The sequence below is a fragment of the Lagopus leucura genome, unplaced genomic scaffold (assembly GCF_019238085.1).
Source record: "Lagopus leucura isolate 7727_CA_CO unplaced genomic scaffold, USGS_WTPT01 Super-Scaffold_100016, whole genome shotgun sequence".
Lineage (NCBI taxonomy): Eukaryota > Metazoa > Chordata > Aves > Galliformes > Phasianidae > Lagopus > Lagopus leucura.
In genome coordinates, this window is record NW_024962270.1 from 11,086,780 (window position 1) to 11,158,185 (window position 71,406).

Here is a 71,406-nt window from a genome sequence, read left to right on the forward strand (position 1 = left end):
ATAATAAAACAAAACACAACACAATAATTTCAAATTTACCCTGGCAAATAGCAGCATTTGCTTGAAATTGTTTTGTATACACAGAGTCATAATGGCCATTGCCAGAACAGCACAGTAGTATCTGGGAAAATAAAGAAGACAAACTTTAAGGATGGAGTGACATAAAACCCAACACTTCTTACTTGATATTCTAGTTCACGTTCTATTTCATTCAATAGGCAACGTGAACTTAAGGAAACAGTAAATCTTCCAAAGATGAGTATGAAAGAGCTGTACAATCAGTTTAAAACTGGATCTTATGAATTTATTTACAAACTTTACAGCTACTATATAAACAAAAACCATTCTTTTGTATATCACAATGCATTAAACAATAAATAACATCTGTTTCCAGTTCTGCTCTGAAACCATCAGCTGCTCAAGAGGTAAAATTACCATTTATAATTATCATAAATTAAGTTACCATTTAAAACTACCATTAAAACACAAGCCATCAAATGCAGAATCTATGAAGCACACTGTGCAAGTGTCAAAGGCACACTTCCACACTTCCCCACCGGATGGACCAGAAGAGCACCTGCTGCTCTCAGTAAGTTTTAATAAGTTTTGCTCATACTAATCGACTTTACACTGCAGAACTTTGAGCACCTGCATGCTTTCTGCAACATATGCACTGATACACATAGAAGATGCATGCTTTCACATTCCATCTCAGCACAAGACCACGAATAGGTAACTGCAACTGGCAAAAGCCCTTGTGCAGCTGTTGTTAGCACAGTGCCAGCAAGGATGCCTCCAGCCACCCAGTAGGAGTCGAGATGCCAGGGCTCTTAATTTCATGTGCCTTCTGTTCCAGCAACACAGTCTCTCATCTCATGGTGAAATATGCAAAACCAGAAAGAACTATAGTGCAGTCTAATAGCAGACAACTCTTAACGAAAGCTCTGGTGGTAAAATCTTTGAGGACAAATGCTCATTCAGACCATACTGCCTGATTTTTAAAGTTAGTGGATTTTGGAATGAGGTTAATCTACACAGAGGAAAAAAAACATTTTAGGTGCAAGTGAAGCCCATATAAAGATAGCAGTGTATTAGCCAGGAACAGAAGAGCTAAAGCTGCACAGATTTCAGAACATGCTCACCATTTGAGCACACATAATAGCCCATCCAGAAATGTACACTGCAGCAACTTCACTGGCAGCACACTTGAGCTATTCACATAATTGCATGGGCATATCAATATAAGTCCAGAAAAAAACCAAGAGGGGTCAGATGGGATGTAATACAAGAAATGCTCTGTATAAGTTCCCTTTTTTTTTTTTTTAAGCTGTTTCATTAGCTCCTTCTTAATGGGTCTTGATCTATCATGTCAGCTAAATGAGTCACTTGTTAGATTAATCTGTTTCTATCAACATCCCCTCTTCAGGGAGAAAACCTCCACATCTCAGCTGACTTTTAGATGAGAGGCACCAGGATTGGGGAGAATGCCTTCTCACATATGCTCTATTTAGTGTATACACTATAGTTAGTGCACATCTCATTCTGCTCTTCCAAAACTCAACCTGAGTATCTCACTGTATCTAGTCAGTTCAGCCCACTTTCCACTAGGAAGCGTTTTCACTCAGCAAAAATTCAGAAAAATGAGATAGTATTCTGGAATTATGTTACCTCTTCCCATTAAAATTAGACTTGTTTCCAACAATGAGCAGTTGTTATAAAAAGATCAACAGGGGAACAGCACACAATCAACCCTCAGTAGCAAAGCTACTACAGTTTGATTAAATCTTGTGCAAATAATGTGCTTCCACCATGAGCAGAAGTCAGCTCTGGGAGTTTGTTCTTAAATGCACAAGGGAAGACTGAGTTAGAGCACAACTCCAGTAGGAAGTTTTCACAATTAAGTGGGACCAGAGGTATCTAGGAGTCAGGGGTAGGGACAAGAAATTGTCTCAGTTCTCCTCACCTTGTCTTCAAAGCCATTGTCTGTAGCATAAGTGGGTGGCCTTCCAGGGTACCGGTACAGAATAAAGTCTCGACTAGGTAAGCAGAGGAAAAATAAGTCTTGAAAGGGTGCACTTTCAGAAGTGTATTATAAAGAAGGCTGAAAGGAGCAGTCTGGATATTCCACTGTTTTTTTGTTTGTTTTTTACAGAGAAACACTGAATCAGAACATTTTCCCTGACAAATGAGTGCTATCATAAAGCAATAGCTAGATGAGCAAATGACACTCATCTTGTGGAAAAGAATCTGGAAAGGACAGCTACATCTAATCATAGATTATTACACCCATCGTATTAGATCAAGTACTTCTGCCCAATGGCAGAGTGCCCAACCAATAAAACAATTAAATTCAGATGATTCCATCACACTTCAGAAGGATTACAACCTCAATATAGGAATCTGGTTAAGTCTTGCAAAAGTTCCATTTGCTCCTTCAGTAAGGAAAAAGAACCAGCCTGCAAAGAAAGCGTTCTTCCTTTTAATCAGTGGAAATGCATTGTGCTTGCACAGGGACAGCAGCATTCGTTTTTAACAAGACCACCAGCACCTGTACAGGCTTATGCTGCCCTTGAAGAAAGCAGTAGGCGTTCCATATTGAGCAGAGCAATCGTTCCACACAACTAGAGCTCTCAAGAACACCTACACTGAGTTTTAAGCGTGCTTCTAACTACCGCAGCATTCCACTACACAGAACTCCTACTTCTTTCACCTGCTCCCCATTCCTCAACCAATGAAAGGCAACACTTTACTGAATTTACGATTAGCTAAAGAATAACAAATACTACCGGAAATCCACCCTATTAGAACAGGAGCTGTGATGGCACTCATTTACAAGTTAATTGAACTAACTTCTTTAGGGTTGCATTCTTACTATGTTTCACAAATGAGTGCTCCAGCAACAAACAAAAGGTTCCGGGGGGAAAAAGGCCAGAACTCAAAACAATTGACAGTCCAAAACTAAGTGAAACTTAAGAAAAAAAAAAGAGAAAGACTTACTTGTAGATCACTGATAAAGCACTTATTTCCAGCTGGCCAGCACTTTCCTATGTGGGATTAGGAGATTACAAGAGGTAGAAGAGCCATCTTCAACACTAGGAACTCTATACTAGCTCTCCACAGTATTGAAACAACGATAAAATTTAGTTAAGTTTATTCAGATAAATTCAGTTAGATAAAGCAAATAAACAATGAACTGAGAGTTGAGACATCGGGATATCCAGGAAAAAAAGTGTATTTCTCCAATGTGGAATGGCCATGGTTACCAAACTGATGGCTAAAGATAATGCTAGTTCTGGCAGCCACCCTTAAATACAGCACTCAAGAATTGTGGGGTTTTTAGGTTTTTTTCAATTGAATTTTTTTTTTAAAAAAAAAAGCACTGTTTCAGAGACTGCAGTATTTACCATACTTTCTAGTTTAAGAGTATAAAGAAACAAGAATTAGAACTGTACACTTCAAGGCTGAGGCTAAGGAAGAAAAAAGGAGCTGCAGAGTCCAGTAAACACATATGATATGGTATAGAGCCCATATTTTCCTTTTTTTAAAAAAGGAAATTGCAGCTACAAATAAGGCCTACAAATATGCCTCAGCTTTATTTTCCACTCTGCACAGATAGCTTCTTTGCACCCAAATTCACCACTAAAACACACACACACACACATGCATATAAATACTCATTACAAAAACATAATATTCCCTATGGAAATGAAACCTCAGGACTGAGGTCTATCTAGTGAAAAAAAACAAACGGTATTGAAAACATTATCCAACTACTTCCCTGTTCTGGTCAACTCAGAATTTAATATCTACACAAGTGCTAGATCGTTCTTACCTTTGGATCTCCCAGTCGTTCAAGGTATTTCTCAAATGATCCCTCCACATACTTTCAAGAAAAACAAAAAAGAAAATAAGAACTTAGCCAAATTAAACAAACAAAAACGTTTAAAACTAAACATTGTGTCAAAGAAACATCATTACTGGCTGTTGAACAGGACATCCACTGCTGGCTGAGAGAGCAGGGGTATGCACAGAGCAAACACAGCACTGGTCTCTCCAGTTGTATCACTTCAGGCTCTGGTCTGCCTGGGGAATTACTTCAGCTGTTCCCTGTCTCAAGGCACAAGGACGATTCGGGTGTATCAGGGTAGAGAGATACCAAGAGGTCCTCAGAAGCTTAAGAACATAAGTCTGAAAAAGACTCAGCAATTCATTTCCCTCCTAGATTAAGCACTTAAACTGACCGCAGGGAAAGAAAAAAAAACCCGCGGCCCTAAAACTGCACAACCCGAGAAAACAAATCTCAGCTGTTCTGTTTTCGTTTCTCAGCACCTGAATTGTGGCATCATTAATTAAAACGTCTCAGCCTCAGCTGCAGGCAAGTGCCTCCCTAGCCGAAGGGTGGCTGCAAGTAAGCAAAGTACAAAACGTTACAGAAGTTGCTATTAAAATTCTGAGAATCATAAAAACAAAGTTATTCTGCAGAGGACCACAGAACTTCGCCCGCGGCTTGTGTTTTCAAGGGAAACCTGGAACCCTGTACCAGCCCAGAACACAACCGGGACTGCAAGCTATCTGCTGTTGACATTTGTGGGTCCTCTGTAGGTAACTCCTGTCTGCGACTAGCAAATAGCAGAAGCATCTCAATGCTGTTAGGATCGTAACAGCTCTACGGGTTTCTCACATCATCAGTTCTATGCTGCTTGTGCCACAGATGACGTCCTACACGAGTAACCTCTGGCCATCTAGTTCATACCAGCAGCTTTATGATTTCAGGAGCTCCAGCACCACGAGGCGACACGGAACACCTCCCAGCCACACCGGGCTGAAGGCAGCACGTGTACACGGAGGTGCTCACGGCCAGCCGCCCCGCTATTTCCAATGTACGTTCGCTGAAGCGCACAAAAACACACAAACAAACAAACAGTACTTACGGATTCAAAGTTACGCTGGTTTTGCCTCATAAACGAGACGCAAGCTTTCCTCACCTCCATGTGATGAATTTGGCACAAAAACAGCTGAAAAACAACGTTCCGTGAGAACGAAGAAGAAAGCCGCCGAGTAAACTGTCTCGCCGCTCCCAGGGCCGGCAGCGGCAGGCGCCGCACCTACGGACGGGCGGCCCCACACGCGCTCCCGGGCCGCATCCCCCCCTACCCCCCAGCCGACCCCCCAGCCGACCCCGGCCCGCCGAGGGCCCCACCTGCTCCGAGATGGCTCTGAAGAGGCAGGAGGCGTCCTTCGCCGTCAGCTTGCGGTACAGGCCGAGACTGCCCAGGTACTCGTCCATAGTCACCTCGCTGAGCGACTTCTGCCCGAAGTACTTCTTCCAGCCCTTCTGCATCGTGCCGGGAAGGCGGCGGGATCGAGGCTCCTCGCATAGCACTGGGGAGGGCGGCGGAGGCCGCCAATGAGGGTCGACGCTCGGCGCGCCCAGGTGCGGCCGCTCCCGCTGTCGGGCCCGCCTCGAGCGCGGGGATCTCGTGCCCGGCTCCGTGCGGGGGCCGCTGCTGCCGCCCGCCCCCTGCTGGGGTTGCACGGTGGAGCTCGTTAGGGAAACGCCTAGTATACCTGCTCGTAATTGCGACTCGAAGCTGCGCTCGGGCACGAGAAGCGCCGGTTCAGGAGTTTGTTTCGCCCGTCTTAAGCGTAGCAAGAAAACCACCAAACAAGGTACTGCTAAGTCGGGCCGCCAGCACCGCGTACACGGGCAGTTCTCTCGCCCTGCACACCGAGTAGCCCGCACGGACGTTGTTAAGTTCAAACCCTCTTTACTTTTAAAAGTCTTTACCTAGATACATCGATGGCAGCAAAACAGTTGAATTTCCTTACATTAAATAGGAAGCTCCAGTCAGCATCGAGCAACCAAGGCGTTTCCCTCACCGCAGCCAAACAGGTAACGATGCGATAACGCGCCCTTTCAGCCCCATTCTCCTCCTCCCATCGCCACGATTTACTCAGAAGGCAGCAGTTAATTACCCACGCCCCGGCCTCTCAGCTCAGCACGTTCCCCTTACATCTTTCACTTAAGTTCTCTTTCCACTCCCAGTGTAACCACGTGAAACAAGAGCATCAACAAGGCATCCGCAGAACCCAGCGGGAGGGCACTGCCATTAGCGCTAGGCAACGAGATACACCGCTACGTGCAGACTCTCTGCTAAGAAACAATTTAGCTTGGAGGCATTACCGAGGCTTTGGCGACGCACGTAACTGCTGGCGCACGGAGACACCCGGTCTCCTGACTGAGCAAGCACTGGCACACAAGACTGGCTTAGACAAGTTATTAAATCTTGTTCAGAAAGTGAACAGAAAGAAGAAAAAAGCTGTATTTTTCAGTACCGAAATATCACTAAAGCATGTGTATAAAATCGAGAATAAGTTGTATTTATGAATTAGTTTTGTATCCTTTTTTAGTGAGTTATTCTCACAGAAATACATTATTTTCACAGAATTTAGTTTGTGAACTAGTCACAGAAGACATACACATTCTGTTGCAGACACTGTTTATTAAAAACATTGTGGTTATGAAAGAAATGCCCCTTAATCCTGCAAAATAAACTTCTGCATTGTTTCTTTCACATACTTGTTGCACAATCAAAGTAACCCAACTAAACTGGGAGAAGATCAAACCTGACCATTCACAAATGCCTAGCACTGTCTATACAAATATTAACATTTGTCCAAGATTACTGTCCTTAGAGTGAAACTGAATGCCCTGGTAACACTACTGGTGTGTACAGAATTGCTTGCAGGAAGATTTTACAAAAGCTGATCCTTCTGCAGTAAAATTCTAAATTGTGAATTACCCCTTCAAGGCAAACAATGAAAACAAAAAATTCAACTTGCAAAAGGAAGAAGCAAAGGATGATTCCTTTCTCTAAACCATGCTCTGATCTAGCTTTAGCTTTAACAGTAGCAAAAGCAAATGAGACTGGATGCTACATGTCCTGTCCAGTATTCATGACTTGCATCATCAGGATCTACATTCACAGGGCTCCAGCTGAATGAAACATTATTTCACGTTTTTCATTGGTACAAACTTAGGTCAGGTATTTCACTCTTCATTTCTTCTAAGACATCTCTTAATTGCCTGACCAGCAACTCCTCCAGAATGGATGTGTTTATATTAACAAATAAATAAACTAATCCAGAAGTCCAAATATGCTTCTTCTTCTACCAGGTCAGTCAACTTGGAGTTCATACTCTCCCCTCCTTTTTGGCATGTGCTCTTTTAAGCATTAATATAGATTACTTTGAACTGGAACTGAACTGGAAACCATCAGTTGATATTAACAGGCATTTTCTTTGAATTTGTCCCAGCTGGTGGAATCTTTAAGCATGGAAGGTCTCACTGAGAGATGAGAATGGTTTTATTATGGCCTTTTTATTCCTCAAAATTGTTTATTCACACCCAGCAACTTTATCCAAAAACAAAGCAAACTTTTCTGGTTGTCCAGGAGGAAAAGGTTTCAAAGTTGACAAGTCCATTGACTGCAGTGTCTCCACAAGTGTGCTGTAAAAACAAATGAAACAAACAAACAAAAAAAAAGTTCATTCCAAAGGAGATTTCCCTCCCTGCCCCTCATTTTCTTTCTTTCATACTACTTTAACACTGAAACATGTTCTTTCAAACTACTATAAAACTAAAAATAAGGACTTAAGCTGAAATGAAAAAAGACTGCACAATTTAGTGAGCCCCAGCCATCACTTGCAGAACACACGTCAACATAAGGCACAGCTTTCATGGGCCACTCAGCTCTGACTTTTTAGTCTTCCATGGCTGCAATGATGGTAGACTGAACAAAGCCTGAGAATCTCCCAGTATGGTTTATGGTGAATTCATCCCATGTGAATACATGGCGTTAGTCCTCCACTCAACACTGCCAGAGATAACAGCTGAATCAATCTGTTAGCATTCAATTATCAGACTGCAAATAAGTTCAAATGCTAAGCACTGTTCAAAACTGAAATAAAAATGCCTTTCTGTTCCCAAGTTACAGACCTTCGGTTATAGCTCTTCTGGAACATGCGAAATCCTATTTGCAGGGCAAAAGAACGAGATGCAGAATAAAGAACAGGAATTGCATTTCCTCTGCTTTCAGTTAAAAGGCCATTTGTTGTTTACAGAGTGCAACGGATCATAAACAATCATAAGTAAAGAGGAAACAGCCAGATACGGTCAAAACCAAGATAGCAAATGAAACTAATAGAAGCCAGGATGAACACAAACAAAAGGAGCTGCACTTTTCTTTTTTTCTTTTTCCTTAAGTGAAGATAGCAAGTCAGTGAAATTCCCTGTCAAACGATGTGATGTGGTGGATGGACAAAATTTGGTTAAAAGGACAACTTGCTAAGTACATGGAAGACAGGCGTATTTGAAGCTACTAACCCTACAGCACCTGGCTTAGGTCATTCCTGAATCAAACTACTCAAGTGTTAGTGGGAAAATAATAGAAAGAAATGCTTTTCATTCTTGTCCTATATATGGCCACTGCAGATGGGATACTGAGCTTCATGGACTTCTGATCCATATCAGTAAAGGCCATTCTTATGTTATTTTTTTTCCTAAATACTCCAGATATTTTCATTTTTCTTATGCAGTCAATTTCAGAGCACTTCAGAAGAGAAGTCTACATGACAATACAATTAAATTGAGTACTAAGTCTGTAGGGAGCAGGTTACTCCTTGTAGCTTGTGGTTTTCAACTGTTGGTTGTAGTAGTTGCAGGATTGAAAAAAGTATTAAACAGGAAAGAAAGGACAGATAAAATGAGTTAACAAAATCACATAATTGTAAGGGTTAAAAGGGACCTCTGGACATCATGAAGTACAACCCCTCTGCTAAAGCAGGTTCCCTACAGGTTACACAAAAAGGCAACTTGGCAGGTCCTGAAAATTTCCACCACCTCTCTGGGCAGTCTGTTCCAGTGCTCCATCATTCTTACAATAGAGTTCTTTCTCATGTTTTTATGGAACTTCCTGTGTTCCAGTTTCTGTGTTGCTCCTTGTTCTATTGTTGCTCACCACCAAATAGAGTCTGCTCCCCATCAACTTGACTCCCACACTTCAGATATTTATAAACAGTGTTAAGATCCCCTCTCAGCCTTCTCTTCTCCAGACTGAACAACCCCAAGTCTCTCAGCCTTTCCTCATACAGGAGATGCTCCAGGCCCCTCATCATCTTTGTGGTCCTCTGCTGGACTCTTTTTTGAACAGGGGGGCTCAGAACTGGACACAGTTCTATATGTGGCCTCACCGGGGCAAAGTAAAAGGGGTAGAATCACCTCCACTGACCTGCTGGACGTACCCTTCATGATCTGACCCCAGGATACTGTTGGCCTTGGTCACAAGGGCACACTGCTGGCTCACAGCCAACCTCTTATCAACCAGGATCCCCAGGTCCTTCTCCCCAGATCACTTTGCCAGCAGGTCACCCCTAACCTGTACAGGACTCTGTCTATGGAAAATCCACCCTGCAAATAAATGAAAGACAAGCACCCCTGAGATCTGCGCCCAGTGAGGAAGCTTACTGAGGTACATGGTTAGTGTGATTTTGTTACAGAGAAAGATGTAAGTTTTCTTGCTACATTCTCAATACTGTAATAACAGTTATGCCCCTGAGCACTGCATTGGGTTGGACAGCCACAGCAGCTCCATACCTGCAGTTACAATAGAAGACGTGTCCATCTTTGTGGAGCTGACGTGCCAGCTCCAGCTGATGATTGTCCATCAGCTTCTCATTTATCACCACAAGCAGCGGCTTTCCTTCCTCTAGAGTCTCCAAACAGCTACCTGCACCTGCAGGAGAAGCAGAAAGCAATCAGCGTTTGCAGCTGATTGAAACATCGCCCTACTCGCTCCTGAAGCATCAGAGACTCCTGAACGTGAACATTTTATCCCCACAACTTTCCACCGCGGACACGAGCATCCAATGCCAGCTCAGCCCGGTGTCTCACAGCGCGGGCCACCACCAACCTCCCCGCCCGCCCCCAGGAGCACACCTCGGCTACCCGCCGGGTCCCACCTGCGTGGCTTATGACCAGGTCGGCGCTCCGCAGGTCCTCAGCCAGCGACTCCTTGAAGCGGAACACTTCCCGCACGAAGGCCGGGCCGTGCTGAGGGGCGGGCTGCAGCGCGCCCCGCCCGATCTGCAGCACCAGCTGTCGGCAGCCGCGGCTCCGCAGCACCTGCGGCGGAGGAACGGAAGCAGGGGATAGGCCGCGGCCCAGGACTGTCAGCGCCTCCCGTTCCCTGCGGAACGACTCCCACCTCCCGCCCTCCGCGCGGCTTCGCGCTTCTCCCCACAGCCGCCCCGCGCAGGCGCGCGGCTGAGGCACGGCCGTGAGGGGCGGGCTGGGACCCTGCTTCTCCTCCTCCTGCCGTTCCACCTCCTCACCTCCTCGGCCGCAGGGGAGGAAACAGTCGCGATCAGCTCGTCGAAACTGGTAGTGCCCACGGTGACGAAGACGGACTTCATGGCCTGCGACAGCACGCTCCGCCAGCGGTCGAGCTGCGCCTCGGCTGCGGGCAGACGGGCGCCAGAGGGCGCTCCAGGCCCGTCCCGGCACTTCCCAAAATGGCGGCCGGCTGAGGGGCGGCTCCCGCTTTCCAGCTCCGCCCGGTCCCGCGCGGGGGAAGGGGCAGTGCAGGTGCGGATTTTCACAGAAGAAAAAAAGTACATTGAAAAAGGGATTCCGCTCTATGAACTTTTCTCTTCACGTGTTATTTTATTACTTGGGGTCCGCTGTAACCAGCTGTGGGACCGCTCACAACCTGCCGCTCCCACATCACAGCTGCCTGTTCTTTAATGGCTGTAACTGACCCGGGCCAGGAGGGGATCCCCGGGTTTATCCCATCCCTCCTGTGACACTGACTTGCTTCGAGAATTGCTGCCTTTGTAGATGCTACTGCCCCTTCTCCAGGAGTTCAACTCTCAGAATTGAATTTGCTGAGAGCACTAACACAGATACTGCTGCACACTGGTGTAAGTGAGGTCTGGAGCCTCACAGCAGGGACTTCAGTGACAGGATGGATGCTTTCCCAGCTGGAGAGCTGAAGCACCATGGGGAGTCTTGGGTGTCAGACACTGGAAAGCTAACACAGTGAAATGCTCTCAGGAAAACAGTCTCTGAGCTTGATGTTAGTGAAGAAAACATGAGCTATCTAAGTAAGGTAGACTAAGACATACACAAAATAGGAAACTAAGGAATCACCAGCTCATGTCAGTGGGCTTTTGCTGAACTGGTCTCCTCAGCATAAAGATTTTTAATAATTTTGGCTATGTACTGTGCCCAGACCCTCCCCTCTTAAAAAAAAAGATCATAGATACTGTCATAGACAGAGGAGATAAAAATGCATAACACATTCTGATTGCAACTCAGGAGAAAACAAAGGGAAATCAGGACTAGGAGTTCTAATCTCCCGACTTCTTTTTCTCACTTTGCCACTGACCAGTGGTAGCACCTTGAGGAGGTGTTCATCTTTATGCATCTGCAAGGTTGCATTTAGCAGCTTATCTCCCTGATTAGATTGATGCTCATAGAATTAAGTCATTTTAAAAAACATCAAATTCTTATATTTATTTTTCCCTCTTATTTCCCATTAAAAATGGCCTTTTGAAATATGTATGATTGGTATCTGAATACAGGTAGGTTTCCTTACTCCCTATTGCCTTTTCTCTAAGTGCACCTGTTTCTGTTGATGTTTCAGGCAGATCTTACTGCCTTCTTAAGACAACTGATGAAAAGTGCTCCCTTGAACAAGTGCATGTCAGCTCCCTCTGGGCTGTGATTCCAGGAGCCAGGGATAGGAAATCAGGAAGGAGCTGAGAAGGGAGATGGAAGCCTTTTCTGGAAAACATACTGTTCATTGCTAAGCTGCTTTAAATCAGTTGTGAAGATGAAGTCAGTAGTAGATTTATTACCTCAGGTAGATTTTCCCTTTTGATGAAATCCTGTTGTGGAGAGAGAAAATGCTTATTTTCCACACAAATGAAGGAAAACAACAAAACATACAACAAAACAAACGTAAAATGTGTTAAAACATAACTCCTGTTATCCTCTTGCATAAAGGGAACCGGCAGCTTTCTTAAGTGTAACACAGCATATAGTCCTATGAAGAGAAAGCTACTCAAGTTAGATATCTAAATCTATTTATTCCCTGAATTAAGTTTAATATATGCAGTCACAGCTGTATGCATTGCTGAGCATTCCAAGAAGGATGTAGAGAAGATCAAGCCAATCCTGAGGATACCTCTGATTGCCATGTTAATGGCTCATTCACAATGCTCATTAGCCCCCTGTTGTTTCCATTTAGCATAATAAGCTACATTAAAATTTACTTTTTGATTAAAGCAAATGGTACTAATGGTAGACACAGGAAAAGGGTACTTTATCTCGAGAAACATGTTGTTAAGCAGAACAATATCAGTCCTGAGTGCTCAGGGCCTTAGTGGCAGCCACCAGCCTCATGCTGCTCTTTATGCTCTCTCCCAGGCAAAGGAAGCCAGATGCTAAGAAGAAATGCAACACAAGCTAGGCAAAAACCTCACCGACAGGGTGCAGCCCAGGTGCTCCAGAGAAAGGTAACCAGAGCAGCTACAACAAGTCCAGTCAGCAGTTTAGTAGCCATTGGTGAAAATAAGGTAACAAGATATCTCCAAGGTTAAACTGGGAAACCTAAACAGCAACTCAAAAACAAAACTAAGAGGGAAACCATCTCAGTTCTCAACTTAGAGCCACAGCTTTAAGCAAAGCTTCTCCTACCTATTGTATGTCCTCCTACACAACACCACAACCATCAGAGGTTGTGGGATAAAGGTTCCAGGTGAGGCTGGTCAAGTCAGTCAAAACATATTAGTGTCATTTAGGGGCCTGGCAGTGATTAATAGGAAGTGAGAGTCTAGAATGATAGAAAGAACACTAAATTTGCAAGTGCATCAGGAATGAATGCCAACACATCTATAAACCCTTCTGAGAAAAGATAAGGGTTAATGAAATTTTTTTCAATAAGGATAGAATTTAAATATTTTGAAATGCTTTCTTTTCTACTGCATTATTTGATATTTGGTTAGGTTTCTGTAGTTTAGCAAGTTACTTCTTGTTTGTAATTAACATACTGTATAATCAATGGATATTAAGATATAATAATCACAAAATAAACAAAAGAGTTAGGCGAAGTAGACTATGATAACAAAAGAGAATAAATGGAAGGCTTACCCTTATGCTAGGCTCACCCACAAAACACCAGCAGAGCAGATCTCCAGAAGAGATCCTTCCCCACTGGTAGCCAGCTCTTCAATAGGTCTAGGAGGGGTGCAGCCAGGCTCCACCCCTTCTGGCAGCACAGCTGAATTGCCTTCACCTGTGCTCCTCTGGCTGGCTCATGGCTCACCTCAGGTGATCAATCAGAGGTTCAGGCCGTGACTCAGCAGTTCCCATACACATACTATAACTCAGCAGTTGCAGGCTTTTGCTCTGCACAAGTAATATGTAAATCCATCGTGGTGAGGTACATCCATGCATTCATTCTGCAGTTACAACAAGTTTAGACTGGTTGTCACTATTCCTCAGCTATGATCTTGATTTCAGCTATCCAGTAGTAACTTAAAGTTCCTATGAACTAAGGCACTCCCCAGAAAACATTCCATATATGAGCAGCAAGTTGTTTATACTTTTCCTATTTGTTCCTTCAAATTTCAATATGCATATAAGGTAAAATGAAGATGCTTTTAATAGTTAGTCTTTCTGATGCTTAAGTGAGAAATTGGAGTGAAGGCTGCCCAGTATGACCATAAGTTAAATTCCACTTTCTTAACAATGCTTTGGGAGACTCACAATTTAAATGAAATACTGAAAGTTTAGGAAGATACTATTTTATACTGTTTTAACTAACAATAAACACAAGCAGGTCAAGGGAAAAACAAACAACAATCACTACCTCTTCTTCAGAATTTTGGAAGAATTCTTATTATTAAAGTAGTGCTTTTCATCTTCTAAGAGGTAGAAGATCTGATTGCACAAGAGCATAACACTTGAAGGACATTTAACTACACTCAGCAGGTTCCTAAAACAGATCTAATGTTACTAGTCAAATAGCAGCAGTCTTTCAGCATATTCAAAAATATCAGAGTAAGCACCTGTGCAGTTGAAGGAGCAGCACAGTTAGGATTATACTTTACAGGCATTATGGTTGGAAAGATTATCACAGTTAAAAACAAAAAAAAAAAAAACCCAGCCAAAGAAGAAATGTTCACCTATATCCTAGGCTTACAGTAGAAAACTCCAAAAAGGAGGAATCTCTGGAAAAAAGCCCTTCTCTAGGGCCAGTCAGCCCTTAAATGGGGTCTAGGAGGGGTGGAGCCAGGCTGAATTGCCTTCACCTGTGCTCCCATGGCTGAGTCCTTGCCTCAGGTGATCAATCAGTGATTCAGGCTGTGACTCTACAGTTCACATACAGCACCTATTAACAGAGAATCCTGAACACATAATCATTTTTTTTAGACCTCGTGGAAAACATTTGTAGGGAAAACTATTAGGCTGTGGCCTGAACTGACGATTGGACACCCAGTATAGGGGTGTGGCTGGCCCAGGAAGTACAGGTGCAAACAATTGACCTGTGCTTCCCACCTGAGTGGAGGCAGTGGAATGGGTCCACCCCCAACCAGAGTCATTTAAGAGTTAGCCTCTGAGAGGAGATTATCTGGCTGGAAGTCACTTTGTTAGGAGTATTCTGTGGCTAGAGATCCTTGCTGCTACTGGGGTAAGTCAACTTTTTTCTCTATATGTCTATTCATCTTCCTAGCAATGTATTGGCTGATGTTATGGAAATGTTTTGTTGGAAGCAGTTTCACTATTTCATAGGGGTGGCTGATGTTATGTGTGATTTTATTTGAAGTAAGGATTAAAAGCACAGCTATGAAGATATCGTACATTTAGGAGCATGTTTCACTATGTGTCTAGTTCATTTGTGGTTGCTGTTATTGTAAGAGTGCTGAATTTTTCCTCTATAGGATTCTATTTTGTTCATTTGTTTTCTGGATTGAGGATTATTCAGAAATCTCTGAAAAATTTCTGAAGTGCAGAGCGTGTCTGTGATTTCAGAGGGCTGGAGCCTACAGTAGGAGGTTGAAGGAGGTGGGCTTTTTCCCCCCTGGAGAACAGAAAGCTCTGGTCTACCTTAGCGTGGCCTTCCACTACTTACAGGGGGCTTATCAACAGGAGGAAGACTGACTTCTAGCATGAACAGGTAGCAGTAGGATAGGGGGAATGGTATTAAACTGAAGGAGGAGAAGCTTAGATTAGATATTAGGAGAAAATTCTTTACTCAGAGTGGTGAGGTACTAGGAGAGGCTGTCCAGAGAAGCAGTGGATGCCCAGTCTGTGCAGGTGTTCAAGGCCAGGCTGGCTGGGGTTGGTCAGCCTGATCTAGTGAGTGGCAACCCTGCTTACAGCAGGAGGTTGGGACTAAATCAGCTTTAAGGTCCATTCCATCTTATTCTAGCTTGATGTTTTCAATGTGTTACTGAAAAGTAACGCACTGTAGTTTATGCTCACTACATTGTGCTGTTTAGGGACTAGAAGGGGAAAAAACCTCACAAATAATGTTACAGTGGTATAAACTTGCTTTGGAGTTTTCCCTGAGTAATGGTGGATACATTCTGCTTGCACATTGAATTAGGCTCATTAAGGCAGACTTAAACTAAAATGAGTAAGAAAGGGGGAAATATTCATTGAGGGACTTAGTTCCATCCTTATTTGTAATGCAGGCCAATAAGCAGGCTGAGTGCTTATGTATGATTCATTTATCTGTAAGAACTACAGATCAGTCACAGAATGATTTATTTGGAGCTGGTCCTTACAGTTCTAAGGCAGGTAAAGGTCAGGTAATCCAGACATGGTGTTATGCTATGTTGAAGGAGTGAGAGATGTTTATTCAAAAGTATGGGGTCAAGCTGACACAATGTAATCAAGGCCCAAAAGAAAAGTTAGAAGAGGGATGAAATAGACTATATTTTCCTGTGAGAGCTTGTGTCCATCTGTGCTTTATGTGGCATAATTTATATTCTAGTATAATCTTCCCATTACAGCATCTGGGCGAGAGGCTAAAGATGGACTGAGTGCAAGCTGGTTTTTGTTAAGTGCAAGATTATGTATGCTGCTTTCTTTCTCCTTAGCATTTCTTTGAAATGTTCCTGGTTTTCTTTTGATGGTTCAGTTTTGAACACTGTCTCTTTGTATTCAGCTCAGCTTGCCATAGTTTGCCCTGAAAGCTCCGTAATTATATAATTCAAGCATAAGAAAATGCATGAGAATAAACTACTTAATTCACATCTTGCTTTTTGAAAACTACATACTGCCTTCAGTTTGCTCTTGGGGTCTAAGGACTACTCACAGCTGCTATAATTAAACTTAGCCAGCAGAAAAGTAAAGAAACCTGTAAGCCTGCAATGTCTGATTTTGTTTGAAGGAAAGGAAATTTTTAATGACTAGTTAAAACCACAAGCCTGTCTTTCCTTTACTTTGCATTTCTTGTGCAGTACGTTTCTCCTTTTGGCTTGTGATGCAGTGCTGCAGTGGATCACATGAGGTAGTATGTTGTTTCATTTATTTTTGCACCTTTGTTAATCTGCAAGGTAAGTAAAGATGAACTGGTGTTTCTTGTTGACTTCATATACATTTAAATTGAAAAAAATGTTCTCTTTTCCTCTCTCCTCAAGCTGTGATGTGGTTCCTGTGAGGGACATTTCTGTTGCAGCAGGGAACCGTCAACGTTTTGTGGAGTATACTTGAGGGAATTATTCCTTCATATTAACGTGATTCAGAGATGCCTGGTCTGGGAAAATGACAGGAACATTTGTCAAGCAGAGTTAAACTGTATACTTTGAAATATTTCATCACAACACTTCCATACACTTGAATTGTCACTTTATGGGCTTGTTATTTTACAGTGAGGTTTTTAGGCCTGGAGATGCACAAAAGCTCTGACTGAATGTTGACAGTGAAGGGAGTGTTAAATAACCTCTTCCTCAGGGCTGACTAAGAGACGGCAGATACTAAATATCCCACTGGGATGGGAGAATGTGGTTTAGCTAGAGTGAGCATTCTATCACTCCATGATCTGACTGCTCTCTCGGGTTCTTTTTTAAAAATATTTGGTGGCACCCCCTAAAAGTTCCAGATTTTGGAGCTGTGATCATGATTTTTAAGGCTGTATGCTTTCAGAGAGGAAACTGAGGGGGAAATTACTCAAGTGAATCTTAAGGTCCTTAAGACTAAGGAATAAATAATAGGTTCTTGTATATCTGTAACTATGTATCTTTTTATTGCTTCTGCTTACTTTGTATTTAAACAATGTCATGATTTTTTGAATCCGGACTTTTGGAAGCTCTGGGCTTACTATTTCTGTGCCAGTGGAGGTCAAGTCCTACTGGACTTTGCTCCACATGTAAAGCAGATCATCTTTACAATCAGATATGGCGCGTACTGTATGAGTACTTGTTGCTATAGGAAGTGTGGCTCAACTGAGCTGATACTTGATGCCTCTGATAGGCTTCTGCCATGGACGAAGTACTTCTATTATAGAACCTGAATATGGGCTTAATATGAAATAAAATGTCTCAAAGTTGGTCATTTCCAATGAAAGTTGGGAGGTTGTAAAATAAATAATTTGAAGAATATTTCCAATACAGGCTGGTGTACAGACATAGGAGGCAGTCTGAGCTCTACAGCAAGGTGTTATCCTGACTAGATATTGTGATGTCCCTTGGCAGCGGGTCTCTTCAGTTCCCCAGAGAACATCTACTGGTGACAGTGTAGCGCTACTCCTTGGTGTCTGTGGAAAACATGAGCTGCTATTCCTGCCTACTGGCTACCAGCGAGCATCTCCACAGCAAAACACTGTGTGAATGCCTTGCTATTTTAGATCTCTGCATAATCCCTCTGACAACCAAATCTATTAAAATGCATTTTCATCCAGGTGAATCCAACTCCCTGAAATCAATTGAGCATTGTTCTTTGAAAGCGTCTTGTGCTTGTGTGTATGTAATCAAATCCTGAGGTGGCTTTGCATGCGTTCTACAAGCACCAATATACACTCTGTTTCAATTTTTCTTTTTGATGTTCACTTTTAAGGGAATTAGAAGATTGCACTCAAGTGAACATCTTTGTATCTTTAGTAAGGATCTTTGTGTGAATGGAGTCCCTCCCTTTTCCCATCCAATCCCTACTGTACAAGTACATAACATCTGTACGCACTATACATCATAAGAATTAATGAGAAGTCCTGTCTAAGTTTTGCCTTCTGTGTGCTTATTATTTTCTGATGGCTCTCAGCAGCAGTACTTTTTGAAGGCACTTTGAAATGCTCTTTGGAATTCTTCAGGGATTCTGAAGTCACTCTACTGAAAAAGTAGCTTTGGAGGGATATAGACAGGCTGAATATTCCATACAGTATTCTAGTCCTGCATGAGTAGAAAACAGAAAAGCACGGGAGCTGTGCAAACGTGATCAGTGGCATTCATACCACTAGAGGGCTGCCTGCAAATGCTGCACTGATCAAGAGGCATCAAGCATGTAGGCTCTTTTTGTGTTTAGCCATTGTGTTGTGTATTTTTACATTTGCAATTACTTTTCTTCCTTCTCAAATTGGCTGTCAAAACCAAAGTGAAAAACTGAAAACATGATGTGCACTTCCAAGCCTACCAATGGAGATGGCCACCACGGTTCTGCAAGAGGCCTCAAATACCAAAATATGCCATGCACAGAATCTGCTTATCTTGAAAGCAATTATTGTTCAAAATGGACCGTCTGCATCCTCCCCAAGCCTTTGCACCAGTGGCAGGGGTGCTAAAAGCAGCAAAAGAGTTGATTCATTTATTTTTTTGCTTTAATAAGATGGTAAATTATTATTTACATCTCAGTTTTATTGGCACTGGGGATCAAAGTGGCCACTAGATACTTGCTGAAACTGTTGCGTTCAACTTGGAGATTCTTAAAGTCCTGTTGAACCATCTTTTGTTTGTATGTTTATGTAACAATCATGCTGAGTAGTACTGATGAAGAAAAATTTTTGTTATGCACACTTTATTTGTGACCTTTTTTATACCACTGGAAATGCTACAAATATTCAATGCAGAGGCAAAGAAAGATTTATATTATGCAGTAAATTTCACAGAGATGTTAATATGCTTTTTTTAATGTGCTAAGGGTGTACATAGAGAGCGGTGTAACAGATTTCTGTTAACACTGAAGGCTGGTCAACTTTTGAGTGTGCATCCCAGTGCACTGTACAAATACATACTCTTATTTAGGTATCAAAATATGGTAGAATCTTCCTCCATGATTTCTTGCATCATAATTCCAAGATACTATTGATCAGTTTAAAATAAAACTGTTTTGTTAGAACGCACTCAAATATTGGACCAGATTAGTCCTAGGTGTGATTGTATGGACTTGGATCTAAAACAGATCTCAGTGTTGTATTTGGGAGAATTACTATTGCTGTGTGCACTAATGTCACAGCAAGACAGTTTGGGATTATTTTGTCCTTAAAGGAAGTGTTACTGAACTCATTGTAATCCCATTTTCTCCACCATATTGCACGCTTTTGCATGACCACTTGTACTTCCATCTACAGTAACACTGTCTTCATTTCTTTCATGAAAATAAGAGATTCAGATATAGTGGTTGTTCATTTATGTAAGGCCTTGTATACCAGTGTCTCCTGTTAGTGACATTACAGAGTGCTGTTCTTGTTACTGCTCATATTAAAACAGTGATCCATTGTTAAAGAAATTAGTCCAAATGAAGGGCCTTGGCTTTGATTTATCTGACTTTTAAGCCTATCACAGGCTGTGCTGGCAGCTGAGAGCAGACTGAGGTCTTTAATCAATCCAGAAGAAGAGGTAGAACATACTTGGCAGAAGTACAAGTAGGTCTCTGCTGGCCCGGGAGATGGAACTGTAAGGCTGAGGAAATTCTTCATACTTCACAGCATGGTCCACTTCTGGTAACAGCACGGAGCTTTCAGTGAAGATGTGGCCTATTAGAAACTTGACTGGGGGGGCTTGTGGGCTGCTGGGCAACCATTACACAAGTGCAGTGGGTTCCTATCAGTGTGTTGAACTTGACCCAATGCCTTCACCATGAAGCAAATAAAATTATTTTTCTTTTCTTTATGAAATTGATATAATTGTCTGGCAGCACCTACTGTTGATATAATGACGCTTCTGGCCTAATTAGTAAAAATAAGTTAATTTTTCTGAATATAATGAGTTTTGTTGTTGAAATGATTCATGTTTAAGATCAAAAGGAAATGTTTTCTGAACTACAGTGTCCCATTTCCCTCCAGGGTCTTAGATTTCTGTCATGATAGGCAAAATCATTCCCTTTGGGTTCTCTGCACCTGGAAATTTATTTTTTACTTTCTAAGGCAGTGAGTTGGTGAGGATTCAAGTGAAATTTCATGAGTTTGAGACTGGATGTATTACACAATGTATTGCTGGGATATTATGCAAGTCACTTAATGTTTTGTTTGTGAACAGTCTAACCCAAGGTGCTAATTAGCTAGAATAATTGCATATATATGGAATGCTGTTTTCTTCCATAAAAATAAATCTGTGTGGTGAATTTAACTGCGAGCTTAATTGTGTGCAACCTTGGTTTTTGAAAACAGCAGATTAATAGCAAATATTTTTGAGTGGTGTTTTCAGTTTTAACCAAGTATTTGTAACTTTTTAATTGTTAGTATCACTAGTCCTAGTTACTGATTTGTTAGATGAAACTGTTTAAATATTATTTTCCACAAAGTCTGACCTCACTATCTGCTTCTAGTGGTCAGTACCTTATGATAGTGATCAACTGTTTACTGTGTAGTCTGGAACAATGTCTTCTGTGTGTTTTGCTTTGACAAGTGTGTATTTTTTGTGCTATGTTGAGTGTTCTTTTTCTGACTTGAGCTCAAAGGTGTCTGAGCAAGGAACACTGGGTTGCTGGAATCTATTGCTTATGAAACTAAGCAATACAAATGCAAGTTATTTTAAATTTGGGGCATTCTATTTTTTACATCAGACTTCTTGGATGAGTCAAGTCTTGAGGATATTTGCGGGTACCAAGTAATAAATATGTATCAGCTTTAAATTGAGCACTGCTGCAGAAGTGGCTGCAATAGGAGGAATCAGCATGATCTCTCTAGAGTGATGTAACAAAAATGAACACCAATTACAGTGTATTCTGTCCACTGGGACTTGGCCCATCGTTTTGTCTAATTATGGTATGAATTCTACAATGGAAAAAACCCTTCTTCTGTAAAGAACTAATTTCCCTAGAAATACAAAAAATCTTAAAGAACTCCATCCATTTCTCAATAGATAAAGAACCAGAGAGAACCTGTGCCAGCCTCTTACCAGAATGGAAGGGGAAAAAATAAACAACAAAATAACAACAAAAAAAGCAACAGAAAAAGATAAAGGATTACCCTGTGAGACAAGGAGGGAATATGAAATAGTAGAAACTCCTCTCAACCTTTATCTCAGCTTTATTTCATATAAGAGCTGACTGTTCTATGCCTAAGGAGCTTTACTGTCAAGTGAAAGTTGATAGATCTATTTACATTTACTTGATGAATAATTGTTGGGTAATAATAGAGGGATGTGATAAGAAAATGGCCAAAACAATCTTCTGCTATACTCCTAATAAGTTCAGAGACACTCCAAACTAACTTGGGTAACCCAGACTGCTCAGGAATGCTTTGTGTACTGTAAACTTGTTACCAGACATGTTATTACAAGAAATGGGTTGCTTGAGATAGAAAAAGGGTAACCTCTGACTCCTCATTCCCAGACCTATTTTTCAGACTAAATTCCAGCACAGATTTGGTTGGGCTTCTGCGAATGTGAGGTGGTTTATTAAGCTCTACTGAGGGTTGTTCAAAAGAAAACTGAACAGCAAAAAAAAAAGTTAGCAGATGAGAGAAGGGCTGTAAAGCTGCTTCAGCACAATAGAGGGTGGTTACAAATAAGAATGACGAAGAATAGACTACAGTCACTCAGCAATGAGGTAACCACATGTATGCATGTCACGAGGCATCTGTTTATTCTGAGTTTTTAAACCTGCAGTATTTAATAAAAAGACAGTGTTTACCAATGAATTTGCCTAAAATATGTCTTTCCCAGCTGCCTGGTGAAATTGAGTCCAAACTCTTAGTTTCATTCAACAGAAGGGTTTCACATATTTCATAATGATGATCTTTCAAGCTACCCTACAAGAAAGAGTAAGCAGCCATCTCAAGAGGAGGACTGCATGTTGCTTTTATTTGCAGATCAGTCTGGGGGAAGTGAAAGACCAGTAGAGCTGGAATTAATCACCTCAGAGACAGGTAACAGCTCTCACTGCTTCCTGGCCATGGAGACGCTTGTTTGCCATGTTTGTCTTTCCCAAGAGAGTAATTGATTCTGTAGATGTCTTCATCTTTGAGTCTGATACTACATGGCCCTTCTGCCTGCTCTAAAATTCTGAGCTGAATCAAGAGTAGGAGAATGCTAAAGCCACATACTTGTGAATGCATCTAACAATAACAGACCTTCCTTTGCTTTGCTGGCCTGTTGTATGGATTACTGTTGTGTTGTAACTGTGTGTGTGCCTACATAAAATGGATTCTGATGTAAAGTTTTAGTTGTATCTGCTGTGTGTCTTGCTCTGTCAGCTGCTTTTGAGGTGTAAGCTAGTACTCAGGCTTCCTCAGCAGAAGGAAGGAAAGAGGCAAAGTTGCTAAACTAACCAGTGTTCATAGAGTTCCTGCCTTTAATAGGCATGAGTGCCATCAACTTTAGAGTTGTCTATAAGCACTGTCTGAACTAACAACTTGCTCATGAATATGGAAGGCAGCTGTTCACGGGAAGGCCTTCAAGAGGACATCTGGTCCATCCCACTACCTCAAAGCATAATAAATTCTTCCTAACCCCTTTGTTATTGTCTAGCATGGGCACAGCAAGCACTGAGTTTCCACTAATGTATCCATTTGGAGATATTTTAATGCTTCCAAGTCTAGCAAAATTCATGGAAAAAGTTGGAATTTCACCAATTCTCACCTTGGCCAAGTGTAGATGTGCTTGTTGTGAATGCTTAACTGTACCTCCTGCAATGGGAGATGCTAATCCTTTCTGAACAGCCTGCATGTGGAATTAAATAGCACAGTGGGGCAATGGTGTGCCTGGTAGCAAACTGGTGCCTACTTGCAAACAAAAGCCAAATGAAGGCAAAACAGCCCCAGTATTCTGATCTCAGTGGCTCCTTCCAGAATAGCTTATAGTTGCACATATGGAGAATGTTGATGGGCTGTATTTGTCAGCTGTCCCTTTGCTGTTTGTTATGCTGCACAACAATAAATAGCTTCAAAACTTAGTATATAATGTAGTACAACATTGGGCAAAACCAAGGCAATTCAGAATGCTCCTGTTTTGCAGGATGCTTTCAACAACAGTGAATGACATTTCTTTCCCACCAGGTACCAATATGTACAAAGTGCAAACTGGTCTGATGTTACCACTTGGACTTCCCATGTTGACAAATACAGCAATGTAAGGACTGTTTTGAGACTTTCCTGGTGCTGGTAGCATGAAAAAACTGTAAAGTGCAGTGAATTCACATCGGTTTAATTATATTGTGACAAGCTCTAGGATTTGCTGGTGGAAGCCTCCTACTGGCTTCCTAGGCTATTAAGTATTATGCCTCAGCTATTTTGATAAGTTCCTGGTAACCTGAGAATTATTGAGTAACATTTTAAAAAGTTCTGCACACTGACTACAATGAGCATGAATTAGTATGAATTAGGGTTGCTAAGGCATAAGGTATAAAACAGATTATCCTAAATTTAGTTTCAGCAGATGGCAACTAGGTTTGTGCCTTTCAAGCTAATATTACAAGCTCACATAGCCTTAAAAAGCCATCTCCAGTTGCACTCTGTGCCACAGTATTAGAAACAACTCCACATTAGTTCTGAGACAAATGAAGGATTCTGATGTGTATATGATGCGTAAGGGACATGTGAAGAATGATGGGGTAGGAGGTGCAGAGTGCTTGAGCCTGTAATACGTTCAAATCCAGCTCATGGGTTTGTGCTGTCCTGTAGGTAGAGCCAGCACTTGCTTGCCAACAAAGTTCAAAGGTAGCCCAAGTACAACTTGCTTCTGAATGTCCCCTGCTTTTTAAGGAAGAATTTGTCGGTCCAGTGTCAGTTCACAGCGATGCCTGTGATATGCAGAAGTATCCAAAATAGGTCCTGCTTTCTGCCTCATCCTTCTGTAATGCTGGTAGGTATGTCTGTTCTTTGTAAAGCCACAAGGAAATATCAGCCAGTAGCTATTGATGTACAAGTGTTTCAAGAATTGAAGAGAAAACAGGTTGAGGACAATAGTCTAGATTTGAAAATATGAATTGCTTGCTTGCAGACAAGAACAGATGTCAAGTAACAAAGCACGAGGTCTCATTTGACTTGCATGTGCCTGGATGCTGTGTCTTAATTGGTTGCTGATAAATGGGACTCCTGAGTAGAACTTTGACATTAGAGACAGGATAAATGTAGAGAGAGTCAGTTTTGGAAGATGTGGCCATTAGCTTGATCGAATTATAGTTTGAAAATGGGTTAATAAATATAGAGGAGAGGGAAGGGAGGGAAAGGGCTTCTGAATTATTCATCCTTTGTTTCTCAGTTGACAAGTTTATACAGAAATGAAAATCAAGTGGGAGTATAGAGAGTGTAATTTCACAATTATGTATGAATTGAACAGATGTTTCCATATAATATCAAGATCTGCTTTCACAACTTGGTATTACCTACAGCTGGATGAATCCAAAAAATCCAAGGCTCAAAATTCAAAATCAGTTTGAGGTTATTTTTCACTCATGGCATCAGCAGGAGGAGCCTGCATCTTTCTTGCAACGTGCTTTAATGCTTAGCTGTCTATCTGCACTGCTGTGTTACCACATGTTAGTGCAGGATGAGGGCATATTTCTTTTTCTGGTGTAGAGGAAGCATGCAACTAAGTTTCCAACTGTCGGTCTTGTCCACAACTGCAGAATGGAGGAGGTGATGAACTTAAACAGTCATGTTTCCAACTTCTGAATTGTAGTAAAGATGGGAGCAAACTATTGTTCAAGCAAAACTTACAAAGACTGCTGGGGCTCTTCTTACAGAGCTGCTTTCCTGAGGCCAGCAAGTAATTTGAAATCCATTGGCACTACCTGAACCTATTTCTGCATATGAACTTGCCTCTGAGATCTGTACCTTGAGAGCATTCTGCTAGTAGTACAGAGCAATCAATGACTCACAACTGATTGTAATGTCTCTTTAATTTTGTTTTTTTTTTTTAAATCAACTTTTTTTTGTAGTAAATAAATGAGAAGGAAACAAACTGATAGAAGGAGGTGGTGTGGATGTGATGCTTTCAGATCCAGCAGATCCATGCGGATGTTACAGTTAGCATTCCTAGTAGCTGACTCATGTCTCCTCAGCAAACCCAGGTCAAAACACCTCAACAGTCTTTTCTTACAGGCATCATGTCTTGAATTTTACAAATGAAAATGAAATGGGGAGAAAAAGCATACTTTTATTTTAAATAGGAAATGCAAGCTTTAAAATTTGCTGGCATTGTATGAATGATGCACTCAGTGTCTCTGAGAATGTAGATGATTCAGTGGACTGATACTTCGTTTGAAAGGAAGGAAATTTAAAGGAAGACTTAGTGGTTTTTTTTGTAGTAGAAAATATGGCTTTTAGTACTGTTATGCAAATGCACAGTTTCACTAAGATATGATGTAATGATGTATAAACTATACACTGAATAACTTTTAAAGGGTTACAAGGCTCTTCTGAATTAACAAGGCAAAAAAACCCAGTCCTGACTCATTTCTTGTGGCTTTTCAGTTGTGATCAGAGCCCCGAGGAAGCTCAGATTCTGATACTGTCACTTTTCATTAGTAGGCTTAATATTTTTTTGCTAATATTTGAAATATTTCCTACTGCTTTTCATAAAGAAAGCTTTTCCACAGATAGTGTGCTGTAAGGTTAATGTTTCAGTTGCTGATTTGGTACGATAGTTTATTTGAATCGTAAATGAATTACAAGTTTGAAATGGAGCATCAAGTAAACTGAGAAGTCATACAAAGCAAGCTGGATGCTGATGGGCTAGACTGCACCCTGATAGCTGAATGGATGATGTGTACCAAGCCAACTTAATCTGCATAGGTTTTCATTACACTTAAGTGTCATTGACTAATGTAGCAGCCACATGTCTTAGCTGGGTTAATGCTCAAGTTGTCATCACATAGAATTTGGACTCTCTTGCAGTGCTGAAAGTAGCACTCCTGGAGGACCCAACCATCCTGCCTGCTGATCTGTGTTGTGCTCATGGCAGAAAGCTTGAGGACATCTAGCTTTTTACCTTCTTTTCCAGGTAGATGTATATGGCTGCTGTATTCCTCTTACACGGTCAACATGCTATTTTACAGACTAAATGTTAGATTAGGTTAATGTTATGTAAATGGTGCTATTCAATATGAGAAAGCAGGGTTTTTAAATAGCTTTGTGCCAAATACATCAGTGGACCAACCATACTCAGTATGGATGTAATTTGTTATTCTATTCTCCCCCACAGAATTGGCTAAAAAAACAATTTCTCATAAAAACAGCTCACCCATACACAGGCCTATAAGTGTAAGTAAAGAATCTGTGAACATGAAGCATCTGAGAAACAATTTATTGTTTCTGGCACTGACTGTGGAGGGAGTGTCATCTCTATTTGTAGTGATGTTTTTATGTGGGGGGTATGCACTTTTCAGGCCCTTAGAGGACAAAGTGAATTGACAATAAGTGTATACAGAAAACAGTGAAAAGTACCAGAGGAGTTTATTACCATGTTAGAGATGTTCTGTAATAGAGAAGATAAGCTGGGTGAAATCCATGCTCTTCAGAGGTGTAGCAGAATATTGTTCAAAGTTTACCTCTAAGATGCAGTGAAACTGATATGCCTTATTTTATTCCATTTTTCACATTTACACAGATAAACTTATTTCTGTATCTTTCATAGGTGAGAGGATTGGGGTCAGGTTGCTGCTTCATAAATTTAAGCATTTCTTCTCATTCTTTTAACTGATTCATGAGGATATTTGAATCCAGTCCTGTCTTTTAGTGCTCAGTCTGTTTTGCTTTCTATCTGCATGTTCCCTACTAGACTATATCCAAAGCTGTTCACTCTTCATTATTGCAGTGCCAGATTTTGGCATTTCTTTAGCTTTCTCTACTTTGGTAGAGAAAAAGGAGAAAAAAAACTAGAAAAGCTTGGAAAGAAGTAATCTGTCTTTCTCTAAAGAAAACCCAACATGAATGAGATTGAAAATTATTCTGAATTTGTCTGTTAGGAAAACAATATCCATCTGATTCCCAAATGTTACAATCCATTTTAGTTACCAAGTGATACTGGGAAGGCTGGAAGATATGACTGCATCTGTAATCTGCTCAGTCAATTTAGAGAGCAACAAAGAAGTAGAGCGTCTTAACATTTTCTCTCCTGCTGCTCATTTCCTGCTGTTTTGTTTTTATTTTATACATTTTTTTTTCTTTTAAGTGCTCTTTCTGATATCTGTATGGGGAACAGTTCAATGTGAGAAACCAATAGTTCCAGCAGGTGATGAAACATTTGTTTACTACTGAAACTCTGCTGTACAAATATGCCATTCAAGTAGGAAAGATGTTTAATGTTATCTTTCTTAAATAGGAGAAATGTCTGAGAATTTCCAGACCACCAGTTATTTCTGTATGTATTTCTGTGTAGTTCTGTATGTGCCCTGTAGGCTTTTTGCATTTAGTCTAATAACTTTGAATAGTCTCTTCTCAGGTGAGGAATTTAAAGGCAGAGCAATAGGACAGCAAATACAGACTCCAGTACGTGTTCTGATATGCACCTCTTTGTTTTATCTTTCCTGGTTACACTTCTCATCATATTCTGAAAGGGTTTTTAGAGGATTACGAGTCTGATAGCAGTGATTTTCATAATGTAAGTTTTATTGAGGGTCTTGTACACGTTGCCTGGTGAACAGCCAGTGGGTCCCAGCCAGTGTCTGAGTTCATGACACCAGGTCTTTTGTGCTGCTGTTGATGGTTATGCAGTAAGTTACAGGGCTCATACAGGTGGGCAGAAGTTCCTTCCACCACATCTTTTCATGGGGGTCTCTAAGTGGTAGGAATCCTGAAGTGCATTTCCACATCTGTGAACTGCTGGACATTCTCAGTGCTCTCTGGAGGTGTGGTGACTGGGGAAACAACATGCTTCAGGCGCAAAAGCAAGGTGAAAAGCAATATGAGAAGGATAGCCAGAACTGTTAAGAACAATCCCACATACACATAGAGACCAGAATATTTATCTGCTGCTTTGTCTACTTCTGTAGCCATAGTTGGATAGTGAATGCGTCCAGTCAAGTTTCCATGGAATTTGAAATAAATCTCAGTCATTGCTGTCAACTTTGCTACATTTTTTTCTATTTACTTTCAACTTCAATGTCTTACCTGACTGGTCTCAAAAAGTAGGTCAAAAGAAGACAGGTGGTGATATGACTTCTGTGTAAAATTCAGGAGGAAATGCTATCCTCTTGTCCTCGATCTGTTTCACAGAGTTAGCAGACTGCAAATAATAAGCCTTTGTAAACCATAGTTGCTATCATAATGATAACAAGCACTAGACTTGTATTTTACATGGCCACCAATCTTCTATTTTGTTCTCAAAATTCTTGGCTGCTGCTTCTAGTAGGCCACCTCCTTCAGAAGGTGAGATGCTTTGGTTCTCCTTCCAAATTGATCTGCAAGGGGTTGTATAATTTCGGTCTTTGCAAGTGCTGCTTTCCAGAAAGAGCAAGTTTTCTGCTGGCTTTTCCAACAGCAGGTGGTTTATCCCTGCATGAGATGGGGAATGTTGGTGTCTGCTGGGAAGTTTCTGTGTTAATCCAGGGTTACTGATGCTTGCTTGGAATATAGAATTTCCAGTTTCTTGTAACGCATTGTCAAAAGTTGTCTGTCTAGAGGGAAATATGAGAGAAATGAAACCAAGTTTAAAAATAGCCTAATCTGTATGTGATAGCTTTAGGTAAGAAATGAGTTTAATCCCTTGTTGTGCTCCTGTGAGCCACTTTGGCTCAGTGCTGCTTCGGATCTATTTAACTGGAGACTTGGGCAGAGAGGAACTTTATGAGGTTCAACAAGGGCAAGTGCAGAGTTCTACAACCATGGAGTAATAACTGCATGTGCCAGTACAGGTTAAGGGCTGACCTGTTGGGAAGGTGATCTGTGGAGGACTGGGGTGTGCTGGTGGACAACAGGGTGGCCAAGGGCCAGCAGTGTGTCCTGGTGACCAAGAAGGCCAATGGGTACATCAAGAAAAGTGGCCAGCAGGTCAAGGGAGGTGATCCTTCCTTGGAGGTGAGGTCACATCTGGAGCCCAGTTCTGGGCTCACCAAACCAAGAACATTTTCTGCAGGTAACTTTTAAAGAGAGTTCAGTGGGCAGCCACAATGATCATCGGGGCCTGAAGCATCTTCCAACTGAGGAAAGGCTGAAAGTTTTGTGGCTGTTCAGCCTGGAAAAGACTGCGTAGAAACCTTGTAAATATCTAATGGGCAGGAATCAAGTACATGGTGCCAGGCTCTTCTCAGTGATGCCCAGTGACAGAACAAGGGGTAATGGGAACAAAGGGGAGCATGGGAAATTACATACAAACATGAGGAAAAACTTCTTTACTTTGAGGATTACAAAGCACTGGAACAACCTGCCCAGAGAGGCTGTGGAGCCTCCTTCTCTGAAGATGTTTAAAACTTGCCTGGATGCCTTCCTGTGTAACCTACTCTAGGGAATCTGCTTTAATGGGGGGTTGGATGATCTCCAGAGGTCTCTTCTGACCCCTATAATTACATGATTCTATGAAGTTTAGAGGAAGACCATGTGAGTCTAAATATTAGTCTCCTCTGGTTCTTACTTTAAAGGTAAGAGGAGGCTTCACAGTCTATGGAATTAGGTATCTTAGAAGAAGGGAACAAGAATCCAGCCAGTGCCCTACATGTGTTTTAATTTGTTAGGACCCCTTGTTTCTCTTGCTGGGCATGCTTATATGTCCAGTATCCACTAGGTATGGTTGAAAAAAATTCCCCTGGAACTCTCTTGGGCGTGTAACAACTGGGTTGTCAGGGTACCTATAAACAGCAACACCTGTTTTTGCTGGAATAACTGAAGTAAAGCATTTGCATTGTATTTTTGTAGCAAGTCTTGCAAACCAAGGTGAACTAATTTTTTATGTACAGATCATAAATCTCCCCAGACAACAATGTTTACAGTATACACAAATCCTCACAAACAAATGCAGGTAATACTACTGTTTTTTTTTTTTTAAAAAAAAAGGGTACTAGAAAGAAATTTCCAGCCCGTCCAAGGCTGGAGTATGTATAGAAATGTTTGTTTTTCAGAATATGCAGTTTGCTGCTGAACAGCTTGGGAGAACTTAAGATTTGAAAGCTTCAGTTAGGATGTAGTGGGGGTTGATCTGGGGTTTCCCTCCCATACATACTCCATTTTATGAGTTCTCTGAGCAACTGACTTCAGGAGAAAAAGCAAACATTTGATAGAGCTGTGGCTGCATTATTAAAGGAACAAATTAAGAAAGACTTCAGACTGTGGTGATTCATAATTACAAGTGACTTTGGGTTCTTTAGAATAAAATACTTGAGGTATATTAGATGCTCTCAGCTCTAGAAGAGAGTATTCCTATACCTTCAAGATTTTTGACTTCTTTGATTTACAACCTCCAAAATAAAGTACCCAGTTCCCTGTGATTTGCAGATGTTAGTATGTGTAAGCCTTCCATTGTGCTGCTAAGTTGTAAACACAAAAGTTGTCTATAAAAATGCCATTAGTTAGTAATACGGTGCTGATGTGCTATTAAGGACTTGGTGACTATTTTAATATCTTTCTCTGACTGGAGGAGACATGCGACAGGATCCTAATGTAAGAAACAGAAGATGGGGGCAGTTGGTCACAGAAGTGGATTCACAGCTTAGATGGAGAGAGAGAGGTAGGGTGAAGTGTACTTTTTGGGTGCACATGCCCTGAGCAGGAATGTTTCACATGTCTAGAGGTCCCAGAGGATATGTCTGTGCTGAACCCTGAGGATGAGCTTGAACAGAAGCATACATTCTGGACTCCTGCAGCCCTTTTGCTTCTTGGTGATATGGGTACAGCAAGCAGCCTCCCACAACCCTTGTGAGTGCTGTATTACTCTGCCCCCCAGTGTACCAGTGACAGAGCAAGCAACTCTTAAGTATGCTTAAACATCCAGAGATGCAAGCTTGTGGACTAATCTTGTTGTCTGGTCTTAGGGCAGCCTTGGGGCACCCTTCAAGGTCTCTAGCAGTGAGCAAAAATTGCAGCGTTGTTATATAGTCTGTGGCAGTGACTTGAGCAGGTTTGGAGCTGAGGCAGGAGCAGGGGATGTGAAGGCTGTGTTATAACCAAGCACTTAGCCAATTATAGGGCAATGTATCTTAACTCTGTTCTTCAGACATAAGTGACAAGTATTCCCCCATGAGGAATATTCTCATGACATAAAGCAAGTGGAAATTAATATGGCCAGTAACCTTCGTGTCATTTTAAACCTTTGTATTTAAAGTAAGATTTCCTTGTTGATAATGAAATGTAGTTGATCTGGAATCTGACACATGCATGCATTAAAGCACAGAGCAATGCCCATCTCATCTGCTATCTCACTAAGAGCAAAAGTCAGAGCTGGTTTCTCTACTTAAGCCATTAGGATCTTTCCTCCTTTATAAAATTAGAATGCAGAATGCTAAGGACATTAATCTTAAGTTCAATAATTAACTATAAGCCAAGACCTTGAATTGAGAAAGCTCTGCTAATTAATAAAAGGAGCAGATTAATAATAGAAATATTAGCAGTAGAGGCTTGGCACAGCTTTCATTTTTTTGTAGTCTCAACTATAGAACTGTCAGGGGCAACCAACTACTCAGGCTGTTGAAAGCTGTGAACTTAACTATATCTTTTTTTTTTCCCAGAAATAATTCAGTAGCCCCAGCCAGCACTAAAGATTGCTGCTGTTCAATTTGCCAGTGATCTCAGTGAATGTATCTTTTTGGATGTTAGTAAATTCAGCTTGAACTCTCTCATTTAAGGAATGCAAACTTGAAAACTGTGGAGATCAAGGTAATGTGAAAGTAAATGGGTACACAGAGGTTCTACAAAACCTGTGCATAAAGCAGATTAGTATTTATAACTTTGTGTAACTCATAGTACTACAGACAAAACCTCCCTGGCTACCCTTTGAAGACCAGCAGTACGAGGACAAATTAAGTAGAGATTTATTAGAGAGCAGAGCAGCGTAAGTGGTGCCAAACTTCACTGTGATCTATGTTCTTCATCAGGGCTTTGTTGCTCTGCTCTGACTGGACAATGTATCAGTTTCTAAGGAGTGTCAAGCACCGTTAATGCTCAGTAATGCTCAGTGGATACAGGCTGATTCCAAACAGACACTTTCTTTTCAGCACTTTGTGCTCGTTTTATGCAAGGATTAATAACAAAAACAAAACATTTCATTTAGTAACAGAAAACAACAACAGCAAAACAACGGTAATGAAAATAGATGCCCTGAACAAAACACCAATAAAATTTCTTCTTGGAGTATGTCTTAACAAGAGAGCAAATCTGAGCCAAAACTTCATGAGTGCTGCAATTACCACCCTCCTTCTGCAGCTTCAGGAACTATCAAGATTTTCCCCATTCTTAGGAAGCCTGCATGGCCCCTTCGCACCTTTGTAGGTCACAGAGAAGCAGAAAAAAAAAGATTCCTCCCTCCCCCCTCAACAATGCAGACAGACAACAGAAATTTGTTTTGCAACTCATGTCTTATCTCACTTATTTCCTTTTACTCCCAGATTGCTTTAAGTGTCACCTGCTAGTAAGGCATCTCTGAAAGTGAGGGCAACTTTAGAGTTCTGCTTTTCCAGCCAATACTAACATTACTGCAATGAGTGAAGTGGGACGGAAGAGAACGGTTATTCCAAAGTAGTTTAAGGTGCTCTGAGCTGTCTGACAAGCACAGAAACATTTCTTTTAGAGTACAGACACTACCAGGTGTATTCTGTCTAGGTGACTTTTAGAGATAAGACAGTGTTGAAGAAATGCAAACAAGGCATTTAAGTATCAGTTCCATCCATGGCTTGCATTTTCTTCACGGAGTATCTGAAAGGAAAGGGGGGAGTGTCTTTTATTTCAGTGGTGGTGTTTTTTGTTCTTATGCTGAAGTGCAAGATAGTATGGTAGAGTCTCAGCTGTGACAGTGCATAGGGAGAGAACAGAATAAAGCATAGTTACCTTTCAGAAGCAGGAGTTTTGGGATTAGGCACTAGAGCCGCTGGTTCGGACCATGAGCTTGCTGGTGATGTATCAAGGCATATCTCCTCCTAGGTAGTGGGATTAGTACAAAAAAGATTTGCAGTCTTACTGTTGGATTCAGTGCATTTTTAGTGCATTTGGCATATCTGTTGCTGTCTTCTCCTTTGCTCTTGAATTCGTGTGGTTTAATGTCAGGTATGGCTCTTATTCCAAGTCTTGATGTCAATTTACAATCTGACTCAACAGCATCAGAGCTGGTGCTCTGTTCTTCATAGGCAATAGAAGCAGATGACAAGGAGATTTCTCTTTGTGTGCTTCACTGCTTGGATGGAAACAGCGTAAGCCAGCAGTTCCCTCCCTCAGCAGCAGTAGGCAACAGGCAGAGCGGAGAGGATCGCAGCACTCCAGCGCTGCTGTATCTTGGCTGCAGGAGAGGAGGCAAAGGAGGGAGGCTGCCAGCTCATCACACAGCAAAGTTTGTGCAAGGTTCTTAACCCTTTCGTGCTTGCAAGTGGTAAACAAGACTGAGCTGCCTTGTAGTTGAGGAGTAAGATGTGAGTCAGGAAGAAGCAGTATCAATTTCTTTCTGGTTTTCTGCAGATTGCAGAGGTTTTGTTTTGTTTTTTTTGCCTCTTGGGAGGGATTAGTTGGGGAGAGCTCCCAGCTGGGCTCCTGTTTGCAATCATGGGCAGGTGTCACTTTTCATCTGCGGCCCTCAAACATTGCTCTTTGGGATTGTTGCTTTTTATGTTGGGTTTTTTTTGGTGCTTAGTGTCTGGTGTTCTGGGGAGGTGTCTGTGGCTGTTTTAGCTTACAGTTCATTTATCCCCTGAGGTATTTGAAACTGTTAACAAGTGTACCCCCAGCTTGAATGCCTTGTGGCTAAAAAATTTTTTTTTGCTTGAAGCTCAGATCTACCTGCAGAAAAGAAGCAGGAGGAATTGAAGTTGATGTGGGAACCTAAACAGTCTTGATCTCAAGTCACTTGACCTGCATTTATTACCTACCCCAAGCTGACAAATGCAGAGGTTTTGTGTCCCTGTCCAGTTACTATACAAATCAAACAGTATGAAAATTAGAATTTTCATTGTGTGCACATCTGAGGAAGGTGACAAGGATCAAGATTGCTTACTTTACACAAGGTGGCTCAGTTTTCAGTTGGGATGTGTGCAATGGGTTTCACCAGCAGAGGAGCACAGCTGGAGGTGACCAGGATGTAGACAGGGAAGCTGCAGTTTGTGATTGCCAACCACTGAACTGCATGTAGCTGGGTTTCACATGCAGCCTGAGCATCCATTCCCCGTGTTCTTTGTGTCCTAGCTAAACCTGACCCACAGGCTCACAATTACTGTGGGTTTGCAGTAGCTTCCAGTGACCAGAGGCTGTCATTCATTCTCAACCTGTGCTTTGGGCACTGGCAACAAGGTTTCCCTCTGGAAAGGAGATCCCATGCAAGTTTGGGAAAGAGCATTTCATTTTTTCTTTCAAGCATTGTGTTTGATGAGACAAACACTTTATCTCCTTAGAACAGCTCTCTCCTGGAAGTTCCCTATCTCAACTGCCTGAGCAGACGGCCCACAGGGTGATGAAAAACAGCTGCATAACTCTTTTATCCTTTTTGGAGTGAAGGAGTATGTTATAAACCCATCCTTCTCTGGGTATCAATATCTGGAACTCACAAGCACAGTGTATTCTTGCAGTGCTGCACTATATAGGTAAAAGATGGTCTTTATAAAAAACTACAACTCTTCCCTCTGAAAAGCAAGGTTTTCTAAGGCAGGTGTGTTGCTGATCTTACTACGTGTTTTCTTTGTTGTAATCCTATATGTACTGCTGTTTGTGCTATGATTCCCCGCATGTGTATTTTTACTGGAATCAGTCCAGTTTCTCCTTTAGCAACAAACTATCCAATGACACCTCAAAACCCTGGGAACGTGTCCTTTTATTTAAGGAGAAATGAGTGAGAGCACTGTTTAAACAAATTATGTTGTGGGTTGAGTTATGAAACTCAGAGGCAGACAGGCGTGTGTTGAAATCCTGCAAACCAGCTTTCTGTGTAATGCTAACGAGTGTTGCTGAAATGAAAAGATCTCTCTCACCCTGCAACCCAGCTTCTCTGCTCAGCTCTTTTTCCCTTTGTTGTTGTTGCAGGAACTTCTCTCTCCCTTTTGTAGGACCAAGCTGCTCTTTGCTGGGTGGGCATACTTGGATTTCTTGTTTCCTTTGTAGCAGGGTATAATAAAGACAGATGAATTTTAGATAATATCACAGTTTATACCAGCTGAAGCTAATAATTGCTTGGCTGACTGATTGCTGAATTCCTGAGTTGTTCTGAAGTATGTAAGGCTTTCTCTCTACGTAAATTTTTGGAACAGTCAATGACAAATTTGTGTGACATGAAGGTATACAAATTACCTTGGAAATACACAGATAAGGATCTAGTGAAAATAATTTTTCAAGCAGCCATTTGAAATTTGGAGGGTGAAGAGTAGAGTCCTCATTAGGTTCCTTCCTTCACATTGCTTGACCTGTGCACCAAGTTTTGATCAGTTAATTTTATATATCTTTCTCATAACACTCCCACAGCTAGTGACGTTTGGTTTTAACAAGGTCCAAGGAGATGTGAGTGATTATTAGTGGTTATAATCTGTTTATTTCTTCAGGGATTCTTCTGTTATCCAAATTTATGAATTCTATAAACAGACAAAAGATTACTTTGGATCTTTCAAAATTTATTTCAGTGTAGCTGCGGAGGATGAAGACAGAGTTGGGCTCTCCTCTCTCCCCATGTTTTTGCAGCTGAGACATCCCAGGTTATTCAAGCTGTCATCTGCAGAGACCTTTGATAATTCAGATCTGTGTATGGGAGGGCCAGCATTGAGTGGAAGCCTCTTTTGCTAACGTAGATGATATCTGTTGAACTCTGGAAAAAGGTGCAACTTGGTAGGTGTCTGTGCATTTGCCAAAGATGACAGAAAACAGAAACAATGTCTGAGTTTTCAGTTCTAGGGATGGAAAATGTGTTAAATTAGAGCAGATTAAACTCAGATGTCACATCTGAAATGCTTTCTGTGTTTGGATGTACTTCCTGCTTGTTTTGAGGTTACAGTCAATACCAGTTCATCATTTATGTATTTGTTGCTATCCTTACCTTTTATCTTGTTAAAACAGCTTCCCTTTTCCACCTACGTGGTTAATCCCTGTAGGAGAGTTTGACTGACTGAGCTGTTGTGCTGACCTGTTGTGCACTTGGTGGGAAGGCAGGGCCAACCTGGGGAGCTCAGGTGTGTGCAATGTACTTAAGTGACCAGGAGTGGAACCAGGAACCACCTCCCAGACCTCATTTAAGGATTGGCAATAAAGGAGAGGGATTTCTAGCAAGATCCCTGCCTACCAGAGGCCTTCCAAAAGTAAGCAGTTTTTCTTCCACATCCATGGCTGCTACATTTCATTGTTTTCATTTGCTGCAGCCTAGGATTGTGCCACTCCACTATTATTGCTGTACTTTAGAGGAGAATACTGCAGTCAATTGGATGGCAACCCTGAAAGCAAAGGAGGTTGCCTGGAGTTTTGTTTCTTTCTTAGACCACAAAGGATCTGAAGTAAATGTACTGATTTGTCTCTACTTCATTTCTTCTTCACAGAAAGGGAAAAATTACCACCACTTCCTCATGAACAGTCTGTCAATACAAAGTGCTACAGAAATGCATGTGGCCATGGGCCCGCTGCTCCAGTAGAGCTGGGTCCTTTTTCTCCTGTGCATTCCCATGCAATCTTGTTTTGCCCAGTACAGTGTGCCTCAAAACGCTCATGTGTTTGGACTGAGTTTTATTGTTTTGAAAGGCTTTGGGCTATTTTGATGACTTGGTTTTGTTTTGAACTTCATTCTTCAAAAATACTGCAATGGTTTTGTTTGTTTATAAAAACTCATTCTCCCACAGATAACTCAAGAAATTCAGCCTAGCATGATGCTACTGGTAATTTTAAGGAACATTTCTAATCTGATTTGCTGTTGTCAGTGAAGGACTGTGTTGTCCCCCAGACTGAATTCTGTTTGAAACAGTCCTAAGCTTTGTTTTCCTGAGGGAGCTTGTAAAGGTTGTCATTGCAGATCCCTTTTCTCTAGGTAAGTCAATGGGATCAGTCTAGCTCTGGTAGGGCAAGATAGAAAGAGCAGTGTTGTATGAATAACCCTTGGGTTCCACACGAAATGCAAGTACGTAACGGCCTCCTTCCACTGAGGTCCCACACAGGTCCTTGCAGATCTTGAAAAAAATTAGTTGAAAAATGAGTCAGAACTCAAACCAGATACTGTTCTCCAGCCCATGGTCTAGATTATTATTACCATTACTATTATTCCTAAGTAGGACAGCTCTTGCAGTACTTATTCTTAGGGACTTCAGCACAATTTCTAGACCCGAGAGCTTCAGGGAAGTCTGGAGAAGCTTTTGGATGTGCTGATCATCTATTTTTGCCTGTCCAGTTGTTAAAATACAACCAGAGTAGCCCTTGCTTGATGTTGAGTCATTGTTTTAGTTGTTTAAAGTCACTTTTTTTTTTTTTAAACACTCATCAAGCTTGTCTTATGGCCCAACTGCACTACTTACTGGATGATCTTGACATGACTGACTGTGTGCAATAATTGTTCATAACTGGGCCTTATTTTATCAGCAAGGTAAAGAATGAGCTTCCAGGAGACTAGGTTGTTCCTCTGGATGATGGACAAGTCTGCACGGGCAGTGCAGGTTTTGCTGGGATTTGGGTAGCTCAGAAACTATTCTTCCCACTTCCATAGTAGGACTTGTGCTCCAGCGGAGACGTGGCATGGACGTATACGTCAAAGCCAACAGCTGATCTGTGTATATACATGAAATGTGAATGTTTTGTATTTCAGTGCTCTATGTAGTTTTCCTGAAATTCTAGATATTCTTGATGGAGCCTGAAAATACACATGCTCATTTTTATTTCTACATTCTTTGCCTTCAGTCTTGCCCCATGCTCAGGCTGTGGACAGCTTAGCATTGCCTTCATTGCCACTTAGTATTGTTTTATGGCAAGTGAGTGAGTTGCTCTCGAGCTGCTGGACCTGCTGTCACTACAAGGTCCATCTCAGTCCCCCAAGAGCAGGACCTCTCTGTGCAGGGAACCCTTTGACTCTTGTGGGCTTCACAGTGTTCTGCCTGCAGGACCAGCTTGAAGGGTTGAGGATGCGATTCCCTGAGAAGTGCTTCACAGAGCAGATGATGTTTGACATAAGGAAGAACTTTTTCTCTCGAAGAGTGGTCAGGCACTGGAATGGCTGCCTGGGGAGGTGGTGGAGTCGCCGTCCCTGGTGGTGTTCAGGGGGCATCTGGATGACGTGCTGTGTGATGTGGTTTAGTGCTTGTGGTGGCAACGGTGATGAGGAGATGGTTGGACTAGATGATTTTGTAGGTGGCTTCCAACCTTGTGATTCTATGATTCTATGTTGCAACATGTGTGACTGTATCTAAAACTTTTCTCAACGTGTGCCTCTCCCCTTGTTACAGTCGAAGGTACCACCTGAGCTTGCCAGGCAGTGCTGTGATTGCAAAGTCAAATGGACTTTCTTTAGAGCTCATCCTGAGCAAACTTCCCTAAAGCTGATGTTCACTGTTATGCAGGGTGTTATTTTGGTCTGAATGCTGAGCGTTTTTGAACTTAAGCACTTATAAACTCACTACTGGCAAGGACCCATGAGTCACTACTTTCAGAACCTTTAAAATATGATCAGATATCTTGAATTCTAACCAAATCCTCACAGGCAGGCCATAAAGCTGAATGCACAGTGGGTAGAGTATAGGGAAGGCTAGCTGCAAAACAGTTAAACTCTTCTCTGAAGTCTCAGATGTCACATTATTTGCATGATTCACAGTTAACAGATGGGTTTATGCCCATGTGCAGGGGGGAACTGTTCTTCAGTTCCAGTCATTAAGTAATAATTACAACAGTTTATACTGTAAAGAAAACAATTTTGTGATGACCCTATTACATCATTTCTTATTTCTTGGGTTTGTTTTCATTCCGATCTTGAAGAAAATCCCTTTTTTTCAGTTCTCATGTATGAAATCTGCTGCTAAGGGGACTTTGCCCACCCACACAATTTGACTTTTCAGATATCAGCATTTCCACCCAGAGCTGGATGAACTCTTTCAAAACCCGTCTGGAGTAAATATGGTTGAAATCTTTGCACAAGAAGGAAAAAAAAAAAAGAGTAGATGCAAATGTTGCCGTCTCTGCTCTGCCACATTGTGTCATGATTTTGAATAAACTCAGTTTGTATCAAAGATAAAGAAAAGCACAGTAAAGCTTAGCTGCTGTCAAATGTACTAATAGTTATCACAGTTTAAGCTAAAATGATACAAAATCAAGTGTACAAAAAAGCCATTGCTGCATTACCTGACTGGCATGGCATGGGATTAAATTGTCTAAAAGTTGAGATTATTCTGTATGTGTCTGTTTCAAGTACTTTCATCTGAAGACATTCAGTCTAGCCTTCATAAACTGTGCCATGAGTCTGAAAGTGAGTGGTATCAGTGCTGCTCAACCCCCATTTTCTCCATGTGTCTGCTTGTGAATACCCATATAACACAGGAAAATTCACCTTAAAACTAAAGTGTTCCTTATGGCCTCTGTATGCATGGGGGATATAATGCCTGCTGGGACCAATGTCAAGATCACAGATGTCTGGTAGTGAGGCTTTGAATTGTATTTAATGTGGAGCTATTGGTCAGTGCTTATAACTGGAAAAAGTCCAAGTTATCAGTGGGAATAGTACCTGTGCCTCATGCTGTTACTTCATAAAGTAGTTGCTCAGGTATTTTTCTTTAATCCACTTCCCAGGAGTTGATCCTTCCCAGTAATAGAAATCTTTCTTGCCACGACTAAGTTCTTCTCTTGTCTCTGCCTGAAAACATCTATACCTTAATGTTTGTCATTTATGGCTGAAGAGCCCCAGAGATCTGTGCTGTGATACAGACAACATATGTTGCCCTGACCCTGTATCTCACTTTGTTCTACTACACTGAAAGAGCAAGAAGAGTTATGTCAAATAAAGCAATTTTGAAATCATGTTTGACTGGATGAAAATACACTACTGTTTTTCAGTTGAGGTAGAATAGTAGGAGCAAAACATTATCAGTGATTTCAGGTTAGTTCTGAATTTAAATCCCCAATGGATGCTCTTAGAATGCAGAAGAGGAGCAGAGCAAGTAGTATGGAGAAAACTGCACAGTGTGGCTGTTTGAGTTCCCCCTGGTTTACTGGAGGCCTCTTTGTATGACAGCTTTTAGCATCTATTTCTTTCCAACAATAGCAAGACAGGATGTCAGCCTAGACATTCTCTTAGTCTCGGTTGCAACAGCTGTTGCTATATATTTATGGCACAGCCAGGGAGTCACAAAGTGTGACTGCTTTGTCTGATAGCAGTCACAAATTCCTTCTTCCTCAGCCTCTGGGTCTTTTACAGAACAAACTCAGTGGCCAATTCCACTTAATTACTATTCATTTTCGGTGAAGCAAAGTTGCTGTGTGACTGTGTGCTTAGTTACTGTGTCTGAATATTAATAGCCAGTTTGGTTTTTTCCCCCAAATCTGTGTCACAAAAAAACCACGTTTTCCTTCCATCTCCAGAATCAAGTTGTCTGGGAAGTCACTGTTCTGTGAAAAGTCTGGACAAAGACCTTATTGAATTTCCCTTTTTATCAGCAGACTGATCTCCCCCTTTATTTTTAGCATATTATCAACAAAAGTTGCTTTATTGCTTCACTGCTTATAAATGAAGATGTTTACAATACAGATAAACAGTTCTACCTGGAAAAATTTTCCACATGGTTCTCCTGATAGCACACAGCATGAAGTCTGCTGCTTGGTCATCTGGTCCTTCTCTTTTTAGGTCCAAAATACCTACTGCATCCTGCTCGTTCCACACAGCCTTTCTTAGTTCCCACTGAAAATAGGAGGTATGATTACCCTCCAGATTCATATTGCTAACCTCTCCCAGCTTCTTAAAGCCAGACTTGTCTAGTGCCTAGGCATTGATTCAAAATACCAACCATGTAGAGATCTCATGCCGTGCTCAGGTGATGCTCTTGAAGAGGTTTCTTGTCCTGGGAAGCAGCGGCCAAATAAGATGTTCATTGCTACAGGGGAGAAGACTGAAGAAATACTTAATTGATGCTGAAAACTAGCTTTTTCTCTGGCAGGTTCCTGTTATTCCAGTACTCATTCCATGTACCTAGATTAAAGAAAATGCCAATTCTGAGCTAGATCTGCTCTCTATACGTCTATGTGACTCCACTGGTGACAGAAGCATTCAACCCTTACCCTGACAATAGCTTTAGAAAATATTACTTTGTGTTAGTGTCTGTTATGTGCCTATGCTGCCTTCTGTAAAGGGCAAATGCTTCATTTCTACTTCTTGAAGAGATAGCAGTTTTCTATTTTACTTCCTAATGCCAACAAAATCTCTCTCTCTTCATAGAATTTTAGTCTTGTGCAATAGCAAGAAGCACAAAATCTCCACCTGCATGCAGTTTATTGTTAACTTTTCTTCCTGCTTTAGCTGCTCTTCTAGGCTTAAAATAATCAAGAAAAAAGTAACAAGTGTACAAATAGTGCAATGAACTTCTCATCTCTTAATCTGTGACTAGACCACATACAATGTATGTGATGTTGTGGGTCTGTCAGCAGGGATGAGACCTACAGAAATTATCCTGAGAATAAACATGTACATTTCCATGAAAGTAAAGTGTAAGAGATCAGACCTGAAGAGATCATTCACACATTCAGGTGCGAAGTCACTGTACTGATGACCAAAGATTGTGATAGCAGTGCTCTCTGTTGGGCTGCACCACAGCCAATCCTCAGTGGAACCATGGTTTCCCTAGGCATTTTTCCACCACCTGTGTTTTCAGTTCCCAGAGTTGGGCTTCCTGGAAGAGCTGTTTGTGAATGTGATGCCAGTATCATCACCAAAGCAACTGGCTCCTTATTTGGCCTGTGCAGTCCTGAGCAAATATTGCAGTCTTAATATCACCAGCAGGTGCTACAGCTACCCTTTCTTAGTATCCTCTGTCCATTTAGGCGGATATTAGTGCTGGATTTGGTTCTTTGAGTACTAACTTGGCCACCTATGTTTGATGTATTCCTCTCAATTGTTTGTGAAAGGTGAATTGTTGAGTTCTGGAGGCTAACAGAGTTTGTAGCACCCAGAGGTGCATGTTTCCTTGGGGCTGTATTGGCCTTCCAAATATCATTAGGAGGCAGACTTGCTGGAATTCACTCTATCAATATGGAATGTTACCAAAGTCCTGAGTCTGTAGTCAGATATGGGCTGGTATGGCCCTCTGACAAATTCTTGTTACTCAGCACAGAGCAGAGATTCGCATGTTATCCATGTTTCACCACGCCTCACTTTAAAGCTTAAAATATGTCAATTTGTGCTTATGATGCTGGAGAAGTCTTGTTCAAAACCTACTATTGAGATAAATGCTTTTACAAGGATGGAGAGAGGCTGGTCTAGAATTTAGTTCCTCAAGTCTGTGCTAGCACTCATTGCTTTGCGGTATTAATGTCTGCAATCTACAGCCTCCATCCTGCCCCTCTTAGTTTCCCTCTATATTCCTTATAACTCATTCTGCATATTGTCCATTCTTGTTCTAAGCTGTTCTCCTCCACCCCCAGCTCACCTAAGGCTCACACAAAGTTCACATGAGCAGAGTCAGTTTATTGCAATGTTCATATTTCAGTGAGTGGGTCATATTGGGCAGGGCTGCAATAGAAAAGCAGCAGCCAGCAGCTGTTTCCCATTTATTCATATGTAACCTCTACAGCACTGTCAGCAGAATACTAAACAAGATTTTAGCATTTGCTTTTTTGGTTGGTTGATTATCAGCCAATTGCTCTTGAATTCCAAGACAAAGTGTCTGCATGTCTCATTAGCAGGGTTAGCAAATCACTGCCACAGCAAAACCTCAGCTGCTTTTAGTTGTAGAACACAGTTGTTGGTTGCAAGTATCTGCTACCTGTGACTCCTTTTGCCATGGACTCTTCTCTTCATGGACTGTAGGAAAGCTCTAGGCCATACCAGGTTGAAAAGAGATTGTCACACTTACAAAAAATGAATGCACCTTTTCCTGGTTAAAAATGAAAACTATCAACCTAAGAAGCCTTAGTTTCTGTCCCCAGTGTAAAAATTTATTGGCTGATTCACTCTTGCTGGCCTGGAGTGACATCTAGGTACCCATGCATGTGTTTCAGGTATACCCCAAGAAGATCCTAAAAGATTGCTGTGGTGAGTTGAAGTTCCTTGAAGCTTCCTCACATCAGTGAATCCACACTCAACTTTTTTACCCACTGTACATTCTAGTAAGCAGTGGCTATTCAACTGGAAGTAAGGAAAAGTGGGTGGAAAAACCACATCAGAAGGGACGGATGCAGTCCTGTAAGTCCTATAATTAGAGTCTTGCTTTCTCTCTGCACCTGGTTTTGTGTCCTCCCAGCATAACTTGGTTGAACATAGTCTCATGCTGCCAGTTGTTAGGAAAAACAAGCACACAAAAAAAAACAACAAAACAATACTTCTATCTCTGTCGTTGTGAAGGTTCTTTCCTGCAGTATATTTGCAAATACTTCAGGAAGCTACTTTTAAATAAAGCAGTTGCCATGAATTAAGAGGGCAGATAGCAAGAGTCAAATGTATTTTCTATACTCTAATTTTGGCTTGGAAAATTACTCTAATAACTTTTCCTGTTAGTTCCAGTGATGTAGCTAAAAATCCACTGTGTGAGTCAAGTCCAGCCCTAGGCAGAAGCATCTAAACACCTTGCAGTGTAACAAACTCTACTACTTTATGTGTATGTTCTCTGAAAGGGAATTCAAGTCTCTGAATCTTCCTGATCCAGCTGATCTTATTTAAATTAACTGGAAGATTTGTACTGCTATCTTTTCTAGCCATAAAATTTATCTTACCTTTCAACAATTTGAGATATTTCATTTTCAGTGGCTGTAACACTACAAGCTACCTTCATATTGTATGAAATATACTCACAGTTTGTGACGTGTGGCCTGTGATACAGGGTGTTCTGCCAGCAAATATTTCTTCCAAGCAGGACAACATTTTTTAAAGAAACAAAAACAACAGTTTTCTTTACTGCTCTCTGTCACAGAAAAACGGAGTCTCAGATGTGTTTGTAAGATAAGGCCCACAAATGAATAGTTCAATTCAAAGGAAACCCATGTTAATAAAATTTGGAACATGTGTCTCTATATTCAGCAGTCAGGACTGTCACTTTTGGAGACAAATCCTATTTTTTTCTGGTAGTGGGACACTGAGTTTCTCAGCTCTGCTAACATGTAATGATTCTCTTTGTTGCCCTGCTTGTAACCGTCAGGGCACATCAGATTCACTGCCATTTGAGGTAAGACTTGTTTTATGCATCTGACAAGAAACGTTCAAATGTCTGAGGTGCTTCAGGTAATTCATCTGAGAAAGAGGGTGAGTTTCCTGCACAGGAAACATGTTAATGTGCCTCAAAGAACTACAAAGAGGGAGGCAAATGAAGGGTGCATGGGAGTAGAGAAATTCCAGTGCCATTTTGTTCAAGCAGCAAGAGAAGCATTTCAGTTGTTCCAGTCTGATCTTGTTTAGGTCTCAGTACACTGAAATACCTCCCAACACTCCTGATAGCCTGAGCATGATTTTCATTTTCTCCATTGAAACCTCTTTGTCCCTGTTTCAATCTTGAAGGCGACCAGTCTGTTAGGGAGGATGAAGCGGTTAAAGCAGTAAGCCTATTGAAAATACTTGGTAGTAAAGATAGAAACCCATTGAAATGCCCTTCTGTTTGTCTATGTCTAAAGTCATAGCCTTTAATTTAGCAGCTATTTGGTTTACTTTACTCCTAACTTGCACCCAAAGTTGCTTTAGTAGCATGAAGTGGTGTGAAGCAAAGCCAAGGACTTTTCAGAAGGAAAGGTTTTCTAAAATGGTGAAACATGGAAATAAGCTGTGCTTAGATCTAAGCAGTATGCCAATTATTGCTGTCTTAAAGATAAAGATATGTACCCAGCACACAAAATACGAGGCTGAAAAGCTCTGAGTATGGGTGAAATAACATGACTGTCTCAAAAAATACTGCAGATCTGGTCAGTGGATATCAAAGGTCTGACAGTTTGTGATCCATTTCCCTTCAGTGACAGAAAGGAGCTGGGATGTAACTGTAATATTCTAAGAAAATGGGTATCCACAACAACAATGGATATCCATTGTTTCCATCTATTATCTACTTAGCACCGTTGCTTCCCCCAGAAAACAATGGGATGCTGCCAATTTTCATGCAGCTATGGTTAAAAGATCTGAATGCATTTTTTTATTCCTCTGCTTTTGTATTCTGCACTGCTATTAGGCTGGCACAGTCCAGTTTGCCTACAACAGTCTTCTGTGGCCTTTGTCTTCCCTTGATGGTTTAAACTGGAAGTTTGGATGTCTTCTATCTTATCTTGCAAATATCTATAATAGCATAATTTTTTTCCTAGAAATTGTTCCTACTTGCTGCTAAATCAAATATCTGCACTGTTTCTGGTTATAGCTTTGAGCTGTTGTCCTAGATTTCTCTCCTAGTTCTATCCTAAGATGAGTCTTAGTTTTCTGTGCCTCAGTTTGCTACCTGTGCAACTGACTTAATTCTTTGCTCTCCCACCTTTCTGATTGATGGGTTTTTAATATGTGTGATTATGGCCACCTGTCTTTTTTTCCACGGACAAATGTGGTCTTCCATGCTCTTTTTCTTTTCTCTTGAATACTTTGGCTTACATATTTATTTCTGCATATTGCATCATGGAAAAGCTGGTGCTTGGCAACACAAATGATCACAACACATGACCAGTCCTTAATGAACTTCACTGGACATCTCCAGGTAAGGGGTGTAGCTGCCAAACTGACATTTCCTTCAGGAAATGTTCTGTACCTCCTCTGATTACTCCCTCCCCTTCATTTGGAAAATCTGTGATTATTAAATCACTCCAAAGGAAAGGGATCTGTTGCTGTAATTCATTTAATAATTTAGCATAAGCCCCAGATTTCTCTTTGCACAAATGAAATTTGCCCTGTTCACAAAAGATCAGCTCCCAGGCTTCTTGCTTACTCACACAACCCTTTCTTAATTAGGTGGCAGAAACTATCAAAGCATGGTCCTCTTTGCACCACAGATGACCTTAAGGAAACAAAAAGGCTCTTCATTGGAGAGGTCCTGTAACCCTGCCATAAAGAAGAGACTGAGATTCATTTCTGGAAGAAGATATGAATGTATAATTGCTGTGTGGCCACTAACTACAGGCACTGTCTCCTGTTCTCAGGCAGCAGAGAGAGAAGATGGGCTCAGCTGTGACACTGTGGGACCCCTTAACCTGACTTCTTTTTTCCCATCACACAGCTATACTTCTCTTTGCTTTGGTAGGTTTTTTAAATAACTGGGTGAAGTCTGAATTAATGTCATCTTGGACATAAAGAGCAGTGAAGTTTGGTTTGCAAAGCATAACATTTTCCTTTGTAGCTTGAAAAGTTCCTGTGTAAGTGCAAGCAGATTCTTTTTCCCACTGCATAATCCAGTTAGTCTAGTGGGATGTAGCATGTGCAAGTAGGGTGCCACTTGAAAAGAGAGCCACAGACATGATGATTCCTATTGTTTATGTCTTTAGACTAACCTTGGGTATTTTTCCATTAAAAATCATAGTGGTGTAATGGCTGTTAGCTCCAAATCCCCACTGAAACGTTATAAAAGGATCCAACTAGGCACCTGAGTATTTAATCATTCCTTTTGCTTTTCAGAAACCATTAATCTATTGAAGAGAAATTCTACACAGCCAGGATTTCAGGTCTATGTTAACCGGAAGACCTTGTGCCATCTTTTGTACCTGGGCTGGGCACTGCAACAGCACCTGATGCTCATCAGTACTATGACAGCTATGCCAGCTGGTGGGCTGAGAGCAGGAGCGGGCAAGGAAGACTGTATACAAAAGCTCAATGAAAAAAACTGCTACATCCTTTGGTTTATGGCAGTGAACAATTTTTTATCAACCTGTCCCTTTTCCCCCTGTGGATAACCTGAGAAATCTCTGCTAAATTACCTCTATGACCTATACAATGAACTACAACTCTCTAGAGATTCCCCTCCTTCATCTGTAAGTGTTATAGGTAGTACTGCTTCCCTTTAGTTAACATTGCCTGCGAAGCATCTTGTTCCCAGAGACCCATTGCCTCTGAATTCAAAGTACATTTGGATTCACAATGGAAACATTGAGTCTTATTGAAGGTTTCCTTTAGCTGTATCCAGAAGCTTCCAATTCCTCAACGACACAAGGAGATTCCATCTGAATAAGAGGACTCCTTTTTCCTTGCTCAACCCTATGTTTAGGAGTTCCTGAAGTGCAGAAGGTAGAACCGCATTTCTATTTTCATTTGTGTGTGTAATCCCTGCAGTGATAAAGGATTTATCACATTTAAACTCTCAGCAGTAACAATTTCATTAACTTTGAGATTTCTGTCACTGAAAAAGAATGGATTGACATGCTAGAAGCCAAAAATATCAACCACGTGTTCAGTGCATATCCCATTATGTTTTATTTTGTGTCAGTACTCTTTGTAAACATTAATAGGCAATAATCAATGGGAGTATCCAGTGGCAACCACTTTATATAGTGGATTCCAGTTGGAAGTTTTGAATAACCTAAGAAATTCATTGTTTCTGGGTACTGTCAGGGATCTGAAGGCTCCAAAACATTTTGTAAGTTACCTGAGAGTAAACATTATACAAGAAGCATTTTTAAATAGAGTATAAAGATGACCCAAACTTCACAGCATGGGGCAAACACTATCAGGGGTTGGCAAAAAAATAGGGGTACCTTTGTGCCCAAGTGTTTCTTCTCACATTTTACAGTGGCTTCAGAACTATCTGTCTTGTTGTGTATGGGATACAGACCTGAGGATCTCTAACCTGACCTATTTCTATTTTCTAGTTTATAGCCAGCTAAATCAGTGTTATTTGTTGATCTCCTGATTGTCTAGTGATAAAACATTTCCTCCTTAAAATCAGCCCATTTTAGTAGCACATCTTAATTTGGTGGAAAAGGGCAAACATCTTTGTCATGTTTCCACCAAAAGACAGCTCGCCCATCCCTTACAAAGAAAGACTTGTTCTCCTGTTTCCAGAGAAAGAGATCACAGCTCTATGGCACAGCAATATCTGCAGCCCTCTGCAGGCATGACTCTCACATGTAGTTTTCTGAACAGTAATTTTTAAGGAGCCTGAGGGGAAAAAAGGGAAAAATAGAAGCGATGCTAAAGGCCTTAACTTTCCAGAAAGATAGAGCTTGATTTATTTTCTTATGCCAACAGAAGACAAACATAGTTACCTTGACTCCTATATTTATTAGACTTTGACTACCATTCCTTACAGCTCAAAGAGTGCAGATCTTAAGAACCCACAATGGTAGGAAAGAAAAACAGCATTCCTATATAGAAAAATGCTGTAACAATGTTCAAGTGTCCCAATTTTTCTACTGTAACTTGATACTGGTAAACACAAGGGGGGGAAAAAAAAAAAAAACAACCAAATTCCTTCACCCAATTTCCTTTAAGAACTGTGAGCAGCCCCACCTGGTTTTTGCTTTTAACCAACTCTTGTCAATAGATCTGTTGAAATGGTATGTAAGCATTTACTTGGGATGTGTTGCTTGGTATATTCTGGAGGTTATTTTCTGTACTATTCAGCTGTCAAGAATTGGGAATTTGGATCATATTTTAGTATATGGTAAATTACTACATCTGTGTGTGAAAAAGGTCTAGTTTCTCATGACTGCTCTTCGTATTACAACATCACAATGAGGTAACAAAATGGTGAAGTGTGATGGCTTGAGCCACTTGAGCTAAAGACTCAAACAGAGTCTAAACGAGGTCTGTGTAAGTATCACAGAGCCTGGACTTTTTTATTTAGAAAGATAAGCTCCATCTGTCAGTAAACTGTGTTGTGATGGTTCTCCTCTGTAGAGATAGGGGTTCGACTAGGGGAACTTACATTTCCCAACACAGCATAATGGGTTGGCTCTTCACTACTTTATTTTACTTTATTTTATTTATCTCATAATTTTATTTCTAATAATTCTTCATTGCTAGGATCATCTCTTTCCCTAACCTTACGCTAGCAAATAAATCTTTTAAGAGCAATTCTTTTTTTTTTTTTCTTGCATGTAAGTCCCTCCCCTTGCTTTAGCCTTCTGTCTATGCTATACTTGTTCTCGTTGCTCTAACTCACCCCTGCTCTCCACCTCTTCCACAGCATCACAGCTATGTTGGCAGTGGGCCATCTAGCACTCCAGATGGCTGGCACTTGCTGCTTCTGCCACAGGCTGAGGTAATGAGCTGGTTATTTCAGAAAAAAATCCAATGCTATTTACTTCAGGGAATGGTGACACCAGAATAAGTTATTACATGCCTCGTTTCCAAAGGATGTGTTCCCTGCTAGTTAAGATCTCTTTCAGTAAGGTTCCTCTAAATCTGCTCCATAACTTCCTGACTGCGGTATGGAACAGGCTGTTTTCTAATGATGGTATAGTAGCACCTCTCCTCTACTTAAGGACTGCTTACCCTTAGTATAATCCACATCATAGGTATTTTTTCCAGCTAGTGTGAAGAACATAAGGGAACAAAAGCTCTCTTCCTAGACTGTAATGCAGCCTATCCCAGTATGCAAGTAAATTAATGGTACTTGCTGAGGATGGTGTAGCATTTACTCATATTGTATTCTATGTTTCAGTGCTCCAAAAAATCCTGCCTCCTTAGATTCAAGGCATTAGGTTTTGTATCCTGCAGACTTTCCTCATGAATCCTATTGTGCAGTCTCTGCATGCCTTATAACCAGCAGAGACTTCATGATAATTCAATTCATGAGCCAAACCAATGAATATATTGCTTCTGCTGTGAAGCTGGTTTAGGCCAAGTAAAATGTATATATATTTTTTTCCTAGAAGCTAGTTGTGATCCGTGGGAAAATGAGTAACAGCATGTGGAATAGTCACTGCATGGTAGAAGTTGTGTATGTGGTGGGGGCAGCAATAATTAATAGTTGTCTCTTCTGGGATGTTGATACTCTGCTGGACTGTGGCTGAGCTGGAGAGCTTTGGTAGAGAATAGTGAAGTTGAAACTGATGGGCAATTGGTTCCTGTTAACAAATATTCTTTGTCCTGGGTTTTGTTGAGTTCATTTCCCTGTAGTATGAACACACCAGCAACAGTGAGTTATCATCCATCCCAGTCACAGCATGAGCTCACCCCCGTGACCTACCACAACCTACTGCTCTGTACCAAGCGACACCTCTGACATCCACAGCCTGCTAAATCCTGCAGTGGACTGAAGAGGTAGTTAGAGCAGCTGATATGAATATTAAAAAGCTGTCTTCTGAAATCTAATTGCATCTCCTTGAAATTGATAGCTATTTGGCCAATGTAGATTAAATAACTTACTGCTAATCTCTATTTTGGAAGAGAAGATAGAAAGCAGCCCTCCAATGAAATAACTCCATATTCTAATTTAAAACAATAGTTCAGTGAATGTCTTCTCCCCTGATAATTAGCAGGATGTTGCTGTAATCTCTTCCCTCACTATAACTCAAATCCCCCCCTTAATGACTCTACAGTGGTCACTTCTTCAGTAGTCTTTCCCTGCTGTGTTCTGCTTGGTACTGATCATTCTGTATGTGAGAAAACTGATGTTTCTTGATTCCTCAGCTCTTCTCAAGAAAACTCAAATTCCTGAAGCATGGGTTTGTTGAAGAGCTAAGACTGAGCAGTTTTCAGCTTCGCATCTAAACTCTCCCTTTGTATATGCAGAAGCACAGGCTCTAGGAAAGATTAGGCTCCTCTCTGAAGAGAACAGATTCTCTGCGTCCATTCAGGTTGTGTAGTTCAGGCTGGTAAGGCCTGGTCAGCAAGCAGCATCCTTCTCCTGGCTCTTAGTACAGAGCTCACCTGAGGATGAAAAGTGTGCATATTGTGGGTTGTGGCTTGTCTGAATGTGAGTTCTGGCTCTATTCCTCTGGATTCTGTTGGGTGCCTGGAAACCCTCGTTCTGTGTTTTGATGGTGTGAAACAAAGCACTGCTCCTGCTGAGGAAGCTCTTACTCGAACTCTGTGAGGACTGCCAAACCTGCTGCCCTCCAGCCTTTAAAAATTTAGGGAGACTCCAAATGTTTACAGCCTTCCAAATGTTAACTGCACATAAAACTTAAACCCTCTCATTCCATGAATTGTTGGTGGGAGAGAAATATTTGAACAGTAATTTACAGAGCAAATTAGAAGTTATCATAGAGCTGGACAGAAGGAAATCTCAAGCATGGGGACTGTATGGGAACTGCTGAGTCACGGCCTGAACCTCTGATTGATCACCTGAGGTGAGCCTTGAGTCAGCCAGAGGAGCACAGGTGAAGGCAATTCAGCTGTGCTGCCAGAAGCCTGGCTGCACCCCTCCTAGACCTATTGAAGAGCTGGCTACCAGTGGGGAAGGATCTCTTCTGGAGATCTGCTCTGCTGGTGTTTTGTGGGTGAGCCCAGGATAAGGGTAAGCCTTCTATTTATTCTCTTTTGTTATCTTAGTCTGCTTTGCCTAACTCTCTTGTTTATTTTGTGATTATAACATCCTAATATTCTTTGATTATACAGGGACATTTAAAAATGTGATCTAGGCATGAGGGTTTATATTCTGTTTGAATTGGCAGTGTATAATTTAAACCTATACTTCAGACAGTGTTGCTTAAAAGAAACTGGTCCTTTGCAGGGGTTCTGGAAGTATGAAAGAAAACTGAGACTCTTAAATCTCAGCAATGTATGACCATGTGCATGTTGTGTGAGCTTCCCATGTTTTAGCATTGAGAAGCCAATAAGAATTTCACAGAACGAGTTAAACTATGAAAATGGGTTAAGTAATGCCACAGGGATGTTACTAATACAGCGTGGCTGCAGTAGGGTTTAAAACAGCTGGATGTCTCTTGTACCCTTCCTTCGAAGTTTTAATTGCAAGGACGAAGCTTCTCTGACCCTCTGGCTGCCACCCACACTACCGGTCTGCACGGCTCAACAGCCACTACAAACTCCTGAGCGGGTTGCCATCTGCTGGCATTGCCTTTAACTGCTTCCTCTTGGGGCAGCGAAGGGAAGGGCGTTTACAAAATACGGGGAAGCAAGTCTGACGTGTAAATGCCTGATAATGTTTTCTTTAGGTGTTTTCTAAATCCTTTAACCAATTGTCTGTGTTGGTTTAGCAGGCCTCGCATTAAGGGGAAGAAAGCTGTTGTATGAGGAGCCTTTTCCTGGTGTCTGTTGTAATTTGAAATGATTTCTTATCACCCAATGGGCTACATGAAACAGAACAGTAATTAGCTTCTGCAAAGCCTGCCTTTGGTCTGATGTGAATCAAACAAGTCACATTGCAGATTGTTTCAATGCCGTGCGAAGCTGTGACTCCATCTCTGGGATTTGTTTCCCCCTGTATACAGCTCAAATCCCAAGTTTGAGCAAGGATCGTTCTGCTTTTCAAGATCCTGTAAAGTGCAAAATCAAACAAACAAAAACAAGAGCAAATCTGTTCTTTTTTCAGTTTGGGGATGCTATATCACTGAATCCTACTGTGCGAATGGAGAAAGATTTGTGTAAATCTGGCTGTGTCATTTTCAAGAAGCTGCAGTCCAGCCCTGACTAACCATTCAAGATGTCTGAGATGTTGTTAGCTTCTTGCAAGTATATCAATGTGTGCTGAAACTTGTAGGAAGAAAAACCAGGTTATGGGAATTGATTTCCTAAGAGGAAGTTTAAACAAATCTATCAGCTATCCGTTCCTTTGAATTAAATCACTATCATTAAATACTAACTATATTGTTCAGCTTTACCTGAAATTCTGATCAGAAGTGATCCCTTGTAGTAGGAAGTAGCATCATGCTGTACAGACGCTGCCTGTTGTGATGATGAATAATCATTACATGGCTCTCGGTAGCTGGGTAACAATCAGGCTATGCTACTGCCCACCAAGTTGCAGGGGAAGTGAGCATGTTCCAGAGCTGGCAGTGTCCTTGCAAGTCATCAAGGCAAAAAGCCTGTCTGCTTGCTCCTTTCCACAAAGCAGGAAAGAAGGTGGGAAGTGCAAAGTGTAGGAGAGATCATCTGTTTCTTTTGCCATAGCAATTCATCAGATGGACTAACTGTTGTGCCTGCAAATCCTTCTTAGCATCTCACGGCACACACTACAGCACTGCTAGTGAAGCACGGTGCTGCTTACGGGCGCGCGATGTCCTCCCTTTCTAGGGAGCAAATAATATGCTTGAGAGCTGCACTTCCTCCAAACTGATGAGTCCTCGAACGAGGATCGCTTCGCACTCCGATACTCAATTTCACCACATGGTGGCATCGTTGCTGTCTTACTGATGCCGACAGCCCGAGGATCAGCCCAAAGACCTGTGAGGTTTGCACCGATGTTTTCACGGGCGTCCCGACGATGATTGCTGCGGATGCTTGAGGAGTACGACGCGGTTCCGTGGTGCTTTGTGAGGCACGGTGGAGGTACCCTTTGTGCACTGAATTTATGCATTCAGACTCACGTCTGGCTTACTGTTTTCTGTCACATCTGCCAACCTCACAGGGAACCACTCTGCGCTGGTGTTGCTCTCTCTGTGAATGGCCTGGGTGTGGTGTGACATTCCACTCCTTTGTGATTAACGCTGTAGAAAGTAAAACTAATCTCCTTTCAGGTTCCCCTTTCTCACCTCAATAGAAAAGGCAGGGAAGGAGACTTAAAATGGATGTCCCATGATATAAAGGTGGTATGGTGACATTCTGCTGGGATTTGATGTGCACTCAGCACTAGGAACTGAAACCTGTTGTTGCAGGAGTACCTCCACTTTGCAGTTCAGCAGATGCTAACAGAGGAAAGAACAGTGGTTATGACCAACTGGACTCTCATTAAAGCCAGTCTGGTACTAATATTCTTTTATTACAACTAGCAAGGATCAAATCTGATGTTTTGCACTATTATGGCATTTCATCAGTTGATTTTTCTGACTTGAGCCAACTTGCCTTTAGACATAAAGACCACCCTCAAGTTCACAGTGAGCAGAGAGCTGGTCCCATTTGAACACGCTAGGGCTTATTTTTCTGGAGTTGAGCTCACAGGAAATATCTGTATTTCTTTATACTTTCTGAGTAGACCCTTTTTGGCTCCAGCTCTAGTGATTAATAAGTATTAAGAATTGTGGAGTATAAAATGGAAGCCTTTTCTATCCGGTGCCTGAAATCATATAATCTTTGCTTGTTCAGAGTGTTTACATAGTTGGTTCTGGGTAACCCTTTATGAGATCTTGTTAAATTGAATATACTGGTAAGGACACCTTCAGATGAGAGATCAAGACTATCTTCTAATCTGGTTCTTGATCCAAACATTGGCTGTGAATCCTGATGTTCTGGTACAGTTCTTCTGTTCAGTCAAACAGTGGTTTACAAACTTTTCCAGACCAGGGGTTTCTTATAATGGGTAGTATACCCATATTGTAGTGTGTAGTAATTTTTTTTATCTTACACTGGGGGGAAGGTTCACAAGAAAAAGGACATATATAATGTGGAAACAGCATCGGAATCAACACTGGAGTTCCAGTGTCAGCTTCTCACTCAGTAAAATCACCATTATTGAATCATAAAACGAGTTGGAAGGGAGCTTAAAGACCATCTAGTTCCAAACCCTGCTCTGGGCTGGTTGCCATCCACCAGCTCCAGGGATGGGGCACTCACAGCTCTCTGGGCAGCAGTGCCAAGGCCTCACTACCCTCTGTGTCAAGAATTTCCTCATAATATCTAATCTAATCATCTGGTATTCCTGAGATGTTAAACTATTATCTGGTTTTCAGCAAGCTGTACATTCCTAAAACAAACAAATCAACAAAAAAACCCACCCTGGACCAGCCAAAGAAAACCCCAAATTAAAACCTACTAAAGTTTCCTAAAATGATCAGCATCAAAGCACTGACCTTTGTACTCGTGTAGTCCCTGCCCATCACACAGGATGATCATGATCAATTCCAAATTTCACAATTTGCCTCAGAGGTTGAGAGCTCCAGGCTGGTGTAATTTGTCCTTTTATTACCTCTAGTCTTCTCCGGTGCTATGCTGCAGAGTTAAAAAAAAAAAAAAAAAAAAAAAGCAAAAAAACTCCTGATGTCTCCTAAAGCCACTAAAGGTATTTTTCATCTTCTATTGAAAATTTTAGTCTTATAGCTCAATTATCAAGAAATTAGCAGTCTTGATCATGAGTCTCCTATGTGCTACGATGCGGCCCATAGACAACCTTTGAGGAAAGAGAGATCTAGATTTCTTGTGGTTTCATTTGTTGTGGCCTTGGCTGGGACTTGCAGACCATATATCATGCTTAGTTTGGTCAGCAGAAGCATACTGACAATGTCTGTGAGCTTCTGCATGTTCCCCAACGTAGAGGCAATGCATGTGGCAGGTGTTTCCATGTCTTTCTGCAAGCTTTGCAAATTTCTGTTGCGGGGAAACTGTGTCACTGAACTGCCACCAAAATTTGCCTTGTAGAACCCACTGGATGTGGCAGGATTTATAAAAGAATACCTTGGATGAGGGTGTCTTGTTTTCTCTATCAGGGAATTTGTTTTCAGCCGTGGAATATTTATTCATCTATGTGATTTGTTGCTTTGTAGAATGGAGGGAATAAGCCAGATGAAATCTAATGTTGAAGGTATTTTTTGGATGAGCGTTGTGCTTTTTAGTGCTTTATTGTATCTGGATGTGTTGGGAATATCTTTGATGAGTCACTGAATTAATTCTTTGGGCTGCGTTGTTTCCAGATACTTAAAAAGGGTTTATTAGCACAGGGAATGGCCTTTTCACTTGTAGCATGCTTCTTTTTGATCCCTCAGAGGAAGGAATAGCTCCTTTCTCCTAAACTTCAGCAGAAGTTTATCTGATGCCAAAGTCATCTGCTGAAGTTGAGGGGGATCTGCCAAGGGTGTGGGGCTGCAGCAGCACAGAAGCATTAATTCAGCACAGCTGCAGGCTGTCTCCAAAGGAGTGACAGGTCCCACCCAAAGGGTGCTGTTGCTGTGGGATGCAGGTGAGAACCTCACACTCTCTGGCTGCTGCAGGTGGCCTTGGAGCCCAGCCAAACTCGTTGGAATCTACGACTTCCAACCTTTCCTCCTTCCACAGATAGAAAACTCTGTCCCTTCTGTTCCCTGGGGTTTTCAGTGATTCAGGCTACAGATGGGACTGTACAGCCTCTGCAGATGGTTACAAGGCAAGGAGCGGGGCAGCTATGTTGTGAAGGTAAACCTCCTACTTTCCTGGCAGTAAGCTGAATTTGGCTCACAAGCTTTGGTATTTAAAAGACTTTCGGATGTGTGTGGTCCATATAAAAATAAGTATTCAAAGGAAACTAACGCTGCGTGGTGAAAATCTGTGAAGTGCTCATTGCTTATAGTACTATGTAGGAGAAACTTAACTCTATGGGCCAACATAGGATAGTTCTTCAATGAACTATCAGCTCCTCAGGTTTAAAGGCTGTTGCTTTATAGTTTCAGGGGTGAGTTACTGGCCTTATGGATCTTAGGTTTTGACTGCCTCAACACATTTGACAGAGCCCTGAAATAGTTATTTGTGATCTCAGAGTGCTTTGGCACAAAGATCTCATCCAACAAAGCTTTGAAAGGAGTGATCAGATACGACATCTTCAAAGCAGTCCAGAAGCATGGAGGTGAAAATAAAAAAATTAAACATGCATCTGCATAGACTGACATGACAATGATGATCCAAGTTTTCCTACAGAAGCAGTGATCACTTGATTTAATTTTTTCCAAAAATTTTATCTGTGGTGCAGCCAGATTCAGGTGATTAGCACCCTTACATTGCGATGTGCTATGAATAAACAAAATTTTTATAGAGTTCAGGACATATTATTAGCAAGGCAATGGAAGGCCGACATAGAAAGTACTTAAGATTGACTCCTGATAATAGAAACTGGGTTTTGTATGTACATATGGGGAAGTTAGCACAGAAACAGTCACAGAATCTCTTTTATCTGCACTCTGCTCTTCTCTGAAGTATCACAGTTGCTTGGCAATGGCAACAAACATGTCTTTTCCCAGATTTAGTTACATAGGCAGAAGTCTAAATGCTAGCTTCCTCAGAGGAAAGATGATTCACCTGATTTGAAGCAGATATTTTAATCTGAAAAGCTATATTTGTCTTTGCTTTTTAGCAAGATGAGGCTATTGATGGGAAGAAGAATTTTTCCGATTCTTGGTACCTCACGCTGCCTAAAATGGTTTAGATTTGTCTTGGGGAATGATTCTCTTCTGAAGTAAATAGGTTTTGACCAACATTAACTCCTCGGGGCCAGTGAAGAAGTATTCATCAAGAAAGGGCTGTTTATTTCCATGCCATATTGCCCAGCCAGCGTCTGTAGAATGAGATGATTCTGCTTTCACTTGCAGAGAAGCAAATGTGGTGTGATTCCATTGGGAATGTCACATCAGTCTGGCTTCAGGGCTCTTCACCTCCAATGATGCTCTGGCTGCTGAGATTCTTCTTGCCTGTGGCAGGATTAAAGGGGGACACTGTACTTCCTGTGATTTGGGCACCTTATACAAATAACTTGGTTACACCAAAGATGGACATTGTTACCACTGACTGTAGAGACCCTATCCTTCAGTCAGGAACAAATACCAGGTTTCTTGTCAATGTGCTTAACCCTGAATGATTTTAAAAGCAAGTGCCCATGCTCAAAAGCTTATGATAGTGTCCTGAGTAGGCATGTTCATATACACACGCTTTGTTTTCTCATTGGTGGATGAGGTTTTGGGGGTTAAAAAGAAGAGCTGTCTTTTAATACTGTTTGAGACTATTTGCCTTCCTCATAGACTCCATAGGAGTCAAACTTGGGAGATAATTTGTATGGCGTGAATTTACATCACTCTTCCACCTTGCCACAAACTAGTATCCAAATGCCTCAGGCATGCAAGACTGAAGACTAAATTTTATTTCCTTTCCTCTATTTTTGCTGTTGCTGCTCTGAGCACATGTATCATAATTTATGTCTTTGCATTTTAAAAGTATGAAAACTTAAGACAGTCTCTTGTATAGTATAGGGAAGAATTATTTATCGTGGACAGATTATGTGCATGGTGATGAATGTCCGTATATCTGATTTGGGAATGGGAAGGAGAGTAGATTTGTGGCTTCCTCTGTAGTGATTCCATGAAGCACAAGGGGAGCAGATGACAGCTTTTGCAGAGGACACAAGGGAACCTTATATGAATGAAAAGATTTTGGGGAAGAAGAAAACTTTTCACAAATGTTATGTGTGAAAATTGCTGGGAAGAGGTGCTTTGAGTGGATTCATCAGCACTGCCTGGACAATCATCTACAGGACAGACAAAGCTGGAATAAATACTATTTTTTTTTTCCTGTTTAAATGCATAATGTGCCAGAATGAAGAAAATCTGATGTTTTCATTCAAAACAGACAGAGCATTGTTAGGAAAGATCTCCTTCTACAGATGGGAAGACCCTCCCATTTCCAAGCCTTATTCCTATTTAAAGTAAAGATAATACCAGCATCAGCAGAGTTAGGAGTGGGGTCTGCAGTGCTGCTCCTTTACATAGGATGGAAATCTCTCTTATAGTGCAGGCGAAAGATTTTGTTGTCTCAGGGAAAGAGGCCAGTACAATTTTAAAACAGATGAATTCTCCTGTTAAGTCCGAATTCTCTTTTGTTTGTTTGGTATATAAGCCAAACTGAATCTGTTGGGTTAGGTTTGTGTTGATTGACTCCATCCTGAACCCCTTGGCTACTTGAATGCAGAGCTTTGGTTTTGACGTATATCCAGTGCTAGTGGAGAAAAATTAAAGTGCACTGCATATGTAACCACCAAGCCAATTGTCCCTTCCTGCTTGCCAGTGTAAACCATGAATGCTGTGTGAAACCAGTACAGCAGCAGGACTGGGCCCAGTGCCACTGGTTAACTTTTTTTTCTTAAATTGCTTTACTAACACACTACAGCCTTGTGCCAGTATTGTAGGACATAGTAAGCTCGTAGCCGTGAGCTCCCTATACTGTAATCCTATAAAATTGGTGCATCAGTCTAATTATGCTCTATTTTCAGTGGGGCCAGATGCTTTACTGGTGAAGTTAAAGCCAAGAAGAAATTTACTTCCTTCGGAACACAAGCCCCAAACTTACCCCTTTAAACTTTTTTTGCTTAACCATCTATTAACATATCCAGAGCTAGAATGAACACACCCTTTTTTTCCCTACTCAGATGCAGAGAAGATTACAATAAGATGAATGATGATTAGAGTAAAAACCATTGAGGCAAAGTTACCATGAAGGGATCGAACAAGGCACTAGGACCTAGGAGGCGTCTCATCCACCCTGGCAGGAATTTCTTGCTTGGAGCTCAGACAACAAAGGCAGAGCGAGCCTGGTTTTCTTTCTCTCAGCATCTCCACCCTGCGCGCTGAAAACCGGTGAGTAGAGCTCTTTCGAGTGACTTGCATGCAGAAAAGTAGCAGATGTCAGATGGAAGGAGGAATCTTTCTTTTAGTACCTTACAGCATCTGCAGTTCATTTTTAAACAAAACCCCCGAATCCTCTGTTTCATTCCTGAAGTTGCTTGGATGTTTCATTGTTCAGTACGTGTCACCCGACTGCATGTACCCCAGCTGGCATTGTGCGGAAAACGTTCCGAACTTGGGGTTTCTCTGCAGATTGCCTGCATTGTCATCTGCTTTACCGCAGGCTGAGGACAATGATTTTTCTCGTGCAGGTCACGGTGACATTGTAAAACACAGCGAAGCAGCAGTTCTGGCAAACGTGAGGGGTGGGGAACTGATAGCAACAGCTTTTCCTAGATTTGTACCTGGCTGCCAAATGTGGGATGTAAATCCCATTTCTGCCTCGTGTTAACATGCAAGCAACATACGTGAGTTGCATGTTTCTAGTTTACAGAGGGAATGAAAGAGCAGGACTGGGGGGATTTCTCCTCCTTTTGTGTTGGGGTTTGGTGCAGGGGAAAGGTTGTTCTTAAGCATAAACTAAAGACCATGTGAAAATTGCTGATTACTGTCTGTCAGCTCAAGTCTCTGCTTTTCTGAGCTCTTCCCTTGCGCAAGGAGCCCCCCTGTGCTCAGAACAATGAAAGGTGAGCTGGCAGGGGCGGCGTGTCCCTTGGGCAGGGGGCACTTCCAGCAATTAAATCACTTAAGACCAGGAGGGGGGAGGTTGGAAGAGTTGGAAATAGCTCTTTTATTTTCTCCTCCTCATTAAATGGGAGCTGAAATGCAATTCAGAGGAGGCTCAGGCTGCTGAAAAGGGCTCATAGAAGCCTCGTTTCAATGACAGATTTTTCTTTCCAGTCATTTCTTCTTAGAGATGTAGGCTGGTCCTGGGAATTGATTGATGGGCTAGGAGGGGGCTGCGGATAGGGGGAAGGGTGGGATGGATCTCATTGTTAACCCTTATTGAACAGGCTGTCACAAAGAAACTGCTTAGTCCCCTGTGACCATTCTTTCATAAATGCCAGTTTATTCTAATGTTAAATATTCAGATGCTCTGATTCCTTCTATGATTCGACAGATTGAAGGGCTGACTCACTGGGATCTCCTTGTTTTCTGTTGCCAAAGGAAACCTCACAGGGCTCAGAGGTTTAATTCACTGCCAACTGGTGTTTGGATGAGTTTTTGGGGGCTGAGATGCAACTCCCTTTGGCTTCAAGCCCCAGTTTACTACACTCTGAAAACTCCCAGGTGTAGGAGCAGACTGTTCTCTAGTTATGTGTTCCCTGCCCCCAGTAATTGGATCCCTTTCACAGCGCGGACCCCTCCTACCCTCAGTCCCCAGAATCGATACAAATCTGGGTCAGGGGAGGGGGTGCTTCTCAAATCTGGCCTGCTCCAGATGCAGCTCTGTCGTTTTTTTTCTTGCTGGACTGTGGCTCTGCTTGGCTCTAACCTGTCCTCTTCGCACTCCTTTTCTTCCCGTCTTCCTGCTCAGCTTCAGATCTTTAGGGTTCACCAAACTATGGAACTTGATTTTGGACACTTTGACGAACGAGACAAGGCGTCCAGAAACATGCGAGGCTCACGTATGAATGGGTTGCCCAGTCCTACTCACAGTGCTCATTGTAGCTTCTACAGAACCAGGACCTTACAGGCACTGAGTAATGAGAAGAAAGCCAAGAAGGTGCGTTTCTATCGCAACGGGGACCGCTACTTCAAGGGAATTGTATATGCTGTGTCTTCCGACCGCTTCCGAAGTTTTGATGCTCTCCTGGCTGACCTGACCCGGTCCCTGTCTGACAACATTAATCTGCCTCAGGGAGTCCGTTACATTTACACCATTGATGGATCGCGGAAGATTGGAAGCATGGATGAGCTGGAGGAAGGTAATTGGCATTGCTGGCTGGTGCAGTGAGGAGGCGGGGTGAGAAGGGGGCTGCACCACTTTGGCCATTTCCTTAGGTCACATTTCCTGCGGGCCCAGGGATGCTTCTGCCCCTCTGTGTTGAACCTGCCCCATCTCCTTCCCTGCACAGAGATGCAGAGGAGTGTGGCAGCCCTCAAGGTGCCTCTGGCATGCTCGCTCTAGTGCAGATGCAGAGCTTGAGGGGTGTGTCTTACTCTGGACTAGACATGGCTGTGTGCATGGCTCAGGGGGCTGTCTGAGGGCATCCCTATGTCTGTCCAAACTGGGCTAGGGTCCCATATGAGTTGGATGCATATGAGTAGAAAATGCTATGACTGTATGTGTGTTGGGGTCATGCAGTGCGTATGTAACAGGGTTTCTGCACAATGTATGATGGGGGTAGGAGGGATTTATGCAGTGTTTAAGGGTGTGCAGTGTGGGGCTCATGAACAATGTGTATGGGAGCATTGGCTGGGATGTGCGGGGGATTATGGAATGTTGGGATGTGGGGTGAGTGTTTAAGGAGGTGTGTTAGCAGTTCAGACAGCATTTGAGGAGTGTGGAGGGGTGTGTCAGGAGCTCATGCATTGCGTTTGGGGGGCAGTTAATGATCAACGTGTGTGCATGGAAAGGATGTTGAGAGGGGTTGCACTTGGTGAAATTTGAGGTTTTATATGTAGAGATATGTGGAAGAAGTTGTAAGGAGGGTTCCTAGAGGGGGTTCATGCTCAGGGGTGTGTTGGAAGGGTTATACTCAGGGAATGTTGTAGAGGGATGTTGGGCTTTGTGTGTAAGAGGTGGTGGAGGATTCCTGCACAGTGATGTGTAAGGAAGGAGTGTTGGGGGGGTTCATATGCTGTGTGTGAGTAGGGTTCATGTGGGGTACGTACAGAAGGTAGGTATGTTGAAATGGAGTGTGCGTGTGCAAGGAAGTGTATCTGGGGAGTGTTTCTACAGAGACTGTGTGTGGTGGTGGCTGATGTGGGCCAGGCTGCCGTGGTAGGTTTGTGGGAAAGTGTGGGAAGACATCTTGTGTGGGGAAAAAAGGTCTGAGTGTGCAGGAGATGCTTGGTGCAGGTCAGAGTGCCTCTCTGTTTCTAGAGAGGCTGGCAGTGTGCCTGTTCCTTTGAGCATCTCCTGGGCTGTGGGATGAAGGAATTACCATGAAGCTCAGCCTCTGCAGAGCTGGGCTGCTGCTGTTGTGGGTGCTGCCAGGAGGATGCCCAAGGCAAAAATCACTGCAAAGCCAGTCCTGCATCCTTGCCTGAGGTATGGCCACAGGTGAGCTCTGCTGGTGGCACAGCTTGAGCAGGGTGCATGGAGAACGTCCTCTCTCTTGCTCTGCTTTTCTCTTTCCAGACCAATTCAGACACTTCATCCTTTGTTTGGGCCTGGAATACCCTGATTATCTTATTGCAAAAGGAGAGATGCTTTCCTCTCTTCTTTGTTTTCTTCTAAGTAGATGATCTGAGGGATGTGGTGACTTCAGAAAAACCACAAGGCTTCTGCTTTAATAGGACAGTAATGTAAGCCCCTGAACTGCTGGGGCAACCTCAGCAGGGAGTCATCAAGTGACCCTGAGTTTAGCCTCTTTTCCTTATCTGTCAAGTGGGATGCTCCTTTCCCCAAAATAGTTTGTGGAGAAAAGAACACAATGGAACAATAACATTTTTCACAGAAGAGTTTTACTGGGAACAAGTCAATGCTTTTCACAGAGATGATGCAATCCTAGTAGAGTTATTCTCAGCTGAGTTACCATACAGCTGTCAAATGGGTGTGCGGCCTCCCTAATTTTAGAGATTCTGCCATCTTTTTCTTATCACTTTTAATATGGCCACAGCCTACCTCTAATGATGGCTCTCAGTCCTTTTTTTCTTTTTTTTTTGGTCAGAAGTTAACAAGACTTTCATAATTACACTTGTTTTACAATGAAATTTCTGCTGCAGATAAGAAAGTACCTATTTCTTCAAAATACATTGTTTTATTGATTGAGGTGTAGGCAGGAGACACTGACATTTGGGTCCTGGCTTTGTTCTACCAGAACAGTGTCTAGAAACAGCACTGAAGATGTGACACTGAAACAAAAATGGGATTGACTGTGTTGCTAGCAGGAAAATTAGCTAGTAGGAAAATACAATCTGATCAAAATGAAAGAAAAGATAATCTAACATCTTAAAATGCAAAAGGAGATCTATCTGCTGTTATTAACAGTTTAATGATAATATTCCCATAGTGCTAATTTAGAAAGGCAATCTTGGAGAGACACAAATACCATGGTTGCAGACAATCCTTTGTTAAACTCTGCTACTGGTCTGTGTGTTTGTGTAACTGTGTTCTAGGTACCCATGAAAAAAAAACAGAACTTAAGCATATTTGCACTGTGGCATGCAAAACAGTACAGACACTTGACAGTATGTTTGCCATATAATTAACTTTCTGGTTAGAGACTGACAGCGACTAAAGCAGTTTTAGTTGCTATAAGGTGACTAATTTATTATATTGTAATTTCCAGTAAATAAGTAGAACGTAGGAAATGAAGTTATTGGAGGGGCTAATTTCAGTTTGATTTTCAGTAGCTCGTAAATTACCACTAGTCTTTCACAGTGCATTCCGGGTACTTGATTATTCTGCATGATTAAAAATGTGTTTATATGGTATAGTCTGAATGTACTTCTGTAGGGTAGAGAATGATATTGCATAATACCAATAACCTCAAGACAGCAGGTATTTCACATGAACAGAAATACTTGGTGAGCTACTAACTAACGGTTCTTGAAGTAACCCTTTGGACCTCTAGGGTCAGACTTGGTGGACGTCCTTCCCTGGAACTAGGGGCCATTCTCCTAAGGTTCTTGATGAATGCATGTTTTCCTTTCCAGTCTAAGATGGAATAAGTGAAGTCTCTTCTACTCTTCTGGTCACATCTCATATCTATCAGCTGGGATGTGCCTCTTGATCTGTACTGAACTTGGCACTGTCCACTTGTTCTGTACTGCCTCCTATGCTAGACTTGTCTATCTTCATGTCTCCCAATGACTTTTAAAGTCGTCTTCTCTGATCATTTTTTCTCTCTTGCTATCACTAATACAGATCATCTTCATTCACTGCATTCATCGTCTTAATCTTGATTCCTTGTTTTCATCATCAATTTTAATGCATCTGTAAATATGCGAAGTACATGCTGCCATTGTTTAGAACTGTGTTCTTTCTTTATCTAGATGTTGATTTAATACAGTAGAGCATCCTATTCACTGTTCACCTCATCCTGACTATACGTAAATTGCTGACAGTGTCAGGAGTGAATATTGCACCCAAGTGCTGCTATCTATTGTGGTTGCTCTAATCAATAAATGAGTTTTGGGAAAGAGCAGCAGGTGAATTTTATTCCTTTCATTTTATGATGAGTGATTCATTTTATGAGTCTAGTGACCAAGACTTAGGAAACTCCCTGGCTCAGAGAAGTGGTAGTCTGAATATGTCAAGGTGCAGGAAGATATTACCATTGAGGAACTGAGATAGCGGTAGACAGCCTGGTTTGTTTGTCCCAGTTTTGTAGGACAGAAGAAGATGAACAAGAAAGATCAAACCTTGACTTTCAAGTTCATTCCATTCCTCAGTCTTTTCCAGGGCCTGGTCAGGGGTTTGGGGGTACGTACTTCTATCAAGCATTTGATTTTAAAGTGGACTTTGGTCCTATTTCTGGAGTTCAATTTTTTGTGAATAAAGAGTTCTTTGTAGCACATGGTGGGGGTCAGAAATAAATATGAAATAAGCCTATATTGACTACAAATACAGTACAGATGAGGCATGGTAGGTAAGGCCAAAAATGCAAACTATGGATTAAAATCAATATTTGAGAGACAGTATGTCTCTCAAGCTGCAGAGCTTCTCCTCTGTGAGCTCCTGGTGTGCCAAAGCTATTAAGCAGGGTCAGAAGGCCCATCATATAATGGATTTATACTCTTGTCCTGTACTGGGCTGTTCTGGTCTGAAATCAGCCCCTACCTTAGTTTAAACATTAGAAAAATCTGAATGGAATTATGTTTTGCTCAGTGGGGTTTCATCGCAAATGTTCTTGGGCTATGTATGATATTTGAGGAAGTGTTTCCAAGCTTTTGTCATACCCTGGAGAGTCTTTTCTGGAGTCTTGTTCAGGAATGTTTAAAGTAGTCACAGGAGAGGCTCCACCTTAGAGCTGTACAGAGCCTGGTGCGTGTTGGGACTGAGGGCTTGGTAGGAAGTGCATCGAAGTCTCCACCCAATGCATGCATGTTCCAGTTTGTCTGGAAAGCTGAAGCTCCTGTAGTCCAATATTGAAACCTTGGTAACTTGGCATTGTTTGCTGTGACTGTTATCCCTAGAGCTTGGTTAATTATATCCTGTGTAGCAGTACATATTGTTGTTCTGTTTTATTTCCTTGATGATCTGAGCTGCTGCACTAGGATTAGTATGGTCCCTTGGTATGGAGTCAAGATTAGTAGGTAACCTGGCATGGTGAATCTTTATCATGTAGTTGTGAAGGCAACTTGGTAATCATGCATTTCATTTTCTCTTTCTTTTTTTTATTTATTTTTTTTTTTTAAGTTTTCCAACAGAGCATGAAGTGCTTCTCTCATGAGGAAGCTCCACGTGGAAGAGCCAAAGGAAGCTCTTCCACTGTTCCTTTTGCTGTGGTGAAGTAGGTCTTGAGGCAGAAGACAATCATTTTCAGTGCATAAAGTAGCAGGAAATTCATGCATTTGAATTCAAGGGCCTACTTTAACACAATACATAATGAACTCTGTGAGGAGTTAAGTCCACTTAATTCCTACTGAAGTCACAGTAAATCCCATGAAACATGAAAGCTGGGCACAGTAGCAAAGTCTCAACTTCGAGGCAGTAGAGCTAATAACCAAAATAATTGACTGCAGTCTACAGAGACAGTTTTTGGAATAACTACTAGCAGTTAGACTTTCAAAATGGCCTCAATCCAGCCTTTCCAATTTTTCTCAACTTCTGCATGGAATTCATTATACTTGAAAACTTGCTGGTGCATGCAAAACTTGCTGATGCATGTTGATAAAGGATAACTTTTTTTTTTTCCTGAAAGTACAACCCGTCATTTTTAGTATTGTCAAAAGAAGTCCTTCTAAGAGGGTTGAAGGCTTAGCACTCGTCTTGAGCTTAGAATCTCTAAGAAACCTTCTCTAAGGCAAACCTTATCTTTGCTGAGATCATCCCTTCTTTAGGAGCTGAATAATCTAATCGCCTTGTGCTTCTATCAAATCAGTAGCACAGTGATGTGTAATGCAGGTATAGCCAATACGGTTGTATGATACAAGCTGTGGCTTCAGGTGGCAAACATGCTGGCTTATGGTCAAAGCTCTACAGTCAGTCCATCTATTGCTAGCAGTAGGATGAAAAGAATAAATAAAAACTCTAGCTCGTCTGACGGCACAGTGGGAAACAGCGATACCTCCAGAGCACGCTGTCATGATGCCAAGTGCACAACATCCTGCAGGGCTTTGGCTTTGCAGTCCAGAAAGGGCATCTTGCACTGACCTAGCACTGCACTAGAAAAATGCTGTTCTTAGCACCGCTGCTCTCATGCCTGTAGTGCCATATTGAGCAGCAGTTTGGATGTTGCCTGGGATGATACTTCTCATCTTTACCAAAGCCTCCACCCCCATGTGAAATTCTTTGGTGCTGCCATTTGGGGTTTTGTTCGGAAGCAGCAAAATGGCTGTTCATTGCACTCATGGTTCCAGCTGTATTTCTGCACATGCACACAGCTGCTTATTGTCTGAATATATGCTCCTGAACATATTTGTGTGCAGGTTTTATGTTCAGGGCTGGGGAGTAATGTACCTCTTGGAGTCATTCCTTTGACTGAATCTCATATCTGCTTCCTCCCTTTCTCTGTTATGCTGTGCACTTCTGCAACCATGTTGTGCTTATCAGTTATACTTCTGGCACAAATGCATACCTTGAATTCTCATTAAAGATTCATCTACATATTGATGTAGCAGAGAAACCACTCCTCTCTGCTAGAAATATTCCCCTGTAAGATTTCTCTCCTTGGTGAACCTATGGCCACAGTGCACATACTCAAAACTGTAAAGTTCAAATGACTTCAGACCATTCTTGCTTGATTATACTACTACTTTATGGTAAAATGTGGGTAAAACTCAGCTGTGTAAAGTGAAATAGCAAATGTTCCTGGTTGGCAAATGGTAAAGGGGATGTGCCTGACTGAGGAATTTCATTGACATGGTTATGATTTGACAGCCAAAAACTGAGTTTAGAAATACATAAATTGTAGTTAATTTAAATTGAAACTAATGCTTCTGTGGTCAAGGAAGATGGAAATGCCCTTTCCTGGGAGCTATACAGCCATAACTGTGGAAATGATACTAGGAAGAGCCACTGTTCTGAAGGGTAGAGCAGTGTCACTCTAAGCAAATTTCCGGTCAGTTTTAGAATTCAATAAAATATCTGCTAGGGATCAGGTTAAATAAAACCAAGTGAGAATGGACAGATGATATTTTCCACTTGTGACTGTGAGCATAATCTGAAAGTTTTATCCACAAGTACCTAGCATTGCATTTGTGGAAGCAAAGCATAGGCGTATTGCAATATGCCATTATTGCCTTTGGAGCCAGCTGTTCTAAGTACACTAAGCAACTACACAGTGCAGTGAAGAATTTCAAAGGATTCACGTGGAATTAAGAATAATAGCACTCTCCTAAACAGACCATTAATGTCTTAAACTCACTTTAAAATGTGGACCTTAGTGTATTTTCCATAAATAAGACTTCGTGTTTTTATAAATCACAGCATATGCCTATACTTTTAGTTGTGGTCTCCCAAAATACTGTGTAAAAACAAGTTATATTCAAGCCCAGCACCCCTTTGGTAGCTGATTGCTACTATTTTTCTGGTGTGGAAGCAAAGGCACAGGTCTGAACCTTTCACAGAAAAGCAGTGGTGAGAATAGGATTCAAGTCACTTCATATTGCATTTAGGTACAGAAATCCCTTTTCCCAAAGCATAATGTTACTGTTCTGTTCAGCATGCTCCCAAAGGCTCTGCTGCTTGGGAATTATCCGCTTGAGGAAGCTCAGGTTCTTAGGAGGGCTAATTCCCTGTTTGAGCATCTCAGACTCATTGCTGTGCTTTGTACTCAGTTATGAAAGTGCTGAGAAGCATGGGCCTCCTCTGCACCAGATGTTGCTTGGCTGAAGCAGATAAACAATGGCTTATCGCTTATCAATCAGAAAGATTTAACAAATACAGCATTTCTGGAAAACAATCAGTAACTCCAGCAGGGATCCTTCATAACGTATGGAACTTTGTGGGACGTTTTTCCTTCTATTGAGTCCAATTCAAGAAGTGTGAGGCACTAAAGGAGCTTCAGTTATGAATGCTGTATGAGCAGTTTATCAAGGAGTTCTGCTGATAGCACGCTTACTCCAGCTACAGATTGATTGTTCACACCAACAGAGCCTCCTGCTGGGGTTCTGTTAGTCTGGAGTGCGCTAGTTAATAAATAGTATCCATCTTGAGACTTGTTAGATTTCTGCCTTCTGTGTTTCTGTCATTACTTCAGAAGGGGACAACAATACCTGCTGCTTGGTGGTAAATGACTTCGGTGCTCTGCAGTTCAGGAGACAAAAGCTGCTGTTGGGGATGTAACTGCTGAGAGCACACACTGCTTTCTGGCAAGTGAAATACAAAGTCAGGGCAAAAAGAAATCCAAACAATTGAACAGCCAAACATTCTGCAGCTTTTCAGTGGATTTTTGTGAATTCAAACGCCAACGGTGGCAAGGATATAAACAGTGTGCACTCCTTTGTTTTAAGCCTTTAGTAAGGCCTCTATGTGTGTGGTGTTGGTCTCTCCATGTGTTCCGTGAGGATCATCTCACTGCATTCACTAAAAAATGCCATTTAGTCATCAGAAGGATAACAGTGTGAGCACTGTGTACAAGGTGTATGTTTCATGCTTGGATCATACATTTTTCTGTGGAAATCGGTGGGTTCTTTGGAAATCCATATTTACGCCTTTGCCAAGTAGATGTAAAATCCTATCTGGAAAGATTCCATATTGAAAAGCCAGATTCAGATGTGGGGCAGGCTCTTCAAAGACATCCAGGCCATAGAGTTTGTAGGAGGTAACAGATAAGGAAATGCAACTGCTTCTGTATCTGAAGAAGGATTTTTTTTCTTATTCAAAATGGCCTTGATATTAAAATATAGATTTAACTATCGCAGTACCTAAAGAACTGTAGGATCAGTCCAACAAAGCACAAAAAGAAACTTTGTGAGATCCTGCAGGTACCCATTTTATGTCTTCAATTCCTATTAAAATTTTATCTAATGGTGAGACAAACGGCAAAGGCTTTTTCCTTTAACACTGTTTTACTGTTTGTCTTTTTTTTGTTGTTTTGTTTTTGTTTCTGTGCATCCTCAAATGCTCAGCAGCCTGAGTCATTTCAGACTAGACAGCTCAGCTACGTTCCCTTAGGGAGACTGCTTCACAGTCTCATTCTAGTAATAAATCCTCTAGGATCCATCAGACTTGCAGGCCCCAAAGAAGCTCCTACAAATCCTTCTTTAAGGTGATTTTAAAACCTTAGGTAGATAGAATCCTATAAATTACAGATGAAGCTTGAAACTAATTTTGGATGGGATAGGGTAGGGCTTTATTTCTTTTTCTTTTTTTCCAGTGAGTTACTACTAGGATTATGTAACATTTCACCCTTCTCTACTATGTCTATATTTGGACTTAATATATTTTTGGTTGGTACCAGCCATTTTGAAGCAAACAGTGATATTTGGTATAGTGTTCTATCTTAGCTGCTATTAGATCTGACTAATAAATCACTGACAATAAGTGAAGTGTATTCGTTATGCCTGCTAGATTTATCAAAGATGCTTTTTGACAAAGATTGTTTAGTACTGGATTTTCATAATTCTTCAGTCTTTACAGAACAGGTACTTTGTGGATGGATGTTGATATCCTCTAGGAAGGCAATGATGGGCTGAAATAGTAACTAGGTCCGTAAAGATGGAGAATAAGCTCACAGATTTGCAAAATAATTTGGGTGATTAAATGAATTAGATGTTCGTGAACTTTTAGACAGCTTAGAGGCATCTTCAGGTAACTAATACCTTTACAAATCTCAATCTTATTTAATCCCGGGTTTATGTGACTGACAGTGTGTGTTTGCTGATGTAAGTTGTCTGACTTGCTTACACTGGGGAGATGCTAAATCATGTTTTAAATAGGCATAAATATAAAATATAAAGCTCACACAATGTTTTAAGAATAAGATGTCTTTGAAGTTCTAATGAAAACTGTGATGAATGTTTTACATGGTTAATGGGGGAAAATGTGTTTTCTGTTTCTTATCAGTCTTAGGGTAAGAACTGTATTATACTGGTGTTCATTTCTTTTGAAAGG

The 71,406-nt window shown here is 41.6% G+C and overlaps 3 protein-coding genes and 1 long non-coding RNA gene across 7 annotated transcripts in view; 2 read left to right on the top strand and 2 right to left on the bottom strand.

Annotated features, from left to right (window-relative positions):
* Nucleotides 1–10,539, bottom strand: part of ALG13 (ALG13 UDP-N-acetylglucosaminyltransferase subunit) — a 29,587-nt gene extending 19,048 nt beyond the window's left edge. Inside the window, exons 1-11 of the mRNA XM_042876783.1 lie at nucleotides 10,393–10,539; nucleotides 10,021–10,183; nucleotides 9,656–9,794; nucleotides 7,409–7,510; nucleotides 6,940–6,997; nucleotides 5,201–5,788; nucleotides 4,932–5,015; nucleotides 3,833–3,883; nucleotides 2,998–3,044; nucleotides 1,964–2,036; nucleotides 40–121 (exon numbers count right to left, since the gene is read on the bottom strand). Of these exons, the coding sequence (XP_042732717.1) occupies nucleotides 40–121; nucleotides 1,964–2,036; nucleotides 2,998–3,044; nucleotides 3,833–3,883; nucleotides 4,932–5,015; nucleotides 5,201–5,788; nucleotides 6,940–6,997; nucleotides 7,409–7,510; nucleotides 9,656–9,794; nucleotides 10,021–10,183; nucleotides 10,393–10,473 (1,468 nt within the window). The 5' untranslated portion in view covers nucleotides 10,474–10,539. The remainder of the gene's footprint in view (nucleotides 1–39; nucleotides 122–1,963; nucleotides 2,037–2,997; nucleotides 3,045–3,832; nucleotides 3,884–4,931; nucleotides 5,016–5,200; nucleotides 5,789–6,939; nucleotides 6,998–7,408; nucleotides 7,511–9,655; nucleotides 9,795–10,020; nucleotides 10,184–10,392) is intronic.
* Nucleotides 10,540–14,705: 4,166 nt separating this feature from the next.
* LOC122182972 lies at nucleotides 14,706–49,031 on the top strand. The gene is made up of 3 exons (XR_006180053.1): nucleotides 14,706–14,756; nucleotides 46,809–46,905; nucleotides 47,281–49,031. It is a non-coding gene; the product is annotated as an uncharacterized LOC122182972 (long non-coding RNA).
* On the bottom strand, nucleotides 27,877–28,499 carry SERTM2 (serine rich and transmembrane domain containing 2). The gene has a single exon (XM_042876670.1). It carries the CDS (start codon nucleotides 28,497–28,499, stop codon nucleotides 28,221–28,223), a length of 279 nt encoding a protein of 92 aa, XP_042732604.1. The 3' UTR covers nucleotides 27,877–28,220.
* A 10,894-nt stretch (nucleotides 49,032–59,925) lies between the features above and the next one.
* DCX (doublecortin) overlaps nucleotides 59,926–71,406 on the top strand; it is a 70,894-nt gene continuing 59,413 nt past the window's right edge. For all 4 annotated transcript variants that reach the window (XM_042876610.1, XM_042876611.1, XM_042876613.1 and 1 more), the window contains exons 1-3: nucleotides 59,926–60,026; nucleotides 61,552–61,942; nucleotide 71,406. The exon at nucleotide 71,406 is cut by the window's right edge and continues 340 nt beyond it. In XM_042876610.1, coding sequence (XP_042732544.1) covers nucleotides 61,579–61,942; nucleotide 71,406 — 365 coding nt within the window. In that variant the 5' untranslated portion in view covers nucleotides 59,926–60,026; nucleotides 61,552–61,578. The remainder of the gene's footprint in view (nucleotides 60,027–61,551; nucleotides 61,943–71,405) is intronic.

What these genes read in the sequence shown, in the direction of transcription:
- SERTM2 (XM_042876670.1), bottom strand. Translation starts at nt 28,499, where the DNA reads ATGACTGAGATTTATTTCAAATTCCATGGAAACTTGACTGGACGCATT.